Source organism: Diplotaxodon limnothrissa, linkage group LG1, assembly GCF_057381915.1.
Source record: "Diplotaxodon limnothrissa isolate DT_005_m linkage group LG1, D_limnothrissa_male_GT1.1, whole genome shotgun sequence".
Taxonomy (NCBI): Eukaryota; Metazoa; Chordata; class Actinopteri; order Cichliformes; family Cichlidae; genus Diplotaxodon; species Diplotaxodon limnothrissa.
The window spans coordinates 34,423,019-34,495,107 of record NC_140596.1 but is presented as its reverse complement, the minus strand read 5'-3'; the positions used below and the strand labels follow the sequence as shown (position 1 = coordinate 34,495,107).

The 72,089-nt window shown below is 42.5% G+C and overlaps 1 protein-coding gene and 1 pseudogene across 1 annotated transcript; both read right to left on the bottom strand.

Moving 5' to 3' along the window:
* Positions 1-20,206: 20,206 nt before the first annotated feature.
* On the bottom strand, positions 20,207-44,110 carry LOC146640095 (N-acetyllactosaminide alpha-1,3-galactosyltransferase-like; annotated as a pseudogene).
* Positions 44,111-55,995: 11,885 nt separating this feature from the next.
* On the bottom strand, positions 55,996-59,041 carry LOC146640094 (N-acetyllactosaminide alpha-1,3-galactosyltransferase-like). Its single transcript, XM_085357703.1, has 5 exons — positions 59,013-59,041; positions 58,367-58,432; positions 58,156-58,245; positions 57,419-57,556; positions 55,996-56,680 (listed from the first exon to the last, which is right to left on the bottom strand). The coding sequence occupies exons 1-5, from the start codon at positions 59,039-59,041 to the stop codon at positions 55,996-55,998; spliced, it is 1,008 nt and encodes a 335-aa protein (XP_085213829.1).
* Positions 59,042-72,089: the final 13,048 nt, after the last annotated feature.

Below are 72,089 nucleotides of genomic sequence, written 5' to 3'. Positions count from 1 at the left end.
TGTGTGTGTGTGTGTGTGTGTGTGTGTGTGTGTGTGTGTGCGTGTGCGGGTGTGTGTGTGTATGCACACTCAAGGTGTTACTTGTGCTGTGGGGAAACAAACATCCAAAAACCAAGATCTCACAACAGAAATCATTTTATGATTTTAAGGTGCAGGCGTCTTTGTGGTTTGTGGTTTGTGTATGACATATATATATATATATGTATATATATTATATATACATACACACACACACACACACACACACACACACACACACACACACACACACACACACACACAGCTTCTGATTTTTAATAATAGTCATCACCTAGTACGCGCCTTACTATTTTTCAGTATACACTTGAGCCCCCGAAGCTAAACAACTTCAAAAGCTCTTGAAGTTTTAGCATAAACCACATAGGTTTTGTAGTTGCACAAAAATGGAGGCTTCTGAATGATTCAGTGTTTTTCAACAAGCTGTTGTGAAAACCATACAGAGGCATGGATAGATATTCCAGCTGTAAAAGCAGATTTATGCTGTGGAAAATGATTGTGGACATGTCTCAGGCTCTATGAAACATGATTATAGATGGATGGATGACTGAAGAGGGGGTTATTCATTCTCTGGAGGACAGAAATAAGTCTCCAGTGGACAGCCTTTCCCGTCACGTTACTGTGCGTACATCCTGCTGCTGGTCGCCTGAGAACTCTAAAAAATAACTAAGAAATATGCTGTTAGGGCTTTGGTGGAGTTTAAATTGTCAGCAGTGTACTGTGAAACCCATTTACCTTGGTGTACCATTACCGTTTATGTAGCTCAACTGTGCATGTTAAATGACCGAGTGTGTTACTTGTCTTCCCCACTCAGTGCAATATTGTCAAAGTTTAGTGGCAAAACTCATTTTCAACAAGAATTCCACCTGGGGCTCAAAATACCAGGATGGAGCCAAACAATTAGTAACGGATCCATTGGCCATGTATGTGAAAATATCACTTATGATGAAGACTCCAGAGAGAATGCTGTGCTGCATTTAAACATCTTTCAGATCATTGTTTTGGTCTTGGTAGCTTTATTTGTTAGATTAACTTTTACCACTTGTTTGCTTCCAACACCAGAAAGCAGCACTGACAAAGAATCATGTATGTTAACACCACCTATTAGCTTGGACACAGTCACATCTAACACTTTGTTTATTTTTTGCCTTGACTGATTCTGCCTTGTCACAACATGTGAACGTTAAGAAAATGGATGGATGGATAATTGTTTTGGGTTTTTTTTGTCCTCCACTTGTTCACTTTCCTCAAATATTTTGAAGGACACACTGCACACCATGTGCTATTGTCCGGGTGAGTCACGGTATGTTCTTGAGCAGCAGCTCTCCTCCTCTGGGTGGAGACGGGTTGCTCCTCCCTGGCTGGCCACTTGTGGGCAATTACTCCAGCAGTATATGAGATCTATGCGCTCAAGTAGTCCTCGCCAGAGTATCTGCTAACTAATGTTAGTCTGTGGCCTCACGTCTTTTTGATTAGGCTACAGTGTGAATACTTACCTATCTCTCTCTTTTCATAGCCTGTTCCTGGAGTTGACTTCTCATCACTGCCAAATTTGCTTACCTGGATCTTGGTCTTGGCTTCTTTTCAATCACTTTCATTCCCTGCACCTCAAAGTCACAGTGACTCCATAGCACCCATGATTGCCTAGTTTTTTCCAGTTTTAATTTCCTAGTTATCATCTCATGCTATCTAAGTTCAAAAGTCATAATTTAAATTCGAGTTTTGTATCCACCTTGTTGGAAAATAAACTTCTTTATTAAACTCGCTACACACCTCCGGTTTTGGAGTCTGCGTCTGTCTCCACCTCCTCCAAGCGCCTAAAGATACAATTTAAAATTAGGTCTGATATTTGTAGACACAACACTGCAACAACACAACACTTTACATCAGCTCTAAAATCTGTATCAATTTTAGAGCTGCTGCTGATGTAGGTCTCCCCTGTATCAACTTGAATTTCATTATCAGGATGCAGGAAAGTTTTGTGGTGGCACATGTCGCAGTAGGGACAAGTTTTGAGTGAAGATGTTGGTGTAGCCAAAAACTGCAGGCTCCTGGGAGCATTTTCATTTGTACCATGGATTAGTACAATTTACTGGAAAGAAGTTTGTAAATTGAACGACTCCATTTCTTACCATGGAGAAGCCACATACAGGAACCCTGGTTAAGATAATCGGCCGTGTGAAGTCTACAACTACAAGTCAAATGTCAGCTGTAAAACACCTGTTGGCACATTTTGGCACTAAGGCCATAACTGTTTCACTTTACAGCACCTTCCTTCCTTGATCATATACTCAGCAAAAGAATAAGCTATATTCTGTTATTATTCACAAGGGGTCACCACCATGGGTAGCTTTGCATTTTTGATTTTTACAGCAGATGCCTTTCCCGACACAACCTGAAAGAGATAAGTCTCCTCCCACGTGTTGGAACTATGGAACTATGGAACCGCTAAGCAACTGATCATTTCTCTTCAACTGGCTATTTTACATGACTTTACGTAACCTATTTTAACTTACAGTAATTTACCACCAACTAATTATAGTCAGTCAGGGATTGGGAAGATGAAGGTACTCCAGAAAATGAATCAGTGACACCAGAAAAATAGCGAGTGGGAGAACAGAGGGGGTATACACTTCCTTTCCCTTCATTACAAGAGAGCCATACTCATGTATTTACTATTAATAGCCTTCATGGTAATATATACAGATACAGATGTGTCAGTATTCACGTTGTGTGTGTTTCCTGGGCAGCTCTGTAAACACAGATGCAGCTCTGGCAGATATGGCAGAAAAGAACTGAAGTCACAATCAGAGACACGGTGTCATTGAGCACAGTGGTATCCAGTCATACATACCACATAAAAAACCCAAACAAGTAAAAAAGCAAGGAAACATCAACACCACACTTTACAGTTAGTGGTTTGGTCTATACATGAAGTTTTAATTTTCCATATTTTAAGATAAGAATTCTACACACTTCCATTACACTCTGAGTTAAGAGGTAGTATAAATGTTTTGGCCTCTTCATTGCCTGCAAACTCTTCTTTGATCTTTTGCTTTTTCACCACCGCATGCTCCTGCCTTGATTAAGAAACATTTGTACTTTTTTTTTTTGGAAGTGACATCAGAAACAGCAGCATGTGACATCACGTGATGGCGGAGCTTCAGTTCATCCTTTGTCATCCTTTTTTTTTTTTTTTTTTTTAATAGGACAGGGGGAAAGAATGAAAGAAAGAGGGGGAGAGGAAGAAAGAAAACCAAAGGGGAGAAGAGACGGTGAGAAGGGGGGGAAGAAAGAAAAAAAACAAAAAAAACAAAACAAAAAATAAAAAAAAAAACTCCTGGGTCACCTGTATGGAGAGAAAGAAAAACAAAAAAAACAGGGGAGACAGCAAACAACAAAGAGCAACATAATAATAATAAAAAAAAAAGCACCATCACAATAAACTAGCTAGTCATAGATATCAATAGTTACTAAATAATAAACGATATTGTGCAGCACGCAAGATAGACAGCGCACAGTGTGCTTTGAGGCAGCAGCCAAGAAAGCTGTAGTCCGCATCTGTGAATACCCATGTGTACACCTGTGTGCATACCTGTGTGGATCAGCATGCTTGCATTCCAAAGGTTTCTCCATGTAATGATCTGCTAGAGAGTGTGGGGAGCCACAGCCCTGTCCTCTATGGTATCAAGCAGGTATGGAGGAGATCAAAACTCCAGACATCCAGAGGCCCCCAGAACACAAGACATTTGTACTTTTACTGTGTACCATGTGCATCGAGTACAGCATGCCATGACTTGTGGTTTGTGGACTTTCTGACTGCGCCCTTTCTGAAGCCCAGCTGACTCTATAAATACTGCTTGGAGCTTTACATAAGTGTGGCTGTCATTAATGTGGCAGGCTTTCCTTCTTTGCAGCACCAACACACACTCGACATTACTTACAAATAGCTGCTTCTCAGGTTACGGCCCATAGACCCAGCCCATCACTGTTACTAATCAGCAAGATTTTTTAGTTAAAGAAGCTCACTTACCTAAAATAAAATGCAGATAATATATGCAGACACACATGGCTGTGTTTAAGAGGCTAGAACATTTGCCACCAGTAATTCAGACCCATAAATTCATTTTTGTGCACTGTAGTACACATTTAGTTTTTGTTTGTATCTCTCATACGCTACATGCCACTGTGCTGAGTCCTGACGACTCAGTGTCCATATATACCTCTGCACGGAGGTAGCAGCCACTGCTCCAAACAAGGCCATTGTTAAAGCACGGGCTCTCTGTTTTCTCAGTGTCCTTCTTTCTCTAATTAATTTGTCAAAATTCTGTCGGTTATGACTGTGCAGAAATTGATAGACTGCTGCAACAACACCTACTAGCTCTGTAGCCGCCATTTTTACTTCAGTAAACAGAGCATGTTGTTTGTGACGTCTTCTTTTGCGCATGCGGGCCACTTTGAGGGCCATGAACCGTTCACACTAGAGTGCATTTGCTGTCACATTTTATTTGTAGTATGAACAACCAGACAAAAAAAATCGGATTTGATAAAAAAATCGGAATTGAGCATTAAGACCTGCAGTGTGAACGTAGCCTTTGAGAGGACAACAGTACCTTTAAAATGATGTCACATGTGTGGGGGTGTGGCCTTGCCAACGGTCTTTTTTCCACCTTTTCAAAATGGCTGGCACGCCCACAAGCACATTTTATGGAGGAAAGAAAGGTAAGCATGATATTTACATTTAAAATGTTTTTTAAACTCAGATTTTGATTAATTTTCAAAAATCAACATCTAGTAAGTAATTTGAAGGGGTTTTCAGAACGAAGCTTATTTAGTTTCACAGAGGAAATGACTAATTTTTTAATGTGTACTCTAGTGGACGTCTGGACTTTGAACTTAAATTTATTTTGACAGAGGCAGAGAGAATTCTTAACAGAATCACTGAAGGAGATTCAGACATAGATCTTTCAGAAGATGAGAGTCATGCGAGCCAGATAGGAGAGGGTGAGAACCAAGGAGTCAGACGAAGAATATCAAGATGCAGGGGCAGATGTAATGGAGAAAGACACAGGGTCAGCTGAAATGTGCCGTCGTCCTATCTGGTCCAGAACCAACATGTAGGAGAATCTGGAATTTTTGATTTTGAGTAATAAAAAGTATGGGTAAATGTTTTCCAGTAAATTTCCAGTAAATTGATTTAACTTATAAAGATGGTGTAAAAGTGTTCAACATGAACTATATTGGATATTTGAGTATAGATCATTTTTCTGAATTTTGATTTGCTAAATAATTTTCCATTATCTTAGGTTCATGCCTTTGTTGAAAGAATGCAGAATTGGAGATGAAGGTACCCTAATGACACTTAATGATTGGAGCCTACAGCAGTATTTCCAGCAGTACATTGACTAAAAACTAATTCAGGACTTGTCCTTCTTCACCAACCAGCATATGGCGTATAGCGAGGTCATGAAACGAGCTGAAAAGAACTCCCAGTACCTGGAGTTCAAGCTCCTCTTGGCCGAGTAACTGATAAACAAGGGACAAACGTGAACAAGACCTGAATAATACCAGTGATGAAGAGTTCTCTCCAGAAGTCAAGAAACGGATGCCCCAACTGGATGAGAGTGTAAGAAAATATGGTGCACTCCACTTGCCTGAAATGATTAATAGTCCAAAGCCTTTCAGTTGCAGAATGCTTGGGTGCAACAGTAAAACATATGTGAGATGTGTGAATTGGCAAATGTTAGCCTGTGTCTCCAGAAAAATCACAGTGCTTTCTCAGATATCATAAATGAATGGACTTTTGTGAAATAGAAAGCCCAGTGCAATCACTTGTTCCTAAACCAATGGCTTACAGCTAGTGAAATGTCAATGACTTGACCATTAATCTACTTTTTTATGATATTGTTATGTAAACATGTTTTAATATCCTGCTTACACAGAGTTCAGTGGATCATTTAATATTCTTAAATAGCGCTTGAATATTGTTAGCTTCACATTCGTGATCAATGAACTCCCCTTGTGCACTGAAGTGGACATGTTGTAAAATTTTAATTTTTAATTTAAATTTTTAATTGTTTTTGCAATGTGTTTTTTTTTTTTTTTTTTTTTTTTTTTTACCAACCCAATACTTGAAATACATACTTATATGAAAAAATCAAACTTTTTTTCCTGGGTCTCAGGAGGTTAAATAAATACGTATATTTAACATAAAAAATGGGACTCGAGTCTCTTACTCAAAAGTGTTTCCACCCAAATGTAGACTCAACAGGCCATTGTACTGCCTCAGAAGAGGTGCTAGTGTTGTAAGTGTGAAGACATTCATGTTATTTCTGCAAACAGCATCCTTTGAATTGAAGGTTGCCAATAATCAATTAATCATTTCATCTTGCGATTGTGCTTCTAAACATCTCACGTGATTTTATGTTTCCCACTCTTCAAAGGACACAACATCTGCTATTATTATAAAAAATAAATCCAAGTTAAGAGAAAAAATCCAGAAACTAAAAACAGAAAACTTTCTCTTCTTTCATTTTATTTCAGATGCATCAGCTGTCCTTGCTTGGAGAGATGTATATAAAGTAATTCCAAGTACTTCCACTTCTAGCAGTGGGACCAAACCAGCACTTTTACTGTGGTACTTGACTATGTCCTGCCAGTAACGCTCATCTACTTTTACAATGTTCCTTTTTTCATTAAGCATGGAGTATTGGAGTAATTTTATATGCATTAGCATTAGCTTTATTGTTAATAAAAAAATAGGCTTGGTCAAACACAGCTTTAGGTCCAAATACTTAATCCCTGCTGAGTTCACAGTTCACCTTAAAAGACAGAAAGAAAGAAGAAGAAGAAGAAAGATCATGCAGGCCCCAGAGCAATATATGTTGTATACACATCATTTATACATATCATCTTACCATTGGCTACGGGCTGTCATGCACACATTCTCGATATGATTCATTTGGAAAAGACCAAAAATAAAAGAGAAAAGGGACAGCGTGGAGCACAGCAGGCAGGGAAGAGAAAATAGGAAGAAGAGAGGAAAGGCAAAGGGAAAAAGAAGCGAGGAACATCAAAAGAAGAAGCAGACATGATGGAGCTGGCCTGGGGGAGAGCCAGTCAAACAACTCTCTCACACACAGATACACACTCATGCATACACACAAAGCCTGTGTATCACTCATATGTCAGAGAGGAGGGCAAACCCCTGCTGGAGATTAATTACCCAGTGCCATTCACAGAGGGAATTTGGGGATTTTTTCCCCTCTTGTCCCATTTAACAGACACACACCTCTGCCTCAGGGATGCTCGACTTGGTAGGTGCAGCACTACCTAGAACCCTGCCTATACTTTTCACGATGGCTGTGGGCAAACGCTCACCATGTCTTTTTAAGTATCAATGCGAAGAGGTGAAAACAACAGGCTCAACCCTGCTGCTTTTCTCTTGTTTTTTTTTTCTTCTTTTTTCTTCAGCTAATGTGAGGTCCATGAATAAAACTTGTTTTTTACTCAGTGAGGAGAGAAACAGGTCAAACAATAGACGTTTTTTAATACTTTGCAGTTATGCCAGAATTATTTAGTTCTTTTTTTTGTTTGATTTTTTTCATTCAGCATGACAAGAAGTTTTCAAACAGGGATTTCAGTTGTTTTGGAGATCACAGTGCTTTCAAAGTTCTTCTTGGCCAGAATCTGCCACACAGCAAGCCATAATAATGCTGTATAGAGCTAGTTCAGACGCTGATTCCTACTGCCACTGTCTGTTCTGACAATACAAAGGCACATAGGGAAAGAAAAAAATGGGCATTCTAAATATCACGCTAACCTTGAATTTCAGGCCAAATAAGATCCAACTTTCATAAAATATTTCTTATCTTAAAAACCATGATTACATTTCTGCTACTTTTGTTTGTATTGGCAGCATTTAGGAATGACACTGGCATAAGGAGGTACAAAATATCACATTATAGTTTACCTACAAATATCATGTCACATTTGACCTTTGACCTTAATTTTAGATATGCTTCCCAAACAGGTTAAAAAATGATCTGACTACAAACTTCCTGAACCATGTTTAAAAAGGACAAAGAAAACTAAATGAATATATACAAAATGCTATGACTATGACTATACTGGCCAGAGAGTGAGCTGCTTTTCTGGAAGTTTGGGCTCTTGAAACTTCTTGTATTTGTCATATTACAAATTCTCCAAGGCCCCGTTATGTTTCTCAGTCTACAGGAATTCAACATTCAAATAAAGCATCAAATAAACATTTTTTAATTCTTTCCACCCCTTTCCCTGCTGAATTACACTGAGGATGAAAGTTCATATTTGTGGGATGACTTGTATTGGCAGTTTGAGCTGTAACATTGTTATCTAATAGCCTCCAAAGGCTTTCGGAGCGTTGTTTTATGAGATTTTTGTTTTGCTTTTGTCTAATAATTACAGTGGAAATGAGCTGTATCCTCTTTATGGTGATGATAGAACTATTATACAGAAATTGTACAGAAATTAAGGCTCTCTTTCAAATCCTCTTTTATTTTCTCCTCTGTTTTCATATCCGTCTTCTAGCTTTCCTCTTCTGTTTGGCGATCGTGGCTCAAGAGTTGGGAGTTCGCCTTGTAATCGGAAGGTTGCCGGTTCGAGCCCCGGCTCAGACAGTCTCGGTCGTTGTGTCCTTGGGCAAGACACTTCACCCGTTGCCTACTGGTGGTGGTCAGAGGGCCCGGTGGCGCCAGTGTCTGGCAGCCTCTCCTCTGTCAGTGCGCCCCAGGGTGGCTGTGGCTACAATGTAGCTTGCCATCACCAGTGTGTGAATGGGTGGATGACTGGATATGTAAAGCGCTTTGGGGTCCTTAGGGACTAGAAAAGCGCTATATAAATACAGGCCATTTACCATTTTACCATTTAAACAAACACACTCAAGCAGGTAAAAATTTGATGTTTTGGACTTTCATGAACAGTACGAGCTGACAGGAATGAAGACACCAGGAGGGGAGAAAAAACAGCATGCCACACACACTGCACACACTGTGTAGCAGTCCCCCGGACCAAGGAAGAAATAGAGAGAGCCTCGACGGGTGCAGTAATTTTTACTTTGAGATTCATTCAGAATCTAACAGTGCGCCAGGTGCGCCAATGCACCGTGAAAACTAAACAGAAACACAAAATACATTTTCTTAGACGCTTATTACAAATATGAACTCAAATAAAGCAGAAAATACAACAAAATATCAATTAAGCAAAGAAATACAACTTAAAACATGTACCTCGCTCCGCATTCCAAGGGCTGCAAATTGTTCGTTTCGCTAGAGTCCGGTATCACGCTGCTTCACGCTTCATTGAGAGCTGCCTACTGGGAAATGTGCGCCACAAACCCGGTCTGAGCTGGAAGTGCAGCTTGCCGCTAACTAAACAACAGAGCCCTCTACTGGACACTACGCGTAGCTGTTCAGGCTTAGATCAATAAACAAAACTGGACCTTTACACACTGACCTTGGTAAACACTGACTCCCCTTCAACCTTAGGTCACATAACATTGGAGCAGCACCATATCACATCCCCTTCATCCTCCTCCTCTCTTCTCCCCTTATCGTTTGAAGTTCACACCTTCTCTCTCTACAGCGGAGAATCATTTACAGGCAGTACTAAAACTGTCAGCCCATAACTCTACACAATGGAGGTGGCTCAAGGCCAACCGTGTGTCTTGGTGTGAACAATATGTGGTTATAGCTTATAAGGTAGGTAGCAGTAAGGATATGAGTCAGACCCAGTTCAGTACAATGGTGCTTTGTGAGCATGTCAGACAGGAATGTGTATGATGAGAAAGGATGAGCCATGCCAGAAGCTGTTCAGTGTTGGTGAACTTCGATCGCATAACTCTGTTTTTTCCTCTTTGTTGTTTTTTGTGTGTGCCTTCATCCAATTTTCTCCGCTTTTCTTCTTGAACTTTCCTTGTTACTTTTGAATTAACACTTCTCATTTTCCTGTTTCTCTCTTCACTTTGATTCCCGTCTTCCACCAGCAAGAAGGAATGTGACCTGTGGAGAACTGAAGCGATATGTTGCAGTATGATATTACAGCTTTGGCATACCCTCACAAGGGCATGGAAGGGTGCAGGGACCTGCTGTGTTTAAGACAACATGAGAGCATGTTTCATCAAAGTATAAAAAATCCCCCCAAATCCCAAATCTGCCCTTTCTTCCAGCAAACAAAGCTCCTACTGAAGTTAAAAAAGGAAACACAAATAACGACAGTAAACAACAGGTTTAGTTTTTAGCAGTTCTGTGAGTTATTTGTCTGTATACTTCATAGAATCTTAAGATATCGATGCTTGTATGTCTGAACAAATAAATACAAAAGCACTTGAATAATAACTATTCCACCAATACTTGCCTACCAGATTTTAACGACTCTTAAAATCCAAACTAGCAGCATTTGTGAATGCCGACTCGTCTGACTTGATCCTTACTTGAGTGCTCAATTACCTGCTAAGTCAGCAGGGGTAGATTTCTAACTGGTTTGTTAGAGCTCACTGGGATGTACTTGATTGGCAATCCTGTAAGCTGTGCAATTAGTACACTTTATTCTGATTGAATCAGTGTGATATCTGATATCCACTGAAGCAGAGTGTCAGTTTTTATGCCATGGCTTCGAAGCAGTGAGCTGGATTTTTTTCCTGTTGTTGTCTGCTCTGACTAGGAGACACCTTAAGAAGATAAGAAAGGCTGCAGATACATGGCATCCAGGGATATGCTAATATGACATAGTAAGAAAGGGTTAAAAAAAAAGGGCCCCTTTCCTAAATCACGGGCATGCAGTTGTATTGGCTCTACTTTCAGTTAAATTCTTAGGTTATCTTTGCTAAATTTCACTTAAGATATAAACACTTTATAATTGCAGTACTGTGCAAAAAGGTTTGGTAGTAAGAGTAAAAATATGATATGGTTCTTTTATGGACCGATCCACCAGGGCCTCGCTTCTGGCTGCCTCCCAATAAACATTGCACCCGACCCCTACGGCGGCTTCTGCGGGTGTTGGGCCCACAGGAGGATGGACTGATGTCCCTTTTTCAGGCTGTGCCCGGCCGGGCTCCATGGACTAAGGTCTGGCCACCAGACACTTGCCCTCGGGCACCATCCCTGGGCCTGGCTCCAGGGCGTGGTCCTGGTAACCCTATCACAGGCAGGGTGAACCGTTCCCTTCATCATATACTCATAGGGGGTCTTTCGAATTGCTCTTTGTCTGGTCCCGCACCCAGGACCGGTTAGCCATGGCTGACCCTACCGACATAGCCCCTGGGATCCCTAGGACACACAAACCCTCCACCATGTTAATGTAGTGATTTTTTCTCCCGAATGAGTGGAAGAAGATGGATGGATGGATTCTTTTCTTCTTTTTCAAATTATGCACTGACTATTTATTTATCAGTTTTCCAGGAAAGAAAATAAGCATGGGGCAGCCTGCAGCACCATGCAGTTTTATTAAAAACTTTTAAAATGGGATTTGGTCCAGACCTTCATTCATGCATATTGCCATACATGTTTTAGTTTTGTTAATATTTTTGTAGGCAGCCAGATCTTCAGGCTCAACACCTGCAAACCAAACTATACCAGAGACTGACGCAGGTGTGCATACACTTCTGTTATTATATTTACCATGATGTTTATGTGCCAGTGGGTTGTATAATTCCAGTTCACCTCCATATTTTCATAGGTGGGTCTCAACCTAGATGTCACCTCTTGTAAAACATGAGAGCAAAAATGATGTCAGCGTGTACCAACTTGAAACTGGTGCTTTGAAAAACCCAGACTGTGAAAGACATTAACAGGCTTGCTGGTGAAAAAACAATTCACACCATTGATTCAGTGGGAGTGTTTGATTACTGTGCAGCTTAAACAAACAAGCGACAGGTTTTCCACCTTTCAGTGACCTTCGCTCAGGTGGCTGTTTTTGTCCTACTAAACGAACACTTTATGTTAGGACTTTGAAAGGCATTGTCACTCAAAGCCCCCATTGTATCAGTAACTACTCAAATCGACTCTCCACGGATCTCCACAACTTGACTCGGATTGACTGGTTTTCCACTACAATCCAGTAGTACCTAACTGTGTGGTTGTCGTCATAGAAGCGCGTCATAGTGTCCTGTTATGTAATTAATATGCGACACAAAAACTACAAAAAAGGTGGACATCGAAGCAAGAATATACCTGCTGCTCAGTCTGTGCTTTTCGTTGGACTCTGGGATCCCAACTGTGTTTTTTCTAGCCATTTTCCTTGTTAAAGAAATTGAAGTTGTAACTTTTGTGAACAAGACACTCTCATGAATCACTGAGTGACACTACTGACCAGCCAATCGGCGGCATGCAGTCTGATAATGGCACATTTTAGGACCTGCTCGGATTGTTTGGAACCCCAGGCGAGCAGGTACTAAAAAAGTACCTCGTACCAGGTACTATGACCTAATGGAAAATCCTGGCGAACCATCCTGAGTCGATCCGAATAGGTACTTATGGAAAAAGGGCTTAAGTCCTGGATGACTGCATTTGGGGTACAAAATGTGTTTACATATGTAAACAGAGGAATGTGTAACACCCCTTTCAATAGTTGAGATACAGATTTTAATGTTTAAATGGATACTGTTAGATTCGACTGCTAGACAAAAGTGGATGACTATTAAAAACGCTCAGAGAACTTGGTTTGATGAACTTGAATTCATTTGTATTTTTTCCAACACAACCTATCAGTCTCAACATGAAAAATCAGTTACATATATAAGAAAAAACAATAGCAGTACATGAAAGGGAAAATGGGCCCAAATCATGGAAAACAATAAACAAAATACACCTGGGGAAATTGACTTAACCTCTCTAGTGTCAGCCCACACCTTTAAGTGAGAGTCATAAATAAAATCTCTCTTTGTGGAATGTGCAAAGGCACAATGAAGTGCAATTCTGTCCTACCACTTAAGTAGAATTGGAAGTTCAAGGCTCGTCTAAAGAATTTAATTTCCTTCTTAGACCAATCATCTCAACTAATCCTGGAGGGGTGGCTTGCCATTTTTGGCCTGGGTCATCAATGAATCATACATCCAAAAACCTGACCAAAGTAAACAACAAAACAGGCACTTCTGAAGCCAGTGTGTCATTGTACCACAACCAAAAGAATGACACCAATAACAAAACTCTTGTCCAATTAACAACAGTTGCCTGACAATTTGTTTCCTCAGCAAAATCTGACTAAAGAAGGCAATCACATTTCTCACTTGGAAGAATGACTTTTTTCTCTTCCCTTCCTGATCTACGTAGTTACTTTGCAGTGAATGGGAGGAGACTCTGATCCCACCCTGTATACTTCACAGACAATCTGAACATCATAGACACTTGCTTTTTAATTATTTCTCATCACAATAATTTTACTTAATAAAACTTGATAATGAACACAACATTTCAACTTCACTCATAATACACTGCAACCCTTAGTAACTCTCTAGGATTACCCATGCCATATAAAAGAAAAGTAAAATTTTATTAAAATAGCACCTTTTAAAATAAAAATTGCAAAGCGCTTCACAACAGAAATACTAAAAACATAAAGACCAAAAGTAAGCAAGTTTGAAATGATTCATTTTTAGCGGCTTTAAAACAAATCATTGAGTCCACAGATCTTAAGATCAGAGGTGGAGAAGTCCAGATTCCAGGGGCCACTCTTGCAAAAGCTCTGTCCCGTAGTTGTCAACCTGTCAACCCACAGGCAGTAGGCCCTGATCCCTGATGAGATCTGCTGGGGATGTATGGATGTAAAAGTTCACTGATGCATGGTGGTGCTCCCAAAGTCAAAACCAGAATCTTGATTTGGACTTGTGGAAGCCGTCTTGTGTCATCTGAATACTTAGAAGATCTTGTCAGAAACCTTACAGCAGCAGTTCTGAACACTGCTGATGTGCCAAAGAACAAGCAAATAATGAATTACAACACTCAAGATTGTGATGAAATAAATGTATGAATAACAATTTCCAATTCAGAGTATGAAACTGGAAGTCAGCTTGCCAATATTACTCTTAAAGCAAGAACGAACCAGAGATTTAACATAAGGATCCAATGTGAAAGCAGAGTCAAACTTTATCGGTAACACTTTATAATAAGTGCACACTATTAAGCATTAGTTAATCATCTGTTAAGCATTAGTTAATGGTTACTTAATTCTCTCTACAGCATCTACAAAGTATTTCTCCTAATCAGTTAATAGTTTTAAAGCACTGCTTTAAACATTTTATTCATGATGAATAAGCTAATGTACAACACTTTTTTATTAATTATGTTTTCATGTTCTAAAACTCATTGATTAATCATTTATAAACACTACTCTGCATCAGTTACAAACCAGTCATTTCAGGATGTTCAATGGTATACAAAATCATTGGTAAAAGGTAAATAGATGGTTAACATACCCTATATAATACTATAAACTCTACATGTACTACACATAGTAGTTTCATATTAGATGTTTTATAAACACTGAATATCAGGGTTACATCAGTCAGCTGCTATAGCTTAACAGATGTCTTACAATACATTTATAACTGTCACTTAAAGGCTGCCAATGCTGTAACTCTATGCTGTAACTCACTATCGACCAACTTCTTTTTCGATAGAGTATCTATAAATACTCATAGATACCTTAATAAACTTATTTAGGAAGTTACAAACCATTTGCTACTTGTTAGTAAAGTATCTTGAGTGAGCCCATCTAAAGTATATACCTTAAAATCTAATTAATACATGTGGAAGTATTTAAAATACATTGTAACAAAAAATAAATCACAACACACAGGGTAGATCCAGAACGCACTGTATTTTTAAGATGCCAATCACAGAAATATCAGAACAATGCTGACAGATTGGACACACAAATGTTGATACAAAAATAAAAAGTGTCATAAACTATCAGCCAATATTTGAGGTAATACAGAACACGGCTGGATGCAAACTATATGACCTGTAGCTCTTTACATAAACTTTTCAAATAACATTTTTGAAAAGAAAAAAAAAATAGCAGTAGCAACATTAACTTTTAGAATTATCTGTATTTTTTGGAAATGTCATATATCAGTCACCCCAATGTACCATTTTTGCGCTTTTTTGCGAGCCACTCGTTCCACTCAATAACTGTAAGGTGTTCTGACAGTAGTCTATCATTTCTGTTACCCCTGAGTCTCCAGATTTGCTAATTAATAAAAAGTGTTGTACATTAGCTTATTCATCATGAATAAAGTGTTTAAAGCAGTGCTTGAAAACTATTAACTGATTATGAGAAATACTTTGTAGATGCTGTAGAGAGAATTAAGTAAGCATTAACTAATGCTTAACAGATGATTAACTAATGCTTAATAGTGTGCACTTATTATAAAGTGTTACCAATTTATCCCAAGGTTCCTGATAGAAGATTTAGCAACACCTGCAAGGGAACTTCAAGTTTCCATTACCTTTGTCATAAATGTGTCTGGGGCACAAAAGACTTTTGTTTTCCTTATAATTAACTTGAGGAAACAAAAAATTCACACCTAAGCAAGATCTGTATGGAAAAAGTTCATCTTGTTCTTGGTATAGTGCCTGTTTTTGTTGAAGATAAATTAGTTTACTACTTAATTTTGACTTTCTGGCTTGGTCAGAAATCCAAAGTAGTCCAGTTGTTGATTCTTTATACTTAGAGCACTGAGGTCGCACAAAACAAGAAAGGAAAAGAGAACCAAACTTCAAGGCAAAAGCCTGTATTTAACTTTTTCTTAACACAAGAACTTATCTTTAAAACCACATATGGGAAAGTTCTTTATTTCCCTATTTGTACTGTGTCATTCCCAGAGACACACACTGCACACACACATGTACACTTCACACAGGCATTAAGCTGAGGATTTATTGTGATGATGTTGCTAGAAGAATTTACAAGAAAATGCTTTCTGCTCTGTAATCCATGGAATCTTTGGACACATCCTCCACCTCCTGCTATAATTCTCATTCCAGCATCTGAAGTCATACACTGTACTTAGCTCAGTGTACCATTAGTGTAAAGCAGTACACACTTTGATGAAGATTGCTTCGCACAGTATGTTAAACCTAATTGTGTCTGTGTGCGAGTTTTTTAATGACAAAATGCTCTTTCTTCATCTATAGTTTCTGTTAAAATACTAAAATAAAATTACAATATTTTAGTCACCTTTCATACGTTTGAACTAACAATCAACTAACATGGTCACCAAGTGTACTGTTTGATGAAAAGAGGCAAAACAGAAAGTTAGAAAAAACACAATGGAAAACTACATTTCATAGTAAGACAGGAAGTGTCACGGTTCTGGGTCGGTTCAACCCAGCATTTTGAGTTCTCTTGTTTTGGTTTATTTGAATGATCGTTTTTTTGTTCTCTGGTGCTTTGTTGATTATTATTATTATTATTTATCTATTGTTTCTGTGATTCTGGTTTTGGTTTTTACTCTCAGGTTTTGTGTTCTCATGTTTGGTGTGGGTTTTGATCTGTGTCCAGTCTGCGTCTTTGTGTAGTGATTTCTTGTTTCCTGTTTTATTGTGAAGGTCTGCGTCTCATGTGAGTGTATTCAGTTTTACCTCCCTTGTCTCGTCTCGTTAATTACTCCAGCTGTGTCCCCCACCTGTGTGTAATCTCCCTGTGTTTCTCTGAGTGTATTTAAGTCGTGTCTTCTGTTGTAGTAGTCGCTGGTCCGTCTGTGTATCTACCATGTTCCAGTCGTGTGTTCTCCCTGCTGTCTGTCGTCATTTACCTCTGCCCATCCTCCTTCATGTTCGTGTTCTAATTCGTGTTTAGTTGTTCTCAGTTTAGATAGTCTGCAGTCCCGTTTGCCGTTTTTCTATTTGTGTTTTGTGTTCAATAAACCACCTTCACACCTTTACAAGTGCCTGCGATTGGATCCTCCTTTATCATCTTCACACGTCTCACTCCACTTGCACACAAACACACACATGCACACGCACACACATGTAATTTGTTAGTATATCTGTTAGTATACTTGTTAGTATGTTAAGTCAATCATTTTCAGGTATATAAATTTTTGGGGCAAAAGTTAATATTTTCATATATAATCTTCACATATAAGTCAAACATCAGAAGTCTACAATCATAGTTTGTTTGTTTAACCTGACCTCTTCTTTTGACTCTGATTTTTAATTCTTAAAAGCAGACAACACATGGAGTGTTATGTGGCCCCCCAACCTGAGGCTCAACTGTTTCTATTTGTAGCACAAATGAAGACACAAACAATTTGTGCTGTGAGCTGTGTTTCTTGTTTGAGCGCAACCATTTGAAACAAGGTCATGTTTCATGTTTTTGTTTCTGCAGATTATGAGCGCCACAACAGAGAACTTTGTGGGCTTTATTAAAAATGCACAGTATGCACTGATGTGCTCTGCAAACACACACACACACACACACACACACACACACACACACACACACACACACACACACACACACACACGCAATGTTCAGGTAAAGCTTGATGAAGAGGAATTTGAGGAACTTGTCCAGTAAACAGTAATCATCCAGTAAACATCCAAATCAAACAGATATCATCATGTAGTGGTCATTACATGAATTATTTATTATTTATTTGATTACATGACCTATTGTCCAGCTTGGTGCTGCTTCAGCATAATGATTGTAAGTTTGGTTATTAGTCAGATCCAGTAAAAATTCTATATTTAAAGAATTCTGTCAAACCTCAAAAAATAAAGCACATTTTATATATTTTTAAAAAGCTTTTCTGTCAGTTTAGGTGGCTTAATAACTCTGCTGTAAATTTAACATGATGTTTTTTTTCTTTCGAAGGATAAAAGAATGAGCTCAAACCTTTTAAATGAACTATATAGCTAAGAGCAGTATAATCTCTGCATTTTCTTATATTCTTTCTTTGTTTCTTATATACTTCTAAGTCTCTGTTGGTATTGGTATGACAGCAGTCATCTTGCATTTCCCTTTGTGTGGGAAATAGTTTGTGCTTCTTCTCCCTTTTATTGTTGTGATTTGAGCTCCACCTTGTGGTGACAGGTTTTATTTAAAAGGGATTTATAAAAGATCTAGCCCCTCTCAATTTGTCCATTAGTCCAAATAGAAAATTTTATCCTTTCATTGATAAATATGTATAAGTCAGTGTCTGAAATCTTTTAACTTGAATTCATCTTCATTTGGCACGGACACTACAGAGGGTAGAGTAAGGACTGTTCTGATTACTGCCCCTTCCTTGCTTGTTTGTATTTGATAGGATGACTGCCAAGGTGGCTGGGTAAACTGATGTGCCAGATGGTGGCAGCCTATGAATAATACATCATTATCCACAGCAGGACAGGTCTAAGGTGATCTGAGGTCAGCAGAATGACACAGGTTTGGTCCAAGATAAGTATTGGGGTGTGTGGTTCAGGGGTGAGATTGTGAATATGCTGAAATACACTATTTCATTTTCATGTAGGTTCCACAATAACTTGTAAGTCTTAACATGTTTAGTCATTTGACACGTACGCAAGAGTTAAACAGACTTCCTCTACAGATTTTAGAGGGACCACAAATCCTGTTGGCTAGATTAGAAGATCATATTTATTAGTAATGTCTCGTATTACTGAATCCAGCTTTCTCTCTGTGTTTACTAAGTTGATATGGGAAAACTTTTTTACATCATCCCCCAAATACAGCACACACTTATCTTGAGGGCCAGACATTTAATTACAGTTCCCTGAGAAGGTCTAATATGCGGAAAAGATGTACAATTTTTTAACTGCAAGTCTCAGTTTTTCTACATAATAAATGTGTAAAAAAGAAAAAAAAAGTTCTGGTAGTTCATTGACTAGACAAATGTTTGAATAAATATTTCTATAGTAGGTAGTGGAAAAATGGAAACTTTGATTGTTATATCCCTGGGGAAGGATTAATCTGGTCTTAATGGGAAATATGACCCTCCACTCCAACTCCATCCAATAAAAGAGACAAAATTCTGAGCAACTGCTATACAGCTGTTTATTGACTTCAGCACTGAGCTATGCCAAAATAACGAACAAAAGATCTCTAAAGGTCCCTAATGTTGCCAAGTCAAAATGAAAGTCAAACAAAAGAAAATTTGCTTGCCTAAATTCCTACTGTGGAAAATAAGATAAAATGGGTTTTGTTGGGTTTATCTAGGCACAAACCCCGCTGGAACACAAGACCATCACCTGCACAGTGTTTTGTGGTGCCAGTCTAGCCAAAGTTGAGGAAAAGATTCCTTCATCTGAACTCGGCCAACTTTGACTGACTCCCTTGTCACTGCCATTTTTATTGTCACATACATGAATATGCAATTACAAATACACGTGACAGTCTTAAGCAGGCATATCTGAGCAACATCAATGTCTGTATTCTCTGTGTGTGGGTGTGCATGTGTGTCTGTGTGTTTTCAGCCATACCATACATAGACATACCATCTTTCAATGAACTTAACTTGTGTGTATGAGGTATGGTCAAAGCAGAAGTAAGCGTCTTGCTAACCTATAAAAACAGGAACTTGCAATAGGTCATATCTCAAATGAACAGTTAAAGGTGTGAAGTCTTGCACCTTAAAAGAACAGAACATGGTACTTTCCAAATGTGTAACATAGCTAATCTCTGCACTAAGCTGCATTCTAAATAAAGAAAGCACATTTTGTCAGCACAGACACAGATACTGGAAATGTTAGAAGGTTGAAAATAAATCCTCTGACTGTCTGGCTCTTTCTTCATAATGATAGCCATATTAGGACACATAAAGGCAACGATTCTATAGCTATATATCTTAGCACAAATGATAATATAAAAAATACCAATTCCAACAGGTTTCAACAGAAAATGGCTTCTCACTCCAAAGGGCTCATATACCATTAAAAAAACAAAAGCACACACATTGATTTATGCTCATTAAGAAAAGTTTGTCTAAGGTTTTCACATAGAAACACTCAAAGCTACCATCAGAAACACAGGCCGTTTGCTTGGTGGTGGAGGAGAGGGGGACGAGGTGGCTGTCCTTTGGTGCACTGCTTGGTGAATGTGTAAACCAATAAACATAAAAAGAAACCAACATAAAATCAACAACAAGCTTGCACTTCTATCACAAAAGGATTCTAATTTTAATTTCCTGTCCAGTCTACCCACTACGAAGTGTGTCATAATGTTTTGGTGCCCACACTAGGCGGGTGACAAGTATATCACGCTTGTCCCAAATGCTCTGGTCCCAGCAGTACTCTGGAGACAGCAGCCTGCTTGGTTTATGAATCCAAAAGTACTTGTTTAGATGGCTCTCATCATGCCACAGAGCTTCCACATTATTTATTTTATCCTCCATAATACCCAGATAACAGGCATCTACCAAATGCTTTACATTTTGCCACAGTCCTCCAAAGATAGCAGCATGTGTCAGGGTTCAAATATTGAGGAAGGAGAGTACAAACAACCATGGTCCAGAAGAGCTTGGTCAAACAATTGATTTTAATGAAATACACACGTGGGAAGACCAGCGCCTGTTCACAGACAGCGCTGATCTCCAATTAACCAGAATAAGAATCAGAATCAGAATCTGAATGGGTTTTATTGCCAAATGTTGAGCAGGTTTACAACATTAGGAAATTGCTGCCGTGCTTCAGTGCAAACATACTGTCATAAATTACGCTTAAATAAACATGAAAATAAAAATAAGAATAAGAATAAGAATTAAAAGTGCTAAGTAGATAGATATATACATGATATATACATGAGTGCAGGTGGTGATCAGTGCCAAACATGGAATGATGCAGTGAACACAGTGTAGGGTCATGTGTTAGTGGTGGGAACAGTCATACGGTTATTGTTCATGTGTCCAACAGCAGAGGGGAAGAAACTGTTCTTATGGCGAGAGGTTCTGGTGCGAATGGACCGGAGCCTCCTGCCTGAGGGGAGCAGGTCAAACAGACTGTGTCCAGGGTGAGAAGGGTCAGCTGAGATCCGAGCTGCATGCCCCAGTGTCCTGGAGGTGTACAGGTCCTGCAGAGATGGGAGTCTGCAGCCAATCACCTTCTCAGCAGAGCGCACAACACGCTGCAGTCTCTGTTTGTCCCTGATAGTGGCTCCAGCGTACCACACGGTGATGGAGGAGGTGAGGATGGACTCGATGATTGCTGTGTAGAATTGCATCATCGTCCGTGTTGGCAGGTTGAATTTCTTCAGCTGCCTCAGGAAGTACATCCTTTGCTGGGCTTTCTTAATGACGGAGGTGATGGTGGGCTCCCACTTCAGGTCCTGGGTGATGGTGGTACCCAGGAAGCGGAATGAGTCCACAGAGGTGATGGGGGTGTCAGTCAGGATGATGGGGGGGAGTGGAGCTGTGTGCTTCCTGAAGTCCACAATAATCTCCACTGTCTTCTGGGCATTCAGCACCAGGTTGTTGTGGCTGCACCAGGACATCAGACGTTCAACCTCCCTCCTGTAGGCAGACTCATCCCCGTCCGAGATGAGTCCAATAACGGTGGTGTCATCTGCAAACTTGATTAGCTTGACAGACTGGTGGTTGGAGGTGCAGCAGTTAGTATACAGGGAGAAGAGCAGGGGTGAAAGAACACAGCCCTGAGAGGAGCCGGTGCTAATGGTCCGGGAGTCCGAGACATTCTTTCCCAGCCTCACATGCTGCTTCCTGTCCGTCAGGAAGTCAGTGATCCACCGGCAGATGGGATCAGGCACATTCATCTGGGAAAGCTTGCCTTGGAGATGGTCTGGAAGGATGGTGTTGAAGGCAGAGCTGAAGTCCACAAACAGGATCCTGGCGTAAGTTCCTGGGGAGTCCAGATGCTGCAGGATGAAGTGTAGGGCCATATTGATGGCGTCATCTACAGACCTGTTGTCTCTGTATGCAAACTGCAGGGGGTCCAGGAGGGGGGCCGTGAGGGTCTTGAGATAGGAGAGAACCAGCCGCTCAAATGACTTCATGACCACAGATGTCAGAGCCATGGGTCTGTAGTCATTTAGTCCAGTGATCCTAGGTTTCTTGGGGACAGGGATTATGGTAGAGGACTTGAAGAAGGCAGGCACATGACATGCCTGCAGTGAGGAGTTGAAAATACCAGAAAACACTGGGGCCAGCTCGTTTGCACAGTGTCTGAGGGTGGCAGGAGACACACCGTCTGGGCCGGGAGCTTTTCGAGCATTCAGACTCTTAAACTGCTTCCTCACACCTGCTTCATGAATATGAAGAGTTGTGGTGGGAGGAGGTGGTGTGAAATCCTCTTTTGTGTGGGGTGAAGAGGGGGGTGTTGTAGGTGAAGTGTTTGAAGGTGGTGATGGCTCTATGGAGGGGGGAGAGGTGGGGGAATGAGTGTCCAAAGTGTCTCTATTGTTGGGGCCGTTGGAGGTGTGAAGGCTGCCTGATGACTCGTCAAAACGGCAGTAAAAGTCGTTGAGGGTGTTGGCCAAGAGCAAGTCATCAGTGGAGTGGGGGGTTTTAGGCTTGTAGTTGGTGATATTCCTAAAACCTTTACACACAGAGGCCGAGTCATTCTTTGAGATCTGCTGCATCTTCTCAGAGTGCTGGTGTTTAGCAACGTCCACTTCTTTAGTGAACCTGTACTTGGCCTCTCTGTAGCAGTCCCTGTCTCCGCTTCTGAACGCCTTTCTCTTTTCCAGCCACAGCTTTTTGAGTTTAGGAGTAAACCAGGGTTTGTCCATAGGAAAATAGTTCTTCATGCTTTTGAACTGGATCGAATCGCTACAATCCTTTTAGACAGGGACTTACGACCTGATCAGGTCCCCACAGGTAGCTTTCTCCTCAGCCAGTTGTAATCTGGAAAGCCCACCTTATATTTGCTCTTCCCGAGAATTTGTCAGCGCTGTTATTCACTGTTCCAGGCCTGCTTAGAACAAACATGAGAAAAAGAGCAGAACCTCTACTAAAAACTTAATAAAAGAACATAAAAGTATAAAAGACAATTTGAATAACCTAGTTATTCAAATAGCCTCGTCTAACCAGCCTCAACCAACCAGTCCTCAGAATAACCTGCACTTAGACCCTGCTTTCGGTTTCACTTCTGCAAAAGCACACTCTGCAAGCCTGCAACTTCCTGTCAGCCTGCAACTTAGTCTTTCTGAAAGACACACACACTGTTTAAACATCTGAATGCAATATCAATGCTATATATTATATTATTAATGCAATGGTAATGATGCTGATTATTAACAATAGCAGTAAAATAATTTCCCTGATCCACACTCCCTCTCTTGACCCTCTTTTGCTAAAAAGGAAACAAAACACCTTTTCCTATGCCTCCCTAACTTATCATGTTTGGGACTCTTTAATCAAGAGCATGATCCTAATTATGTTCTTCACTTATTGACTTGTATTTATATATATTCCTCAACGTTACTCATCATTTTAAAACTCTTAAAACGCTGCTTTCACGTCCCTGCCTACGTTTCCTGTCGCTCGCTCTATTCTCCCTTATCTGATCATCAACATCCTGTACACAGAACTCTTGCTACTGCAAGTCAACTTTCACAATAGATCACAAGAGAATCATTATAAGCGCCTATTCTACTAAAAGCTCCAAGAGAAAACAACCATTTTAATCAATTAAGTTTAAACATATAAGCAATTACTCATGCATACATTTTTATCATAGCTAAACGCTGCCTTGAAACAACTCCTGTGTGTTAACACTAACTTCATTTTAAAACTCACATTTCCTATGTTATAACCTGTTTTTGATATAGCCTTTTTATTTCATTTTGCTCCTTTTAATGTAACAATACCTTCTAATTCTAGTTTATCAGACTTAACCAAAATATATGCTTTCCTTCCTTTGGTCCTTCTCTAAAGCAAGAAACTCCTACTCAGTTCCTCTTTTCTGTCACTTGTTACAGGGCCAGCTCAAGTTCAGTTAAACGCGAAATGAATTTGAGGCCTTTTGCCTGGAATCAATACTGTCATGTGTGTTTATGGACTCTATGTGTCTGTAAGCGTGTGCAATCCTTCAATAACTCATATCATCCTCACAGTATATTGGCTAATCATAGCGCTAGCCAAAGGCTCGTGACACTCAAGAGACGAATTGAGCCACAACTCCTTTAAAGGCACAAAATGCAATATGTATAAAAAAATCATTTCTACGTATAAGCTCTCCCCTTTATCCTAAAAATAAATCTATAATATCTGTATGTGTAAGCCTACATTATAACCACTTCTTCTAGATATCAAAAAGAAATCAAACCTTTTCTACTCCTACAACCTTCACTAGTTTTCCCCAAAGCGTATCTTTTTGCCAACGTGTCCCACAATTTCCCTCTAAGATTTGTATACAGCTTTAAAAACACCGGCATTGTATCTTCTAAACAGAATTCAGTTTACTTTAATCCTTTAACCTTGGCATAAAAATAACAATCTCTGCTTCAGTTTCACAAATTCCCCCTTTTTTGACACATTTCATGTGTCAAAACTAAACATGCTCAGTTTTCCCCACTCATGATCCAATCTATGTCATAAAAATAAACTTAAAACAAAACAGTTATCAGTCATGTGTTTCTTCAGTTAATGGTAACATGAGTTCTATCAAAAAATGTTTCCCCTTTAGCATTTGGCATTCTCCCAACAATATACTATAATACCATAATCTAACCCCAATCAATAAAACAGAAATTTTCTCAAAGCAAACATCAGCAACCCAAGAATTAAGCCTTCCACTCCTCCTGCTTATGGGAAAAGCAAAGCAAAGGAAAGTATACCCTTCTCTTTCTGGCAAATTGTTTGTCCACATTTATTCGTCCCCACCTTCATCCAGTCACACACATTCACTCACATGCATTCACACCATATTTTTGCTAATAGTGGAGCCTCCCGCGCAAGTAATCAGATTCTCCACCCTCAGCAAAATGAGCTCATTTATTTGTTCTATTTCCATAGGAAAATAGTTCTTCATGCTTTTGAACTGGATCGAATCGCTACAATCCTTTTAGACAGGGACTTACGACCTCATCAGTCCCCACAGGTAGCTTTCTCCTCAGCCAGTTGTAATCTGGAAAGCCCACCTTATATTTGCTCTTCCCGAGAATTTGTCAGCGCTGTTATTCACTGTTCCAGGCCTGCTTAGAACAAACATGAGAAAAAGAGCTGATTATTAGCTCATCAAAACACAAAACGAAATCACCTGACAGGTTTTCTCTAAGTGCACTGTTACAAAAATAATGGGCCCCCACATGTCCATGTTTACTAAAACTCCCTCTATTAAAAACAAAAAACAAAAACAACCCGAACCTCACTGACAGAATCAACCCATCACCACAACAACCTCAAAAATCTTAAGCACACAAAAGTTTTGCCACCCTTCCAGGTCAACTCACATAATTTCACCTCCTCAATAGGGGCGATCGTGGCTCAAGAGTTGGGAGTTCGCCTTGTAATCGGAAGGTTGCCGGTTCGAGCCCCGGCTTGGACAGTCTCGGTCGTTGTGTCCTTGGGCAAGACACTTCACCCGTTGCCTACTGGTGGTGGTCAGAGGGCCCGGTGGCGCCAGTGTCCGGCAGCCTCGCCTCTGTCAGTGCGCCCCAGGTTGGCTGTGGCTACAATGTAGCTTGCCATCACCAGTGTGTGAATGTGTGTGTGAATGGGTGGATGACAGGTTGTGTAAAGCGCTTTGGAGTCCTTAGGGACTAGAAAAGCGCTATACAAATACAGGCCATTTACCATTCAATACACCGAAAGTCTTGTTACAACCACACAATTTGCACACAACCATCGCCCCCTTTATGCACTTTAACATACTTAGATTCAGCATAAGATATAACCCCATTATGACAACATATCATCACTAAACTATAAATTTATTATCCAAATCTGCACTTCTGAACAGTCTGCTATGCTTCCTCTCCTGAAAGCCTCAGTCACACACACACAGGAAGCTTCTGCGTCACCACTCACTCCAGCTAATTTGCATACTGAGTCATATCTCAACAAGTTGCCGTAACAAGAGAAATACATGTTTAAACATTACCACCTTATTAAATTATTTTATTTCTTTCTACAGTGATCACTGGTTTTGATCACTCAGTACGAGAGCACTCCTAAATCACTCTTTTAAAACTACTTTAATCACTTTTCTTTTTTTCCATAACTCACTCCCTCTGTCATATAGCTTCTTTTGAGTTATTCCTCAACTTCAAGCCCTGAGTGTATTTTATTAAACATTCACACCATTCTATCACTCATACAAATAGCGAGCTGATTTTCATTGCGTATGTTTGTGTTCTTAGCCAGGTTTATCAATGTCTATGCATTAATCTTCATGAGCTTGTCCTTGTAAGGTTAATGCGTTTTCTGCTTGTGTATGTGATTTTGCATATGTTGCTTTTGCAGTGTTTCAGACTCCTTCACAATTCTCCACTTAAGCCGTCAGTTTTCTCTTTCCCAAAATTTGATAAACCAAATTTTAAGTTCCCACCTTAAATAACAGCATTCCTGGTCCTCAGACATAGGTCGGAGTTTGCTTGTTAGGTTCAGCGACACATGGCGCTGTAAACAATTCAACCAGAAACTTGCCTTAACATGTCCAGTCATGTTAACCTATAAGTTTCTTCCGACCGCTGCATGTGGAGAATTGGTCCAGGTCTACTTCGCCCCTGAATATAACACAACTAAGACATTTTCATTATTATCATGAGTACTTAAACTACCCGTTTCTCTCTCTCTGGTCAGAAATACCAACTTATGTCATGTGTATAAGTGTAAGCATGTCTTCATTGCGGTTTCTATGTATGTTAATATTCAGTGAGTGTAAGCTGCTTTCTTCATTGCCTCTGTATGTTATAATCAGGTTTAATCCATGCATCTTTTCACTAATTTCTTAATTCGAACCATCTCCCTTCTGATTCTTTCCAAAAATAATTTCACATGTAACAATTTGTGTATGTGTGTTTTCTATTTTTGTTTACCTCTTTAGTTTTCTCTGGTGGACATCTCTAAACCATCCATGAGTTCAGGCTTCAATTTCAACCCAATTATACCCTCCAGTCACTCGAACTCCTCTGGACTTCACCTTCCCACTGGCCCCTGTGCTCTTCTCACAGTGTCCTTTGTTGTCTTGAAATCTCCAGCAAAGACAGTCTGTTTCTTCTCTGTTTCTTTTCAGTATTTTCCTTTTAGATTAGGTCCCAGCCTGGTAAAATATCACATTCAGTGCCTTTAAACAGTTATGTCACACTGTTCTTACCAGCCTGCAGTCCACCGTGCATGCTTCATCACTTGGTTTCTTCTTCTCTGCTCATCCTTTCAGTCGTCTCTTTCAAGATTACTCCAAGCATGGCAGATCTGAAAATCAGTGTCCAGTGCTTTCCCACAGCTCATTATCCCACTGTTCAACTGTCCAGCCTGTAATTTACAGTACATGTTGCATCGTGTGCTTTTCTTACATGCTGCTGCTGGTGTCGTCAGTGTGGTTTCAGTTGCACTGCCTTCTGCCTGCTGTTAATTCTTCAAGTCCACGATGTTCTGTCGGTCTTCATCAGGAGATTAACTGACCTTTGAGCTTCTTCTCAGGATGGGGGCCAAGTGGGAGGTCAAGCTGTAAAATTTTAAGCCAAAATCTGGCCTGTTTTTCCCAATTCTGTTAATCTATGGTTTTGCCTCTTAAAATTCCAGGTTGAGAAAAGTCCACCTTTATTTATTTGTAACCTGTATTAACACACTAAAGCATAAAATTTATATCCTTTTCATTTCTTTTCTTAAAACCTCCATTTGCTTCGTCTGGCTAGAGTCTATTTCCCTCTGGGTGCTCACTTGTGACAGTGAGTCTCCTTTTATGGGCATGCACAGTTCCTGTCACACAAACGCTTCCTGTTACTCACACAGCACTCAGAGCCATATTTCCTGTTTCTACAGTCTAATCAAACTCTTTTTGTTTTGTATTTACAATCTACAAACCCTCTGTAATTCTACTAACTTTTGATCTAAAATGTAGCATCATTCACACAATCATTTCATACTCCTCTCACACACACTGCCTTTTAAATAGACTAAACTCTTTGCATTTGTCAGCATTCACATCACCGTCTTTTCTCTCACACTTCTACTTCTGCACTCACTCTACTATCAACTTTTGTTAATATTACGTATTTATTATTTTGTACAAATCACACCCAATCACTCAAAACCTACTACTCACAGCATTCACACACTTAAACTGTGGCAGGAGTTGAGGAATATAACTCAAAATACGCTTTCCTAAGAACATTTTAGACATGCTTTTCATAATCAGAAAGAGCAAGTCAAAAAACAAAAAAACCCAAAAACAATTGAAACCTCTATTAATTCTCTCAGCACACACAAGAAATTGAAAAAATAAAACACACCAGCAATTATTGCTGGAGAGAGGTTACTACTGAAAGTGATATGTTAGTCTTAAGTATCTACAATGCACTGAATATATTTATATATCTACATCCAAACTCAGTCAATTACTATACATCCACTACGGCAACTCAAAACTTTATTTAGAGCCCTCTAATAAACATAAACAGCGTCTTAAACACACATTCAACAATGTTTGCAGCAGTATTTGTTTTTTTTTTTGTTTTTTTTTTGTTTTTTTTGGCCTGTCCCGTTTGGCTCTTTTGCCATCAGAATTGTTGTCTAAAGGCAAAGAAAGATGCCCAACGGATTTACTTTACCAAACTGACCATCCCAGCCTTGCCGTAATGGTCCATTTGATTCACCTTTTATTGTTTATTTTATTTTCACTTACTGAATACGGTACAGACTTGACTGGGGGAAAGAAGGGGAGAAAGAAAGAGGGAAAGAGAAACAGCTGAGAAGAGGGACGGGGGAGAAGGGCAAAAGACAAAAACCAACAGAACGGGCAGAGAAAAAAAAATGCATATATCAATCACCTGGATCACCTGCTGAGAAAGAAAAAAGAAAGCAAGCAGAAGAGAACAAGAGTAATAGAATAAACAACATCACAATGATATATGGGAATATGACAGTAAATACTAAATGTTAAACATTATTGTGCAGCACATAAGATCAACAGAACACAGTGTGCTTTGAGGTAGGAGCCAAAAAGGGTGTAGTTTGTGGGTGTGATCACCCGTGTGTACACCTGTGAGCATGGACGCGCTTGTTTTTTGTTTTTTTAAAAGGTTCCTTCATGTAATAATCTGCTAGAGGGTGTGGGGGGGCCACAGCCCCGTCCTCCAGGGCGTGAAGCAGGTGTGGAGGAGATCAAAACTCCAGACATCCAGAGGCCCCCAGAACACAAGAGACCAAGGAAGACCAACAGAGGGGCAGCTGCGCCACTGTCCCGGAAAGAGCTGAGGAGAGTCCCAGATGAGGGCTCACTCAGCAGCCGCGGAGCAGAAGCCAGGGGGAGTTGCAGTGACGCGCCCGTGAGCTCCGCCGGCAGCCAGCTGCGCCTGAGTGACCGAGCCCCAGGCCGAGAGGCCGGGGGCACCCCACCTCCGAAGTGGCCCGAGCGAGCCCCAGGCTCCAGGCCCCGATAAGCGGCCGCCAAGGAGTGAGCCGGTGTGTACCTGGACGCCCATCCCCGGACACAAAGAACCACCAACGCACCGATGTCTGAGGGGGTCCGCCACTGGCAGGGGAAGTGGTGGTAGGGGGAGATAGGCCTCCAAACCTTGGAGGGCCTGAGATGTCCCCAGAGAGGTGGCGCCTGACACCCAACCTGACATATAGACACAGACATACAGGCACACACAGATACAAACATCCATTCCCACCCTCATGCTCTCATATGCACTTACTCCACACTCAACCAACGTGGAGACAGACATAAAGAGACGTTGTACACACGATCACACTCCCCAAGCGTACTCTACAAACCGGGTCTAGGTGCCCCCGCCCCTGGAGGGGGGAACTGCACCCAGACCCAGGTGGTGTTTCCCTTTTCCCTGCGGTGGGAGGAGGCAGACTGCCCCGACTCCGCAGCAGCAGGAAGGCTCCACACTCCAGACCGCAGTCGGACGGCCAACTCCTCCTCCTAGTCCTAGCCCCCCTGCTCCAGCAGGTCGCAGAGAACGGGGGTGAGAGAAGACTCCGAACCTCCCTCCACCCGCTCATTGTAATGTTGATGCATGTGTGTTCTAAGGTGCATTTAAAACCCAGGAGGGCTTGGAGCTACCTGCCAGAGAGCAGCAGGTAAGCGCATGGTCCCTCCTGCTAGCCCTCAATGTCTACGTGTATTTAAAATTGAGAGGTGGGCAACGATGCCAGGGGTGGGGTGTACACCCTGATGGTACTTTGGACTCCGTGTATCGTGCCCACCCCCAAGATCCTATATGTATGTGTAATGAGAGTGTGAGTAATGTGAATGTCTAAGTTGTGGGATAAAATTGAGGCAGAGGCAGCCAGAAGGGGACAGAGGGGGGGGGGGGGGGGGTAGCCTCCTCTGCACCCTGGTGACATACCCCTACTCCAAGGCCCTGCATGTGTGGGTGGTTGTGGTGGAGCGGGAAGAGGGAGGCAGCTGGAGATGGGGAGGGAAGGAAGGGAGGGGCAAGTAACCCCTCCCTGGGGCCAGCTCCCCCGCTGACCCCAGTAGGCACCCCCATACTCCGCGACCCGCCAGGGAAAGGGGGCCCAGGCCCATCCAGACCGGGCCCAGTGCAGCAGCGCCGCCCGGCCCCACAGAGCCCGGGACAGTCCACCCAACCCCACCACAGAGAAAACTGCACCCACCCCACCATCCACTCATCTTCCAGACTACATAAGACAATAAACACCCAGGCTGAGATCTTCCTCCACCTCTCCTGTATCTCCCCCTCCTGCAGAGGCAGCTCCTGAGGAGAGGAAAGCTCCTGCAAGATGTGACAATCTCCCCCACCAGTTGAAGAGCCCCCCAGGTGGCTCGACGCACCGGCGGCACCCTGCTCCAGGGCTGGGCCCCCATGCACCCACCCGCCCACAACCCCGGCAACACACCAACCAGGACCCAAGCCCCCGAGGCCCAGTCCGGGTCCCAGCCCAGAGACGGAGCGCCCCCAGAACCTCACGCCCATCCCGGACCCACCCAGGGGCAGCCAGGCTACCAGGTCAGTAACCCACGTCCGTCAGCACAGACCCTCCCCTAGCCCCGCTGCACGCAGCCGCGAGGAAACAGTCACCGGAGAGCCAACAGAGCCCCTAACCGGACATGACCGCTACCCCGGGTTGAGCCCCCCAAGGAAGATGCCTCCGGGGAACCCCCCGACGCCCTAAGCCTGTCCCTACCCCCACACCAATCACAACAGTGAAGGCGGGACCAAACTATGACCCCCCACCCCCACTAGGTGATGGAGCTGATCAAAGGAGCCCAGAGCAATTGATCTGATGTGGTGGCAGAGGCTGTATCAAGACTAATGTAATCTAATAGATAATTTCTATATTGGTTAGAATTAAGATTATTTTTATTTTTCCAGTTCATGAGGACTGTTTTCTTGGCTATGCATAGGGCAGTGAAAACCATATGGGCGATATTCTTTTCTGAAGTGACATTATCTAAGCTGCCCAACAAACACACTAAGGGGGAAGTTGGAATGTTACATTTCAGACACTTCGATAAGTCTTCACATATCTCGCGCCAAAACTTCTGAACTGGTGGACAGAACCAAAGAGCGTGGATATAATTGTCCGGTGAATTGGTTTGGCAGTGTGAGCAGTTGTTGGTAGACGTAAAGCCCATCTTGAACATCCGATGACCTGTATAGTGCACTCTATGTAATATTTTGTATTGAATTAATTGAAGACTGGGATTTCTAATTAGATGAAAGGTTTTTAAGCAAATCTGAGACCAGAAGTTTAGGTCTAAGTTAACTGATAAATCCGCTTCCCATTTTGCAATAGGAAGTGATATTGATTCATCTGTTTTAGAAAGCATTCTGTATATTTTGGATAGTAATTTGGGGGGTTTAAGAGTAAGAAATTGAAACACACTTGGTGGTGTTTGTAGTTCAACTTGACCCGGTTTAAATTTCTTTTTTACTATGGATTTAATTTGTTGATATTCTAAAAATCTTTTCTTGTTGAGCCCATATTGTGTAACTAGTCCGTCAAATGAAATAAATTCTGTTCCTTCTAGTATATGTTCTAAATATTTGATTCCTTTATCACTCCAATCTGAAAAGTTTATCATATTATTGTTTTGTAATATGTCAGGGTTGTTCCAGATAGGTGTACGTTTGCATGGGATTAATGAAGACGCCGTCAATTTTAGAAACTCCCACCATGCTGTCAGAGAAGAGCTGATGTTGATGCTTTTAAAGCATTCATGTCGTTGGATGTTTGAGCTGATAAATGGTAGGTCTGAGATCTCTAGATTATTGCAGAGTGCTTGTTCTACATCTAGCCAAGGTTCATCTAAGAGGGTGTGTTTTAGCCATCCTGAGATAAACTGAAGCCTGTTGGCTAAGAAGTAGTGCTGAAAGTTAGGCAGTTCTAGTCCTCCTTTATCCTTGGTCTTTTGTAGTGTTTTTAAGCTTATACGTGGGGGTTTATTTTTCCAAAGGAATTTGGACATACATGAATCTAGAGATCTGAACCAATCTTGTGGCGGTTTAGTTGGGATCATTGAGAATAAATAATTTATTTTTGGTAAGACCATCATTTTTATAGCGGCAACCCTTCCCATGAGTGATATGGGTAGACATTTCCATCTAGCCAGATCATCTTCTACCTTCTTTAAAAGTGGGATATGGTTTAATTTAGTTAGATCTGCAAGCTTGGGAGAAACATTAATACCTAAATATTTTATATTTCCCGATTGCAGTGGTGTAGAAGAGGAATTATGGAAGGAGCAATTAATCGGTAGGACTGTAGATTTTGACCAGTTAATTGAGTAATCTGATATTCTTGCAAAAGAGTTTATCAATTCAATCACCCCAGAGATATTGGTTTGTGAATTTTGGAGAAAGAGTAACACATCATCCGCATAAAGGCTGATTTTATGTTCCACGTTCTTGCATTTTATGCCCTTAATTACTGAATTCTGTCTAATTGCTGCTGCTAGTGGTTCAATAAAAATTGCAAATAGTGAAGGGGAGAGTGGGCATCCCTGCCTGGTGCCCCTCAAGAGACAGAAGCTGGAGGATGTCTGGTCATTTGTTCTAACACAAGCTGTTGGGGAATTATATAATATTTTTAACCAGTTTATGAAAGAGGATCCAAAACCAAATTTGTGTAAAGTTGCAAATAGAAATTTCCAGTTAACTCTGTCAAATGCTTTTTCTGCGTCTAAAGAGAATATTGTAGTTTCTAGGTTTTTACTGTATGAGTAGTCTATCAAATTAAGTAATCTACGCGTATTTGTTGATGAGTGCCTACCTTTTATGAAACCAGTTTGGTCAGGATGAATTAAGAGGGGGGTTATTTTCTCCAGTCTCTTTGAGAGAGCTTTGCAGATTATTTTAAGGTCTACATTTATAAGGGATATTGGACGATAGCTTGAGGGATATACAGGGTCTTTGCCTGGTTTTAGCAGGAGATTAATGTTTGCAGAATTCATATTTGATGGAAGTCTGCCCTTTTCTTTAATTTCCAACAACGTTCTGTAGAAAACTGGTGCTAGAATCGACCAGAATTCTTTGTAGAATTCTGCAGGAAAGCCATCTGGACCTGGAGCCTTATTATTGTGCATACTTATCAGGGCTTCCTGGAGTTCACCTGGTGTCAGTGGTGAATCCAGTGCCATTGCTTGAGTGTCCAATAATTTTGGAAGAGTTATGTTGTCCAAAAACTGATCAATTTCTTTTTTAGATGGGTTTATTTGTGGTGAATACAACGTTTTATAGAAATCCCTGAAAATGTTGTTTATTTGTATCGGATCATATATTGTGTTCCCAGATGAATCTTGAACAGCACATATAGTTGTTTTTTCTTTATTTATTTTTAGCTGGTTTGCTAGAAATTGACCGGATTTATTACCATGTTCATAATTTTGTAGGCGTAGTCTTTGTACTAAGAATTTTGTTTTTTTATCAATTATCTCATTTAATTCTAGTTTTGTTTTGCGTATTTTGTTCAATGTTTCCTGATCTTGGTGGGACGCGTAGGCTTCTTCTAGTGATTTGATGTTTTTTTCTAATTCCTGAATATTTTTGTTTTCTTTTTTCTTTTTATGTGATGAGAAAGAAATTATTTTACCTCTCATCACAGCTTTCCCTGCTTCCCATAGAACAGAAGCTGATGTTTCGGGAGTGTCATTATAGTTCAAATATGAAGTCCACTCTTTTTTAAAATATTTAATAAAGTCTTCATCTTTAAGTAGTGATATATTAAATCTCCAGTTTTTTCTTGGCGTAGTATTATTCTTGTGCATTAGTGTTAAAGATACAGGACCATGATCGCTGACAGCTATAGGATGAATCTCAGTGTCTGAAATGTCGTTCAGCAGTGAGCTGCTGACCAAAAAATAATCCAGACGAGAGTAGGAGTGATGGACATGTGAGAAAAAAGTATATTCCTTACTGGTGGGGTGAAGGGAGCGCCATGCATCGCAAAGACCAAAGTCGCTCATATACTGTTTGATTATATTTGTGGACTGCCAATTACGCTGAGTTCCCGCTGTATTGAGCCTATCCATGTCTTCATTTAGTCCAAGGTTGAGGTCACCTCCAAGAACAAGTGTGCCATCTAAGTGTTCAGAGAGTGCACTGAAAAAACCGTGAAAGAATGAGGGATCATCAACATTTGGACTATATACACTTGCAATACATAGCTTTTTATCACATATAGATAGTTTAATGATTAAGAATCTGCCCTCTGGATCTATAACTGTATCGAGTACTGTGAAATTAATATTTTTATGTATTAAAATTGCTGCTCCCCTTTGTCTAGAATTATAACAAGCTGAGAACACATTAGGAAACTCAGGTGTTTTAAGTTCATTCGAACCTCTAAGAGGTCTGTGGGTCTCTTGTAATAGGACAACATCTGCCTGTAGTTTTTTGAGTTGGTTAAATATTTTTAACCTCTTTTCTCTGGAGCCAGCTCCATTTATATTCCATGTAATGAACCTCAGTGTACCCATAGATGTTTGTGTATAACTAGGGATGTATGCTGTGTGCGTTGCTTAGACAGGTGGAGAGAATACGTCACTTGTTCATAAATAAAGAGAAGGAGAGAGAGAAAAAATGTGTGGCGAGATGCTCCCTGAGTCTGACTTTGTGTATGCATAGTTACTAATATGAGTAGGCTTGGCTTAAGTGTGTGTGTATCTTATATGACTGTGTGCGCTGTCTGACTGATGTAAATGTGCTGCCGTTGAGCGCATGGTGCGTATGTGTCGAAATAAAGGATGTTTGTGGATGAGTGTCGAAGCAGGTGATCGAGGCAGTGAAAGGAATAAAGAAAGAAACCAAGGACAGGGGTGAGCAGCATAAAACCAAGAGGGGGAAAAGAGAGGAGGAAAAAAAAAAAAAAAAAAAACAGAAACAAAACGTAAACATTCCAATTAAATCACTGACGGAGAGTGACGGTGTTAATTCTGCTATGAAATCACACTTTAAGATGCGATTTGATACTGGTAAGTTAAACAGATGTTAATGCAAGTTAGTGTGAGTGGATAGGGAAATGGTGTAGCTGATTCTTATCTGGTGTGAGGTTAATACAGCCACGGAGTGATGTTGGGGTCGCGGTGGAGCTGTCCGTCCACGTACAGCCGGTCCACAGCGATGACAGCGCGGGAGCCCTTCTGGATGAAGCCGCGTCGGATTGGGAAGAGGACCCTGCGTCGTTCCAAGATCTCTTTGGGGAACTGGTCATTCACGCTGAAGTCCGTTCCTTTTAATTCCCTGCCGCGGCTTTTCACATGTTGCTTTTGTTTGAAGTGGCCGAATTTGGCCACGATAGGACGTGGTCTCCCGGCCGTAGCCCGAATGGGGCCGAGGCGATGTACCCGATCGAAGACGATGTTCTTCACAGTGTCCTCCGGCAGCTTCAGGTGGGTTTTGATGAAGCTTTTTACCGTGGTCTCCGCGTCCTCTCCAGCGGCTTCTGGAATACCAGAAAATACCAGATTATCACGCATGCTACGAGCTTGTAGATCGATAACTGTTTCTTTTATTTTTTTATTTTCTCTATTGAGCTGGGTAACATTATCTGTGAGACATTTCACCGACTCCCTTAGCGTGGCATTTTCAGCAGCAAGCGTTTCCACCTGCTGCTGGCTGTACTCCAGGGATTCTCGCAAGCATTTAAATTCTCGGTGAAGAATCTCCACCAAGGACAGCCTTGCGTCGAAACTGGACAATCGCTTGTCGATTGACTCCAATATGTCGGCAATATCTTTGCCGGCTGGCGATGTTGAGCCGGGGGAATCTGCCGGGCGTTGTCTTTTCGACGACGGCGTCTCAGCTTTGGCCGGGGAAGCTGCACACGGGGTCTTCTTCATCACGAGATCCTGAAAGCACTGATCGATGTAATCTTGGAGAGTCTCTAAACTCTCCTCGTTGTTCTCCAGGGTGTTGGAGATTATTTAGACAAATAGTGTTAGTTATAAGACAATTGATAAGTGTATTTGGTAATGCTGAAGCTTAAATGAATTTGTTCAAATCTAAACTACCATTTGCTTTAATTTTCCGCCAAAATCTCCGGCGTCTGACGTCAGTTACAACATGAGTCGCTTACCTTGTCCGTCACTTCCGTCACTTACTCACCTGCCCGTCACTTACTCACTGAAGGAGTCACCTTAATGCTTTTCATAATCAGAAAGAGCAAGTCAAAAAACAAAAAAACCCAAAAACAATTGAAACCTCTATTAATTCTCTCAGCACACACAAGAAATTGAAAAAATAAAACACACCAGCAATTATTGCTGGAGAGAGGTTACTACTGAAAGTGATATGTTAGTCTTAAGTATCTACAATGCACTGAATATATTTATATATCTACATCCAAACTCAGTCAATTACTATACATCCACTACGGCAACTCAAAACTTTATTTAGAGCCCTCTAATAAACATAAACAGCGTCTTAAACACACATTCAACAATGTTTGCAGCAGTATTTGTAAAACCAACGGTGGTTTTAAGCATTTCACTACTTACTAATTTGCATCTTCACACACACTGTCTAAAAATATCAGCAGGCAGTCAGTGCATTGCTGACTCGACACACAGCCTCCTCTCACACCAAACTCTCTTATTTTATATTACAAAGACGTCTTATATTTACAACCACTGTCAGGCCCAACAGCTTTAGCGCCTAACCAATTTCGACAAATTTAAGTTAACGGTCCAACTGATAAAGTCCAACTTTTTTGTGATCAATTAACCAGTATCTGTCCAACAGTTTCTGGCCTCATCTCTAAAATCCCTAACTCAATTTAAGAGTGTCCAACACCCAAGGTCCAACCTTTGCTGCCCAAACAAGCGCAGATTACCGTTCCAAACGGTAAAGTAGTCCAACCACTAGCTTATTCCAGGATGCCCTGTACCCCACAGTTAAGCCACACTGAACTAACCCTCTTCGCCGAGAGGTCAATGTCGCACGTCCACGACAAGGAGGGAGCGTAAACTCCAGGCTATGCGCTTCCCACCAGTCCAACTGGCGTTCTTCAATAATTTATAATACTTTGGAACAACAGTAAAACACCCAAAAAAGTGTTAGACTGTAGCAGGTCCAACCTTATAACCAATAGGGGCTCCAACCCCAAACAATAACCAAATTCCCTAATATACTAAAATCACTCAGCAGTCCAACTGCTTTACACGGTCCAACCGTATTAAATCCTTTAGCGGTCCAACCGCATTCAATCATTTTTAGCAGTCCAACTGCATTAAATCCTCAGTACTGTCATGAGATTCTCATCAAAATCAAAGCAGACATTCACCAGTAATTTCAGTGAGTAGACTTTAATTTGTAATGTCCAATTTGGCACACTTTGGAAATAATTCAACAGGTAGTGCCTTACCTTAAGATAAGCCGGCTTATGCCCACTCATTTCAACCACTGGCACTCGTGTTTGCCCGTCTGACCACCTTGGACCCCGGATTTCTCCGTCTACACCTCCAACTCTCTCCCTCCTCAACCACCGGACGAAGCCCCCAAATGTTAGGGTTCAAATACTGAGGAAGGAGAGTACAAACAACCATGGTCCAGAAGAGCTTGGTCAAACAATTGATTTTAATGAAATACACGCGTGGGAAGACCAGTGCCTGTTCACAGACAGCACTGATCTCCGATTAACCAAAGCATAAGTAGATATTTTATACCATCAGGGTTTGAATTTAATGACGGCCCTTCATGCGTCACCAAACAGAATACATGCAAACGTCAAATCAAAACCACAATGACTTTTAACACAGTTTAAAAAGAACATTGTCAACCTTTTTGACTAGCGCTTCTCCAAAACCGCAGACACTTCTGCAAGAAACTGTTCCTCTTTTTGCAGAGACAACAAGAAACTGTTCCTCTTTTTGCAGAGACAACAAGAAACTGTTCCTCTTTTGCAGAGACAAACATGACTAACCTCTCACCTATAAATGCATCTATCTACTGTGTATGTGTGTGTGTGTGTGTGTGTGTGTATGTGTCGACCTTATATGCTCTCTCATTTCACCCGTTGCACTTCTGACCTTTCACCAGAACAAAGGCTCATCCTTATGTGTAATAACCTAACTGAAACTATATGTACTATGTTGAATAAATGTTATAATCAAGAACCTCTACTAAAAGCTTAATAAAAGAACATAAAAGCATAAAAGACAATTTGAATAACCTAGTTATTCAAATTGTATTATTTTTTATTGCTATTTGAATAACCTAGTTATTCAAATAGCCTCGTCTAACCAGCTCCTCAGAATAACCTGCACTTAGACTCTGCTTTCGGTTTCACTTCTGCAGAAGCATGCTCTGCAAGCCTGCAACTTCCTGTCAGCCTGCAACTTAGTCTTTCTGAAAGACACACACACTGTTTAAACATCTGAATGCAATATCAATGCTATATATTATATTATTAATGCAATGGTAATGATGCTGATTATTAACAATAGCAGTAAAATAATTTCCCTGATCCACACATGGTAGTAGAAATCTCCAGTTTCCATGAAGGCTTTAGATTTGGGTGTGGAGCAATGCCACAGAATCACCCAGTGCCTCAGACCCAAATCTGCCCTTAAACTCCTGATCCACATCAAAACAGAAGACATAATGAAATTTGTGACGAATCTCTGATCCTATTGTTTCTGATATTGTTCTGATTCGCATCATAGAGATGTCTTGCCGCCTGGCATGCTTTTCCACTTAAATAACCTTTATGTTTCGCTCAGAAGCAAGTGTGATGTTTGGTACTTTTTCTGGTGAATCTGTGAACACATAAGTGGTAATCAGTGGTAATCCCAACATAAAATGTTGTTCTGCTGAGGTGAGGAAAGTCTTGAGGTAGGCATCCAGGTACCTTAATTAGAGACAGAGAAAAAGATGGAGGTGTTTTTAACAAGAATACATAAAACAGTTTATTTCTGAGTAAAGTGGAAGAGCGAGTGATTTATTTTTTTTGAACTGAAGCATTTTTTAACACAATCCTCTCATTTCAGGGGTTCAAAAGTAAATTGACAGATGCCCCAGAAGCGCTAGCCATTTCACTTCCAGGAGACACCAGAGAGATTCCTGCCAACGCCTGAACTGTTTTCGGGTAAGTTAGAAAAGACCACCTGTCAAGGCTCGGCTGTGTGGCAGGCAGGAGGAGGACCCAAACGCAAAACTCACAGACACGGGGATGAACTCAAAATCACAGCTTTAATGCTGGAATGGCCGAACATAGGAAATACAAAACTAAACTGGGAAAAGTAAACTAACATACGCGAAGAGACACAGGGAGATCCACACAACATGAGGGACGACGTCACACTGAACAGAGGGAGACGCAGACAGAAATACACAGAGGGTTAACGAGGGAAGTGGGAACACACGGGGAACACAGGTGACACTGATAATCATAACGAGACAGGGCGGGGTGAACTGAACACTGACGGGAGAGGTGAAACAGGAAGTACAGGAGGAGAGAGAGCACGAGTAGAACACCAACGTAACAGGCAGGGGAGACATGGAATAAACACGAAAGGGGACGAGGGCTCATAAATACATAGAGGGCACACAGGGGGAAGAGAGCACGGGGAGAACTTAGACATAATGGGCAGGGGAAGCATGGAATAAAACATAAGGAGAGACGAGGGCTCACAGATACACAGAGGGGCACACAGGGAGACATGAAGGGCAAGGGATCAAAACTAGAAGCCATAGAATAAGTCACACACAAGTACAATAATACGAAAATCACAAAGAACTAAAAACGCTGGGTCAGGAGACCCAGGACCGTGACAGTACCCCCCCCTCAAGGGCTGGCTCCAGACAGCCCAAACACAGAAAAACAAAACCAAACAGAAAACAACCCAGGGCGGGCGGCGGGGGCCCAGGACGGAGGGCTCGGAACAGAAAACAAAGAGCACAGAAAACACCGGAGCCCAAGAAAACAACCCAAAACACAGAGCAGTTCAGGGGGCCGACCGTGCGGAAGGCAACGGCGGAGACGCGGAAACAGTTCAGGAGGCCGACCGTGCGCAAGGCAACGGCGGCGACGCGGAAACAGTTCAGGAGGCCGGCCGTGCGCAAGGCAACGGCGGCGACGCGGAAACAGTTCAGGAGGCCGGCCGCGCGCAAGGCAACGGCGGCAGCGAAGGAGACGACGGAGCAGTTCAGGAGGCCGACCGCGCGGAAGGCAGCGGCGGCGGCGAAGGAGACGACGGAGCAGTTCAGGAGGCCGACCGCGCGGAAGGCAGCGGCGGCGGCGAAGGAGACGACGGAGCAGTTCAGGAGGCCGACCGCGCGGAAGGCAGCGGCGGCCCTCCAGTCCCAGGCGTGCCGGCCATGGCCCGGTGGGCGCAAGGCCAGACGAGGCAGCTGATGAGGATGCTGGACCAGACGAGGCAGCTGATGAGGATGCTGGACCAGACGAGGCAGCTGATGAGGATGCTGGACCAGACGAGGCAGCTGATGAGGATGCTGGACCAGACGAGGCAGCTGATGAGGATGCTGGACCAGACGAGGCAGCTGATGAGGATGCTGGACCAGACGAAGCAGCTGATGAGGATGCTGGACCAGACGAAGCAGCTGATGAGGATGCTGGACCAGACGAAGCAGCTGATGAGGATGCTGGACCAGACGAAGCAGCTGATGAGGATGCTGGACCAGACGAAGCAGCTGATGAGGAGGCTGGGGCAGACGAAGGCTCTGAAGAGGAGGCTGCGGCAGACGAAGGCTCTGAAGAGGAGGCTGCGGCAGACGAAGGCTCTGAAGAGGAGGCTGCGGCAGACGAAGGCTCTGAAGAGGAGGCTGCGGCAGACGAAGGCTCTGAAGAGGAGGCTGCGGCAGACGAAGGCTCTGAAGAGGAGGCTGCGGCAGACGAAGGCTCTGAAGAGGAGGCTGCGGCAGACGAAGGCTCTGAAGAGGCTGCAGCAGACGAAGGCTCTGAAGAGGCTGCAGCAGACGAAGGCTCTGAAGAGGCTGCAGCAGACGAAGGCTCGGAGGCCGGGCCAGGCGAGGTTGCAGAGGCTGAGGCCGGGCCAGGCGAGGTTGCAGAGGCTGAGGCCGGGCCAGGCGAGGTTGCAGAGGCTGAGGCCGGGCCAGGCGAGGTTGCAGAGGCTGAGGCCGGGCCAGGCGAGGTTGCAAAGGCTGAGGCCGGGCCAGGCGAGGTTGCAGAGGCTGAGGCCGGGCCAGGCGAGGTTGCAGAGGCTGAGGCCGGGCCAGGCGTAGCAGAAGCACAGGCGGATGTAGCCGGGCCAGGTGATGACGAGGCGGTCGCAGATGGCGGCTGGACAGGCTCCTCGGGCCCTCCAGCTGATGCGGCGTGAGGCTGAACGGGCCCCTCGGACCCTCCAGCGGAGACAGGAGGCTGAACGGGCCCCTCGGACCCTCCAGCGAAGACAGGAGGCTGAACGGGCCCCTCGGACCCTCCAGCGGAGACAGGAGGCTGAACGGGCCCCTCGGACCCTCCAGCGGAGACAGGAGGCTGAACGGGCCCCTCGGACCCTCCAGCGGAGACAGGAGGCTGAACGGGCCTCTCGGACCCTCCAGCGGAGACAGGAGGCTGAACGGGCCTCTCGGACCCTCCAGCGGAGACAGGAGGCTGAACGGGCCTCTCGGACCCTCCAGCGGAGACGGGAGGCTGAACGGGCCCCTCGGACCCTCCAGCGGAGACGGGAGGCTGAACGGGCCTCTCGGACCCTCCAGCGGAGACGGGAGGCTGAACGGGCCCCTCGGACCCTCCAGCGGAGACGGGAGGCTGAACGGGCCCCTCGGACCCTCCAGCGGAGACGGGAGGCTGAACGGGCCCCTCGGACCCTCCAGCGGAGACGAGGAGGTGCTGGCCGGGCTCACTGGAACCCCCAGCGGATGAGGTAGATGGCGGCGTGGGAGCCACGGAGTCCTGGATGAGCTCATCCGAGCTTCCAGCAGGAGTTGATGTAGAGCCAGAGAGGTTTGGGACCCCTGGCTGAATGTTAAGCCGAACAGAAGACCGTATTGCTATCGGGGACTGGGCCAATGGTTCAGGTGCGAGCTGAGCTACTGGAGATGCGGATGAGAGTGGGAGCTGAGCTACTGGACACACGGGGACCTGAGCTGCTGGACACACGGGGACCTGAGCTGCTGGACACACGGGGACCTGAGCTGCTGGACACACGGGGACCTGAGCTGCTGGACACACGGGGACCTGAGCTGCTAACGGTGGAGAAGTAAATGACTGCACAGGGGACTGAACTGATGTCTGTAGTAACGGTGGTGGTGAGAGTGGAGTAGGTGGTGGAATTAATGACTTCACAGGGGAAAGAACTAGAGGTAGTGACGGTTGTGGTGCTGGTGGTTGAGTGGGTGACTGTGCTAAAGGAGACTGCACTGGGGACACTGGAGACTGCACTGGGGACACTGGAGACTGCACTGGGGACACTGGAGACTGCACTGGGGACACTGGAGACTGCAGTGATGGTTGTAGTGGAGGTGTAACGGGTGAAGGGGTGGCTGAAGTGGCTGTGGGTCGGACGGCTAGCGGCTCAGCTACAGGGTATGGTAACGGCGGGGCTATGGGTTGAATGACGGACTGAGTAGCAGCCTGAGTGGCTGGGTGTAGTGACGGTTGTGGTGGAAGAGAAACAGGTGGTAGTGTGGGTGATGGAGCTAAGGGCGACTGAGTGGCAGACCGAACTGATGACTGAAGCGATGGTAGAGGTGAAAATGGAGCTTGTGGTGGAGTTAACGGCTGAGCTAGCGGGGACACAGGAGACTGAGCTGCGGGTGGCGGCGAGGGAGCTAACTGAGCTGTGAAGGGCTGCGAGGGAGCTAACTGAGCTGCGGGTGGCGGCGAGGGAGCTAACTGAGCTGCGGGTGGCGGCGAGGGAGCTAACTGAGCTGCGGGTGGCGGCGAGGGAGCTAACTGAGCTGCGGGTGGCGGCGAGGGAGCTAACTGAGCTGTGAAGGGCTGCGAGGGAGCTAACGGAGCTGGGACGGGCTGTGAGGGAGCTGGCTGAGCTGGGACGGGCTGCGAGGGAGCTGGCTGAGCTGGGACGGGCTGCGAGGGAGCTGGCTGAGCTGGGACGGGCTGCGAGGGAGCTAACTGAGCTGGGACGGGCTGCGAGGGAGCCGACTGAGCTTCTGGTAGCACAACAGGTGAATTAGAAGGCTGAATGTCCGGCTGTGGGGTGGCGCGTCGGCGGCGTGAATGCCGTTTCTTTTTCCCCGCAGATGGCTCCAAAGGGCCGGGAAAAACCACATCCGGCCGGTGAAACTGACGCGGCTGCTCCAGGGTGGCTGTTGTCTGTTGCTGCTGGGCCAAGTCTGATATTTCCCGAGTTCGCGCCGCCTCCCGGGCGTTATTCAAATTGGCCAATAGGTCCAAACATCCACTGACCTGGCGGAGATGAGAATTTCCTTTGAGGATTGCTTCGATAGCATTTATCCCCACAATCTTGGCCCTTGTATTGGAAGTGTGAGTTATCCACTCGACTAGGCGTTGGACACGTATCAGATCGCTCTCCCCGGGTAAGTCTGCTGGGTCCATATCTGGTGACGTCGTACTGTCAAGGCTCGGCTGTGTGGCAGGCAGGAGGAGGACCCAAACGCAAAACTCACAGACACGGGGATGAACTCAAAATCACAGCTTTAATGCTGGAATGGCCGAACATAGGAAATACAAAACTAAACTGGGAAAAGTAAACTAACATACGCGAAGAGACACAGGGAGATCCACACAACATGAGGGACGACGTCACACTGAACAGAGGGAGACGCAGACAGAAATACACAGAGGGTTAACGAGGGAAGTGGGAACACACGGGGAACACAGGTGACACTGATAATCATAACGAGACAGGGCGGGGTGAACTGAACACTGACGGGAGAGGTGAAACAGGAAGTACAGGAGGAGAGAGAGCACGAGTAGAACACCAACGTAACAGGCAGGGGAGACATGGAATAAACACGAAAGGGGACGAGGGCTCATAAATACATAGAGGGCACACAGGGGGAAGAGAGCACGGGGAGAACTTAGACATAATGGGCAGGGGAAGCATGGAATAAAACATAAGGAGAGACGAGGGCTCACAGATACACAGAGGGGCACACAGGGAGACATGAAGGGCAAGGGATCAAAACTAGAAGCCATAGAATAAGTCACACACAAGTACAATAATACGAAAATCACAAAGAACTAAAAACGCTGGGTCAGGAGACCCAGGACCGTGACACCACCAGCTCTCTCACTCAGTGTTCACTCGTGTTTTGGCAACAACCCAGAACATACGAATCAAAAACAGCTTATTTTGTCCAGCTACTCTGCGGTCAGGCTCTGAAGCAGGCCCAGGCTGTGTTGAAAGAAAATTCTGAAATTACCTTTTTTAATTTCCAAACCAAGTTTTGGGCTGTTTTCGATAAGGGTTCAAATCCCAGTGCCCACTCTTTGATGTCTTTGAAGCAGGGGAGACAAAGTGTTGCAGACTTCTCTGAGGATTTCTGGATTAGGCACTCTGCGAAGGCATTCTGAGAAGCATTTTTACATACTCTTAGCGACGGATTGAAAGGTGAGGTTGCCTCAAAAGATCTACCATCGTTACTTGGAGAAGAAGATTCTCCATAAATGAGTGCCGTTATTGTGGTCAGAGGCAACGCTTTATTAACACCTGTCACTCGCAACCGAAAAGGTTGCACCCGTCAGTAACGGTGGGGATACTGACCCCGGGGAAACAGCCAGGCTCATGCTATTTGCTAAAATCAACTCAAATACTCACACTCTAAAGGCATTAGCAAATAACAAAAAGTGTGAACATGTGGTCGGCTCTGTCGTGCATCATTTACAGCGGTACCGAAACCCAGGATTGAGTCATGAGAGAATTTATGGTTCTCTCTCTGAAGCACAGCTTTCGCCATCTCCCTCCCCATAGAGCAGGGGTCACCAATCCCAGTCCACAAGGGCCAGTGTCCCTGCAGGTTTTAGAACTCACCCTGGGTCAACACACCTGAATCACATGATTAGTTCATTACCAGGCCTCTGGAGAACTTCAAGACATGTTGAGAAGGTAATTTATCAATCAGCTGTGATGGATCAAGGACACATCTAAAACCTGCAGGGACACCGGCCCTCGTGGACTGGGATTGGGGACCCCTGCCATAGAGAAATGTTAAAACAGTTCCCAAATGTCAGTTGAAAATTAGATTTTGAGGTTGTCTTCTCTTGGTTAGCATTTGTTTTCTACGGAAGAGGATTAGGGCCACTGGAAAAAAAAAAAAAAGAATTCTGACTTTAATCTCAGAATTCTGACTTTTTTCTCAGAATTGTGAGATTAAAATCAGAGAAAAAAGTCAAATTCTGAGATTAAAGTCAGAATTCTGACTTTAATCTGTCCTTTGCCTTATGTCTTTGACCTTTTTTCTCCTAATTACCGTGGCCACCAGGGTTGAAGTATATTACAAAATGCTGGATTTTAATTGTCAGAGATTTACAGTTAACAAACAGTCAGGTGAATAAACAACACTGAGACACTTGATACTGATAACGTGCGGCACGGGTGAAACTCAGAGAGTAAATCACACCGAGCTGCAGTATTCGTTTATTTTTATAGGTTACATCGTCAATATGCAAATATAATCACATTTCCTGTTACGCAGGTCCCGATGCTGTCTGTGTGTAAGCTGTGTGTGTGTGTGTGTGTGTATGTCACGAGGTGTGTGTGCTACAAGTCAATTTCAAAGAATAAGATAATGCGAGGCAACTTCTGAGGATGTGTATTTCTGTGCTGATCTCTTGCGGTAAATGTCACCGGGTCAGTTTCCTGGTTCTTCAGAAAGCTGTGTCTGGTGAAATATGTGAACATAAGTATAACATAACATTTGAAGCATAATCATATAAATCAGTAAAAATTCCATAACATTAATGTTGGTGTAAATTGGTTGATAACAACAATTTTTGTTCTTAACTAAGACAACAACAATAACAACAATATTATTAAAGTGTTAATAATAACTAAAGTTGGATAACAGTAAGGATATCTTGAAATAAGCTGACCATTGTTATTTTCCAGCTAGCTTTTGATTAAAATTCATGCATGTCTATTAAATTTGTAGCATTTAATTGTAAATATTAAGAGATTAATGTTTTTGTAACAGGTGGTTTAGCATCTTGCACAATCAGTTAATATGACCACGGTATCAAATTCCTGCTTGTTACACAGGAACTGCCAGGGGTGTTTACTGGTAGTCATCACTGTTCTTTAAGGTTTTTAAAAAAAAAGTTGTTAATAATAATAATAATAATAATAATAATAATAATAATAATAATAATAACAACGACAACAACAACAACAACAACAATATTATTATTATTATTATTATTATTATTATTATTATTATTATTATTATATTAATATGTTATCAAATAGATGTAAAGGAAAATAATTTTAATTAACAAATGGTGAGTCAATTTTCTTACCCAAAATTAAGTGTGTCATCCAAATTTATATTATGTCTTTCTTCCAGTTTACTAGTCATTGGGAGTTTTGGCATTACGGTAGTGCTCCTTAAACATCTGATGCTGCAAAAATAAGTTGTTTGGAAGATTGTTATGTACAATCACGAGCAACTTCATTAGATACACTTACACTAATATAGCCTTTGTTGCACACCTTGAATATAAGGAAGTAAAACCAACAATAACCAGCAGCAGGTAGCAGAAGATTTCAGAATACCTTGCCCTGTGTATTAAAAAGCATGTTAATTAAACAATGTATTCCTCATCCTGTGTATTAAAAAGATATCTTTTCATTTATGTTTAAACAACAAAAACAACAAGTACTCTTACCTCATAGATGGGGGGAAGCCCTCTCATTTTCCTGCTAAAGAAATTATTGAACAAGGAAGTTCAGTAGTTGGTAGACACTCAAACCTTAAAGAACAGAAATATGTTTTAATTAACCAGAAAGCCTCCCTTTGGTCGAAATAGGGGTTGTTTGGGTGCACACACACACACACACACACACACACACACACACACACACACACACACACACACACACACACAGAGAGAGAGGGAGATCATTAATGCAAAGGATTGGAGCCGTTTTTGGATTTTCACTTGTTGGCTTTAATATGAACAGTCACATAAAATTCATTCCAATTTTTTGCCTTTGCTTTAATTAAGATGTTTCTTTAAATCTACAACAGCTTCCTTTTCAAAAAGTTTACTGACATAGTAAGGAAGTAGCTAGGGAACTCAGTAAGTATGAGCAACAATAGCTTAGGGACAGTTTCTACAATAAAGAGGAATTCATCATCATCTGCAGTTCAGCAAAAAAAGTGCCATTAAAAACAATTCAGCAGATCCTCAAGGTATGGATACAGACTGTTTTCAGCTGTAGAGGAAAAGGTACGCTTCATGTACTTATCAACATACAGTTTAGAGGCTTGCATTAGAGTGCTTTGGTGCTTGGGCCTCTTTTATTTAGCACGGTTATACCATTGTGAATTTAGCTATATAAATATGCTCAAGAGTCTATCGTATGTTTGTCATGCAATTAAAAATTCAAAAATATAATTTTTAAATCAGTAACTTTGCAAATTTAGAGGAAACGTTTTTGGATAACATATGTGTCACATTTTAAACAGGGTTTGAATAATCAGCGCTAACACAGAGACATTTATGCGCTGGGTATAACAGACATGCTTACTGTGTGAAAGGCCCTCGGATTTCTTGGAGCAGAGAAACACGCTTTACTGTTGCTTTTCTCTACTGTATAAGCAGCACCCGACTGGCAGAAACGCTCTGTGCGGGTAGCAAAGTCGGCTCGAACGCACATCCAAGAATCCGTGTGAAAAAAAAGGTGTCGCTGCAGCTAGGCTCTTAGGATAGTCAGGCTTTTATTTATATTTGCATTCTGGTGTGTTAAAACTAGCAGCCTCTGTGTCCCGCTTGGATCCTCATTCCGAAAATTCAGATATTTAAATAAAATGGTGAATTGGCTAGTGATGAGGAGCCACTTAGATCCGTAAAATGAGGTTTGATTAAATTAAACTCTTATGAACAGCTATGAATTCTACCTCTCTGCTGATGTGTTTCAAACAAACGATGTTTTCTACATGTCCAAACTGTGTGCTAACTACCGTGTGTCTGGGATCCGAAAAAAAAAAAGTTAAAACGCTATACCTTGCGGCAGTTGTGAAGTGCTGAGGAAAATACTGTGTCTGATGGGGTGTTTTTTATATAGGTGGACTTGGTTTCAGTTGGCCTCTGACATGATAAGATAAAGGAAACTGTTTGTAATGGAACTACAGTTGGGATGTGTGCTGGGATGCTCTTGATAAGGGAGCCTCTTTTATTGTTTTATGACTTGTTTTGCTGACTGTTGGAGGCCTAACTGTAACCCCCTCTGTCTAACTGTTGCAGAGTTAAGAATCTGTAGATTTTAGAAGTAACACAAGAAAAGTTTATTTCTAAAGGAATACCTGTTGTTTGTGGTGCTCTATTTAAAACTATTGGCCTCTGTGTCTTTTCGGAGCGCTGAAGAAAAAAGTAGTTAAATCATCTATGTGTAATCAACAAGTCTTACTGTTGCAGTGTGTTTGTGACTAGCAGATAATTATAGGGCTTGTTACTCCCCTCGAGTCGTAATAAAGCTCAACTTGTTCCTTGTGTTTTAACTGACATTTATTTTGGACAGGAGGATTCTTCGACATGCCTTAACATGTAATGATGTCCAACCACAGCCGATACAATGCCGTCAGAACTAAAAAGAAATACAAACTTAAATGAATATTCTTAATAAAGCCCCTAAGCATTATATATGGCGAAACATTCCAACAAAACAATCAATAAAATACACATTACACCTCACACTGCGGTAATTGCACTAGAATATCACGCAACACTAGCATATTTACATACAACGAAAATAAACAAAAGAAAACATTTACCTCATTGGCCTCACTCAAAGGGAATAAAACTTTAATCCTTACATCGTGGGGAGGTCCAAAAAAGGCACTCTTTTATTTATCTTACTATTTACTATCTTACTGTGGACGTGCAAACCTCGTGGCTCGTCTCAATTAGCTTGCTGAGTGTGCCAGCCAAAAATACCCTCTTAGCAACAACAGACGGAACTATAGAAAAGGTTCCTATCTAATTGCACAATTAGTAAAAATAACACATTTAAACATATAAATCCAATGAACAAAACATGAATTACTATTGATTTATTTCTTAATATTTCAACTACTAATTGTTTCAACCTTACATATCTAATAAAATGAACTTAAATGCGAGAGTTGCCTATGACGGCAGCTACACTCCCACCAAATCACTTGTGATTTCCACCTATGAACTTATGAAATGTAAACTAATCTGCTTCTAATAGTGTCACAGTCTTGTGTATAGGTCTGTCAAGTAGAACTGGTTTACTCAGTCTCTTTCCATGGTCATCTAACAATGAGTCACTCATTAACAGTTGTACTTTGCGTATACATCCATCTTCACTCGGGTGTATGGCAACAACTTTGGCCAACTTCCAGTCGTTTCTTGATGCTTGGTCATCTTGTACGATCACTATGTCATTGATCTTTGCATTTCTGTTTGTTTTGTGCCACTTTTGTCTTTGTTGTAGGCTCAATAAGTACTCTTTCTTCCATCTGTGCCAAAATTCATTGGCCAAGTACTGGACTCTACGCCATCTTTTGCGAAGATACAAATCTTCCTTTACAAAGTCTCCTGGTGGTGGCAGTATTACTGACGACTTCATGGTCAACAGAAGATTAGGTGTAAGTGGCTGAGGTCCAGTAGGATCGTTGAGTAAATGTGGGGTGATAGGTCTGCTGTTAACTATCGCCATCACTTCATAAAGATAGGTTCTTAGAGATGAACTGTCCAATGATCTGGATGACTGATCCAGAATGGTTGTCAATACACTTCGGATCGTACGAATTTGCCTTTCCCAGGCTCCACCCATATGACTGGCAGAGGGAGGATTCATCACAAACTCACAGCCTAGCTGTTTCAAACTTTCCTGATCCATTTCCTTTACTGCTTCCAGAAACTCACGTCTGGCTCCAACAAAATTGGTGCCAATTTTGAATGGGCCGAAACAATCCATCCCACAATACGTGAAGGGAGGGGTGGTCTCCATTCTCTCACTTGGTAGGTTTGCCATCTTTTGCTCTTCTCCTCGACGTCTGAATTTCTTGCACTTAATACAGTTGTAGATAAAGGATGATACTGCTTGACTGCATCCTAGTATCCATATTCCGTTCGATCTCAGCTCATTTATCGTCATGCCCCGTCCTTGATGTTTCACCCGCTGATGATAGTGATCAATCAGTAACTTTGCGATATGGCAAGTCTTTGGTAAGATGACCGGGTGCTTGACGTGTGGCTGCAATGTAGAACGCTCTAATCTACCTCCCACTCTAAGAACACCCTTCTCATCCAGGAAGGGATCGAGTCGATAGAGTCTATTTGTTCTGTCCTTGGGTAGATCCTTTCGCGTTTGAAGTGCCTTGATTTCCTTGCAGAAGATTGATCTTTGTACAATGGATATGACTTTAAGCTCGGCTTCTTTCCTTTCTTCAAGGTTAGTGGCTTTATTGCTTCTCCTTTCCAAGCCCTTAAACTCTTTCACAAATCTGAGAAGTCTTGCCATAGCTTTGACCAACCTTGACCAACTGGAGAATTTCAGAAAACGTTCTGCCAAAGAATTTGTTTCTGTAGTTGTATGGAGTACAACAACTTTGCGTACTTCTGGATCCTCTGCATCAAGTTTCCCCACCGTGACTTCTTCGTGGGGAAGTTTCTCTTGCCAAAGAAAACTTGGACCACTAAACCAGTTGGCGGTAATGAGGTCTTTGGCCTTCAGTCCGCGCGAGGCATGATCTGCTGGATTGAGATCTGATACCACAAACTTCCATTGCATCGGTTGAGTGCTTTCCTTAATACGCTGAATGCGATTTGCAACGAAAACATGGAAACGTCTCACATCGTTGTTGATATATCCCAAGACAACTTGAGAATCTGTCCAGAAGAATTCTTGAGCATCTTCTAGCTCCAACTCTGCTTTGAGCATGTGACTAATCCGCACTGCTACAACTGCTGCAGACAGCTCCAATCTTGGCACCGTAGTAACCTTCGTGGGTGCTACTCTGGACTTGGCAAAGACAAGAGCGCAGTGGACTTGTCCTGCTTCACTGACAGCTCTCAGGTACGTACAAACACCATACCCTGAAACACTTGCGTCTGAGAAATGGTGAAGCTCGTACTTCTGAACTGTTTGAAAATCTTTTGGCACGTAACATCTGTCAATTTTGACATCTGCTAGATTTTTTAGATCCAACAACCAGGACTCCCACCGTGACTTCAGATCGCTTGTGAGTGGTTCGTCCCAATCTGCTTTCTCACGACACATTTGCTGTAGTATCTGCTTCCCAAGTAGAACAAAAGGTGCCACAAAGCCAAGTGGATCGTAAATAGAGGCTACTGTGGACAACACTCCTCTTCTGGAAAGTGGCTGCTCGTTCACAACTACTCGAAACTGGAAATGATCCGAGTCGATGCACCATTTGACACCTAGGGCTCTTTCAATTTGTTGCTCGCCCAGTGACAAGTCCTTTCTTACTGTTTCTGCACAATCTTCTTCCGGTAGCGAATTAAGCACTTGCTTACTGTTTGAAACAAACTTGTGAAGTCGCAAGCCTCCTGTGCTGCAAAGTTCCTTTGCTTCCTTCACCAAACGAATTGCCTCTTCTTCTGAGTGGAAACTGATAAGACCATCGTCCACATAAAAATTTCGCTCAATGAATCTTATGGTAGCTTCACTGAACTTGCCTTGACCTTGTGCAGCAATATACTTGAGACCAAAGTTCGCACAGGCAGGGGAAGAAGCAGCTCCAAACAAGTGTACGCGCATGCGATAAACAGATGGAGTAGAGTTGAAGTCTCCATTGTCCCACCACAAGAAGCGAAAGTAATTTTGATCTTCTTCTCTGACTCTGAATTGATGAAACATGCGCTCAATGTCGCACATCACTGCAACTGGACCTTTCCGAAATCGGCACAGGACCCCCACTAGAGAGTTGGTTAACTCTGGCCCTGTAAGCAGTGTGAATCTTCCACCTTTCTTTCATTGAAGTCGGACTCGAGCACTTTAATTACATCTGCAGATGTGACCACCTCTTTGACTTGTGTGCGACAGACGTATTGCACTTCTTTGACCAACTGCTCAGCTGACTGATTGGGTGTCACTTCCTTGACAATGATCTTGTGGCTACATCCTATGGCATCCCCATAGTCAACACATGGATTAGCTCCTCCAACTATTGTCCAGCCAATGTCTGTTCTTTGGGCAAAAGGTTCATTATCTTTTCCCGCCACAACTTCTCTGGGTACCAACACTTGTGAACAATTGTAACCAATGAGCAGGCCTACGTCACATTCAATCAGTGGAGCGATTTCTTCAGCCAGGTGCTCTAAGTGTGGCCACGCTCTTGCTGTCCTTTGTGTGGGAATATGACTCAAATTCGCAGGAATAAACTCTCTTGTGTATGTCACAGGAAGAGGAATTCTCCTTGAAGAAGAGAAACCTCTGACCTGTAACCCAGACAGCCTTTGACTTGGTACTAAAGTGTCTTTAGAAGACATTGTCGAGAGCTTTAACTGCACACATTCCTTCTCTGCATCCAGAGCATCTGCCTTTTCCTTCAAGACGAATGTCGTGTCACTTTGGCTATCAAGAAGAGCATAGAGAAGAATCTCATGTTCAGGATTGCTTGTTGTGGATAACCAAACTGGAATGATTGTAGATGTGAGATTACTTCTGTCACTTTGAATCACACGGTTTGATATTGCTTCACTTGGTGCTTCCTTGGGTTTGGTTTCTCTACTCTCTTTATTGCCTTCCATCTCTTTCATTTGTGGTTCCTTGTCACTTTCCTTTTCTTTCCTTTTCTTTGAGGTCTTGTCTCGTTCCTCATGCAAACATGTCGGGTGTTTCCCTTTACATGTGTCACACATCTTTCTCTTTTCACATTTCTTTGATTGGTGTCCAAAGCCTAGACATCCAAAGCACAGTCCCTTAGTTTGCACAAACTTGACTCTTTCACTCAAGACCTTGTCCATAAACTTCCTACATGTGTGAATGCTATGATTTGGGTTTTCACAAAACACACATTTTTTTGTGTTGGACGTCTCTTCTGCAGCACTCACTAGCACCTTTGCTCCAACACTTCTTGTCTTGAAAGATTTCATTTTCTCTGAGTCACCTGCTTTGAGTGCATGAAGCGATGTTACTGGATTGCACGCAATCTTGGCTTCTCTCGCAATGAAGTCAACAAAGTGGCTAAATGTTGGAAAAGAACCATCTTGTTCTTCAATTTCAATGACCTTTCGATTCCATCTTGCTGACAACCAATCAGGTAGCTTGCTTAGCATTCTCTGATTCTCATTGCAGTCATTCAAAACTTCAAGCCCTTTAACCTGAAGCATGGCCGCTTCACATCCTCTGAGAAAATCTGAAAATTCTCGAAGTTCAACGCTATCCTTGTTCCCAATCCTTGGCCATGATGTCAACTTATCTCTGAAAGCTTTGGTGATTACAAATGAACTTCCATATCTTTCCTCCAAAATGTTCCATGCTGAGTAATAAGCACGCTCTGTTCCCAACAGAAAATAACTCTCAACAGCCTTTCTCGCCGGTCCTCCAACATACTTGTGAAGATAGTAAATCTTTTCATTCACTGGGATGTTCTTTCTGTCTATCAGCATTTGAAACGACATTTTCCAATCCTTGTACTTGAGAGGATCTCCGTTGAAGACTGTAGGTTCTGGTACTGGTAGGCGACTTATGTGAATGGTCTCAGCTAGAGCTTGGGCCAATGTTGTGGTACTATCTTCCTGTTTGCTTTCTCTTGGTTGTGACCTTAAGTTGGCTTGTGGCATATCAAACGGCTCTGCACGGTTCATAAATCCAATGAACAAAACATGAATTACTATTGATTTATTTCTTAATATTTCAACTACTAATTGTTTCAACCTTACATATCTAATAAAATGAACTTAAATGCGAGAGTTGCCTATGACGGCAGCTACAGGGCTAGTTGCATTAAAGGAACCTTGGGGTTGATACAGTGCTAGTGTGGCTAGGTGTGAATATGTGCTTTTAGAAGTATCACAGTTTATTTCTAAAGGGATACATCTTGTTTGTGGTATTCTGTTTAAAACATTTAGCCTGTGAAACTATTAGAAAAGTGAAATCTTCCTAAACTAGTTAAATTAAATACTGTGTGGGAATACACGGTTTTTAGAAGTATCACTGTTTATTTCTAAAGGGATACCTGTTATTTGTGGCACTCTGTTTGAAACTATTAACCTCTGTGTGTTTCAGAGCACTAAAGAAAAAGCTAGTTAAAATACCCCTAAATTAGTTAAATTAAATCACCTATGTCTAAATAACAGAGCTCTGAGACCTATACAACCCTTTAAAAAGAGTTTAATTAAAACACAAAAAAAGTGCAGGTATATTACTACTCATGGCCATCATCCAGTGTTTTGTCAGTCCAACCATTTGGTGTTGAGCACATCTCAGTGTTCTTTCTCTAAGTTACTTTATTACAATTGTCACATTTATTCAACATAATTTCACTTCAGTTTGCATAACATTAGCCTGATTTCTTATCATCTTCTTATCATCTTGATTAGAAATACATTGCTCTTTGTACTTCACATACAGTTTTCAATTCTGATTACTTCATTGTAACTTAGAATTTTCTTTCTCTCCTTATATCAGTAAATATGTGAACTTCAGTATTTATCAATCACAATACACCCAAAAATTACTTCTTCTGATTGCCCATGCATAATAAAATCACTTCGTTTTTAAATTATTACCTCTTGATCATATTTTGATTAGATTCATGATTTGATTAAAGCAAAAATAACTATCAGCAAAAGCACAAGCATAAATCTCTGTCACTGCACTCTTTGTTACATTACACCCATGAAAGTTGGATTTTAGGCCTTTTAATTCACTTCTGTCTGTCTTCTTGACACCCTAAATATTCCACAAAAACCTACTGGTCAGAGGATATGCTTCTCTTTATGGTATTTTAAGATTTTAGTACATAAGCAGAATTTTCACCTTTGTTAGCCACCAAACTATAATTAAAGTCTCCAGATTTAGTCACAACCTAAAATATTTACAAAAATATATATAATATATTGCAACATAATTACAAAAAGGAACAACAGTCCTCCAAGCCTAAGCATTTAGATTTACCTAGCTGGATTAGATGAGTTTTCAGAAAAGGAAGACGAGCTATTCTACTAGCTCACTTAATAATCCAACATAAAACAAGCCTATATATACACGTTTAACAAGCTAGCCCCTTGCTTATAAAATAATTCCAACTTTGATTTTCAATCTAGCCAGTACGAAGTGTGTCATAATGTTTTGGTGCCCACACTAGGCGGGTGACAAGTATATCCTGCTTGTCCCAAATGCTCTGGTCCCAGCAGTACTCTGGAGAGAGCAGCCTGCTTGGTTTATGAACCCAAAAGTACTTGTTTAGATGGCTCTCATCATGCCACAGAGCCTCCACATCATTTATTTTATCCTCCATGATAGCCAGATAACAGGCATCTACCAAATGCTTTACATTTTGCCACGTTCCTCCAAAGATAGCAGCATGGTAGTAGAAATCTCCAGTTTCCATGAAGGCTTTAGATTTGGGGTTTCTGTCGTAGGTAAACCGGGCTTTTGGTAATTTATAATAGTGGGCATGGAGCAAAGCCACAGAATCACTCAGTGCCTCAGACCCAAATCTCCCCTGAAACTCCTGATCCACATCAAAACAGAAGACATAATGAAATCTGTGACGGATCTCTGACTCTATAGCTTCTGATATTGTCCTCATTCGCATCATAGAAATGTCTTGCCACCTGGTGTGCTTTCCCACCTGGATAACCTTTATGTTTCTGTGAGAAGCAAGTGTGATGTTTGGTACTTTGTCTGGTAAGTCTGTAAACACATAATACGTCACTGGTAATCCCAACATAAAATGTTGTTCTGCTGAGATGAGGAAAGTCTTGAGGTAGGCATCCAGGTACCTTAATGAGAGACAGAGAAAAACAAATGATTTTTTTATTTGTAAATTATTGCAAAACAATACAAAACCCATCCTGTTTGTATATTTCTTCACTATCTTTGATGCACCAAAAGTAATTATTTCAATCTGAGCCAAGGTTCAATCGTCCACACCCAACAAACAGCAAGGCAAGCTGGTGTTTATTGGTTATGGGTCATAAAGGCCAACTACTCCAGATACTAATTACCAATTACATTTTTAAAAGCTAAAAAAAAAAAATAGCGACAAAGAAGGCAACATGCAAGAAAGCAAGAAAAGACCTAGACATGACTATAATGCTAATAATAATAATAATAATAATAATCGTAGATGTATGTGCACAAATTTATTCAGGTTTAGATGTCTGGATTTTAAAACAGTTTGGTCAAATTTGGTCAAATTTCTTTGTATTTGTGCATTAATGTTACACAGAAATCGATGTACACATTTGTAAACATTTGTTTGTGCTTTTGGATCTTATCGTATGCATTTGCAACCCTTTTGCAGGGGTATAAGGCATATTTCCCCCCATAAACTAAAACTAGAGTTATCACCTCATGATTACTTATGTGGGCTAGAGAATTTACAGTTTAAATTCGCCATGTTGAACTGATTCAGGCATAGCTATGCCTACATTTCTTATTCATTCTATTCAATTCTATTAACTAGAAGGCACCACTGTATAATAGCCAAGGAATACAGTTTTTATGGAGGAACCGACCGTCCCACAGCAAACACAGTAAGGGCCACTGATGACTTTTCTCCTATGTGCTTTTGATCAAAAAGATTTGGATCAAACATTCCCTCCCAGATGATAGGAGCATTCCAAGATGTTGATGTCTGAACTGCTGGCCTGGCCCTGGATTAAAAGAACAAAATAAATTAAGACACAATCTATATATTCTGGTTTAAATTAATTCAGGAACATGTCCCTTGTGCTAATGAATATGAGGAACTAAAAACAACTTGAATTTACAGTTCACCAGAGATGTTAATTCATTTGTAACAGTATTGTACAGCTGACATCAGTGTTTTGACTGTTTTTAATCATGAAACTCTCTAAAGACTGTTCTTCCAGTGTTTCTTTTTGCTTTTTTTCCTTTATTGACAGTAAAAAAAATCTTACTTATGAACACTCCCAAGCAGGTTATTTTATTCTATAGTTAGTTTGTGTTTTATTGTGTAAATGCTTCTTTAATCATGTCGCTCTGGTTTTTCTTTTTTCTTTTTTTTAACACACTTTCAAATTTGGTTACTGTCTGCTTGTCACAAGTGCTATTGTAACATTAACCTCCAAAAATATTTTATTTTAACTGTACTTTGATGCAGAAGTTTCCTAAATTGTGTGCACAAGCTGCATGTGTTTATTCTACTAAAAACAACATCTTAAAAATCAAATACAAGTATGGGACATTATAATTACCAGACAATGGTGTCCAAATTTTGAATATCTCTTACCCAAAGTTAAGTGTGTCATCCAAATTAATGCTGTGGCTTGGTTCTCGTTCAGGATGCAATTTTATCATCAGGATAGTGTTCCTTAAATATCTGATACCGGAAAAATAAGCACCACAAGACATAACAACAAAATTAATTGTTTGAAAAGGTTGCTACATCATATAGATATTACATATCAATATGCTTTTGAAAATAGTGCCTTAATACATACCTTGTATATAAGGAAGTAGAACCGAGGATGACCAACAGCAGACAGCAGAGGATTCCATCATTTTTACTTAGAGAAATTAATAAAAAATAATAATATTAAAAATAATACTAAATAAATCAAATAAAGTTTGGGCCTCACTTCATTGTTTTTCCTTTGACAGGTATACCAATATTTAGCATCAATTAACAAATAAATGTCTTTACATAGGTAATTCATGAAGATTGCTAAAGCCTGAGTCATGCAGGCTTACAATGCTGTTGGTGAACATTTTGGGAACCATCATTCAATGGGGAAAAATGTGTATTCCCCTGCTTGCAATGCTAAAAGCCACTATAGTGAAACTAGTCACAAAGCTGTATATGGTACTGCACTGAAAACCTCCTTGCAATTGGTTAGGTCACTAGTGGGCTGGTAGGTAGTAATAACGTCTGGCTCCAAAACACTGACATGGCGGCAGCCAAAATGTTGTCCAGAAAGTCCAAAATCAATTGGGGACATTATGGTTATTTTTTATGTTTTTTATACCTACAGATAAAACAACAAGGTAAGAAAAACAATAAGTTAGAAAGATTTCTAAAAATGCTCTCTCCTTCACTTGATACAAGTTTGTATAAAATAGAATCAGGCAAAGTGAAATCAATCCTACCTCATTGTTAGGGAAAACAGCCCTGTCATTTTCTTCTTAAGCAGCGTTCTGATGGAGGAGAAAGGGATGGCTGGTTGACAGAATTAGACCTTATTGAAAAAAAAAAAAATAGTGAGCCCAACCTTGGGATAAATAAAGTAATAAAGTATCTTATTTCATGTAAGATATTTTCATTATCTTACATTCATTTCCTGGATAACCTGCCATATCCATAAATTATAAACTGCTCAAAACTGTTTTAAACCAACAAAGTCTATTGCTCATTTTTACAATTAAGATCAATTGATGTAAATCCGTGAATGTGAAAGCTTGATTCATTTTATCCAAAGTCTAAGCTACATCTGCAACTCCTCCTATACTATCCTATACTTTGACCCAAACATCAAAATGATCTAGTGGCATCTAGGATTAATTTCTCCAATCTATATCTTAAATAATGTTTTTACCATTGAAACTTAAACCAGTATGTCATAAAATTGTGCCTATCTTAATTAAGGCAGATGGACATTGGTGGGAAGTACACTGTTAGCCTTTGCAGTAATTTCCATAGCTTAGTACTGCAAAATCAACAGTAAAAAACTCTAAAGGATTATTAGCAGTTTAGTACTGTAATTTGCATGTAATTGTGGGAAAATTCCATGAGATTACATTATTTTTACGGTAACTCACCGTACTCATGGAAACAGCTGTAAAATACAGCAAATGTAACAATTGGTGATGTTCCTGAGATTATACTACACCATCCGGATTTCTGTTGTTTTCTACTGTAGATCTAAGAGTAATTACTTAAATCCTCATTCAGAGTGTATTACTATAAAATGTGATTCCCTGTGAAAGTAGTATAACATATAAACGACAATATACAGCATCCATCCATCCATCCATCCATCTTCATCCGCTTTATCCGGGGCCGGGTCGCGGGGGCAGCAGCCTAAGCAAAGAGGCCCAGACCTCCCTCTCCCCAGCCACCTCCTCCAGCTTATCCGGGGGAATACCAAGGCGTTCCCAGGCCAGCCGAGAGATATAATCTCTCCAGCGTGTCCTGGGTCTGCCCCGGGGCCTCCTCCCGGTGGGACATGCCTGGAACACCTCACCCAGGAGGCGCCCAGGGGGCATCCTTGTCAGATGCCCGAACCACCTCAGCTGGCTCCTTTCGATGTGGAGCAGCAGCTGCTCTACTCTGAGCCCCTCCCGGATGGCCGAACTTCTCACCCTATCTCTAAGGGAGAGGCCAGCCACCCTTCGGAGGAAGCTCATTTCTGCCGCTTGTATCCGCGATCTCGCTCTTTCGGTCACTACCCACAGCTCGTGGCCATAGGTGAGGGTAGGGACGTAGATCGACCGGTAAATTGAGAGCTTCGCTTTTACACTCAGCTCCCTCTTCACCACGACGGACCGGTGCAGCGTCCGCATTACTGCAGCTGCAGCCCCAATCCGTCTGTCGATTTCCGGCTCCCTTCTCCCATCACTCGCGAACAAGACCCCGAGATACTTGAACTCCTCCACTTGGGGCAGGAACTCATCCCCGACCCGGAGTGGGCACTCCACCCTTTTCCGGCTGAGAACCATGGCCTCAGATTTGGAGGTGCTGATCCTCATTCCTGCTGCTTCACACTCGGCTGCGAACCGTTCCAGTGCGAGCTGGAGGCCCTCACCCGATGAAGCCAACAGAACCACATCATCTGCAAAAATCAGAGATGAGATTCTGAGGCCACAAAAGCGAAAGCCCTCCGCCACTTGGCTGCGCCTAGAAATTCTGTCCATAAAAATTATGAACAGAACCGGAGACAAAGGGCAGCCCTGGCGGAGCCCATCACCCACCGGGAACGAGTCCGACTTATTGCCGGCAATGCGAACCAAGCTCTTGCAACGGTTGTATAGGGATCGAATGGCCCGTAGCAATGGGCCAGACACCCCATATTCCCGCAACACCTCCCACAGGACACCCCGAGGGACACGGTCGAATGCCTTCTCCAATTCCACAAAACACATGTAGACTGGTTGGGCAAACTCCCATGCACCCTCAAGTATCCTGGAGAAGATAAAGAGCTGGTCCAGTGTTCCGCGACCAGGAGGAAAACCGCATTGTTCCTCCTGTATCCGAGGTTCGACTAATGGACGAACTCTCCTTTCCAGCACCCTGGCATAGACTTTCCCAGGGAGGCTGAGGAGTGTGATCCCCCTGTAGTTGGAACACACCCTACGGTCCCCCTTCTTAAAGATGGGGACCACCACCCCGGTCTGCCAGTCCACAGGTACTGCCCCTGATCTCCACGCAACATTGCAGAGGCGTGTCAACCAGGACAGCCCTACAACGTCCAGAGCCTTCAGGAACTCGGGGCGGACCTCATCAACACCAGGGGCTCTGCCACCAAGGAGTTGTTTAACTGCCTCAGTGACCTCGCCCCCGGAAATTGGCGGGTCGTTCCCCTCATCCCCAGACTCTGCTTCCTCCTCAGAAGACGTGTCAGTGGGATTAAGGAGGTCCTCGAAGTATTCCTTCCACCGCCTGACAATTTTCTCAGTCGACGTCAGCAGTGCTCCGCCAGCACTATACACAGTGCAGGTAGAGCACCGCTTTCCCCTCCTGAGACGTCTGACGGTTTGCCAGAATCTCTTCGAGGCAGTCCGAAAGTCTTTTTCCATGGCCTCTCCGAACTCCTCCCACACCCGAGTTTTTGCTTCAGCCACTGCCCGAGCCGCATTCCGCTTGGCCTGTCGATACCTGTCGGCTGCCTCCGGAGTCCCACAGGCTAACCAAGCCCGATAGGACTCCTTCTTCAGCCTGGTGGCTCCCTTCACCTCTGGTGTCCACCATTTGGTTCGGGGATTACCACCACGGCAGGCATCAACCACCTTGCGGCCGCAGCTCAATGCAGCAGCTTCGGCAATGGAGACGCTGAACATGGTCCATTCGGACTCAATGTCCCCAGTCTCCCTCGGAATGCTGTTGAAGCTCTGCCGGAGGTGTGCGTTGAAGATCTCGCGGACTGGGGCCTCTGCTAGACGCTCCCAGCACACCCTCACTACGCGTTTAGGTGCACCAGGTCTGTCCAGCGTCCTCCCCCGCCACCTGATCCAACTCACCACCAGGTGGTGATCAGTTGACAGCTCAGCCCCTCTCTTTACCCGAGTGTCCAGAACATATGGTCGCAGGTCTGCTGATACGATTACAAAATCGATCATCGACCTACAGCCTAGAGCGTCCTGGTGCCACGTGCACTTATGGACACTCTTATGTTCGAACAGGGTGTTCGTTATGGCCAAACTGTGATTAGCACAGAAGTCCAATAACAAAGCACCGCTCGGGTTCAGATCAGGGAGGCCGTTCCTCCCAATCACCCCCCTCCAGGTCTCGCTGTCGTTACCCACGTGAGCATTGAAGTCTCCCAGCAGGACAACAGAGTCTCCAGGTGGAGCACCCCCCAGCACCCCCCCCCGGGACTCTAAGAAGGCTGGGTACTCTGAACTGCCACTCGGCGCATAAGCGCAGATGACAGTCAGGACCCGTTCCCCGACCCTAAGGCGCAGGGAACAAACCCTCTCGTCCACCGGGAAAAACCCCAACGTACCGGCAGCAAGCCGAGGGGATATTAGAATACCCACCCCAGCCCGCCGCCTCTCACCAGGGGCAACTCCAGACTGAGACAGAGTCCAGCCCCTCTCCAGGAGACTGGTTCCAGAGCCCAAGCCATGCGTAGAGGTGAGCCCGACTATATCTAGCCGGTACCTCTCAACCTCACGCACTAACTCAGGCTCCTTCCCCACCAGAGAGGTGACATTCCATGTCCCTATTGCCAGTCTTGGCAGCCGGGGGTCATTCCGCCAGGGCCTCCGCTCCCACCCGGCACACAATGCACCCGACCCCTATGGCGCCTCCTGCGGGTGGTGGGCCTGCGGGAGGATGGGCCCATGTCTCCTCTTCGGGCTGTGCCCGGCCGGGCCCCATGGACTAAGGCCCGGCCACCAGACGCTCGCCCTCGGGCACCCTCCCCGGGCCTGGCTCCAGGGCGGGGCCCCGGTAACCCTATCCCGGGCAGGGTAAACTGTTCCCTCGGTGTCCTTTTCATAAGGGTCTTATGAATCGCTCTTTGTCTGGTCCCTCACCCAGGGCCAGTTTGCCATGGGAGACCCTACCAGGGGGCAAAAGCTCCCAGACAACATAGCCCCTGGGATCCCTGGGACACACAAACCCCTCCACCACGATAAGGTAGCGATTCAATATACAGAATAATTTTTAACTTAAGGAGTAAGTTGCAGCCACACTAAAATTTAATTCCTTGAACTGAATGGAATCTCATATATTAATAAATGTATTTGTTTATTCAAACAATGTAAAACATTATTAATACTATTAATTAATAGTGTACTTGTAAGGTTAGTATTGTGATAGAGTCGAGTATATTTTAATTATACTCTTGTAGACATTATGACATTATGCTAGTACAATTATGGTGAACAAAAAGTACATCTAATAGTTAATTTCAAGAATACTGTTATGTACTAAAACGGGGGCCAATATAGTCACAAGAAGCATTATTAGTATACGTACTAGGTAAGGTATACTTGGGAAATATAACTGTAGTATACTTATTTTTTGTATGGCCAGCAACAAAAACTAATGGCTACATTTAGAGTAATGTTTAAAAATGACTTCATTTAGCAGGGTGTTCCTTTTTTTCTCTTCTTATTCTTTCTTATACTGGACCTTCATTTGTTTTTTATAAGGTGGTACTTTTTAAGACACCTCTGCCTAACTACAGTGAACTAACCTAATAATATGCTCTGGTCTGGTTTTCTTAGTTTTGCACGTTTAAGCCGCAGTTCAGACTCAAACAAAGCTGCAAAGCAGGAGAACAACATGACCATCAACTATTCTGTGCCACAGATCCAGTTCGCTGCAGCACAGAGTGATGATGAGACCGTTAACGTGTGCAACTTAGAAGTAGTCAGAGGTAACTGGATGTTCAATCGGATTGAATGCAAGGTTGATTGGATTATATCTGAAGATCATATGCTATTCGTGATAACTCTGCTAGACTCCAAATTGCTCATCCATGCGGGAGTATCTCAAAATTAAATGAAACCACTTAACACTTTTTCCCTAAAGCGGACTGACATGGGACACATTAAAGTTGGATCGGAACCAGCTAATCAGTCTGAAGGTAAGTGTTTTTTTCACTTATTCGAGAGAAGTCCGAAATGCGTTCTTATTACTGTTTGTTTTGACTTTTAAGCTACCCTACCAGGATATTTTCACTCAAATGCTAAGACAAAATGTCAATATCTATGAATGTGGAGACTCAAAAGACTAGTTAGGTAATAGTTGCCGATGGATTTGAGACTTGATAGAAATTTGGACGTTTGCAACAGGCGAATCGGTGAACTACCAAGGTTGCAGCCAAATGCTTAAAGCTGTTAGCTGGTCAGTGTTTTCAGGTGTGCTTGTACTACCTGTACGGTGCAGAGTGCTGACTAAATCATGTTAAACCCATCAAAGCGTCGAGCTCAAATATCTTTTCATTTTTGTGCACTGTTCTCTTGTGGGCACACATTTTCTGTTTATTGAAGCCTTTTGTGAATAATGTTGATCATGTAAAAACTGGGAATTGGTCCCTACTGACAATACTCTTATTTTTTGCATTGCATATGTCGTTTAGGAAAGGTAATTGGTCACTGAACCTTTTGCAACTATGTGTATTTCTAAATTTTGTGGCTTCAGTGCACGCAAATTTATATTGTTCGGTTTGCATGTTAAAAGCCTGTCAAGCACCCCAAGGCTGATTATGCTTGGTAAGAAGTCATTTATGAAATAGAGCTGATTAGACCATATTAAAATTTCTGTTTGGCACAGGAGCTTTTCGTGGACACAGGTATCCAGTCTCTGTTTTGTTAGCTCAAATTTCTGTAATTTCCAAGGTTGTTGGACATGTGTCTCAGTGAATCCAGCAAAGTAACAATATCAAATTTCACATTACATATTACTGATCAACATAGTAGTCTAGCTACACCAACAGCAGAAATACTGAAGTCAATACTGTAAAGTTTAACAGCAGCACAAACTAGAAACTCCAAAATAACCATCCAGTTGATTCATCTACGGTAATTTAACTGGGCTGACTGTTTGTTAGGTGTGTTTAATGGGCAGAATAATTCCCAATTATGTACAATTATAATATGTTAAAACGGACTTATGTACATGAGGCCATTAATAATTAACTGTACATACCTATTTGCTTTATGACTATCTAGACAGTATTGACTATCTAGAAGTATTGAAATTATTTTATGTTGCATAATGACAACATGTTGCCCATATACATTTAAGGACAAAGTTCAATGACTGCCACCTGCTGGATGGTGAGTGCAGAGGGGCGTGTAATTGTTGAGCTGGACAAAGAGAACATCTTTGCTGATGCAATGTCAGTCTTCTTTGGTATTGAACCTGGAATACCAGGAGTCAGCGTGTGCAAGGTTTCTTGTAAGGATAAACCCTGAAGAGGGAACAAAATGTACCTCCAAGTTTGGGACAAGCAGAAGGACTGGGACCACTGTGAAGCGAAAGGTTGTTCACATTAACCCTCACGTCACAACTTTCCTCCAGCGGCTTACTGAATTTGAGTGGAGAACTTCATATTAGGTAACTGTTTTTGCCATTTTTAGTGAATTTCTTGTATAATTTAAGTGACCAATGTGTTGTTACCCATGTCTCCACAGATGATCCATGGCTCATGCTTTCTGGACCTTTACACAAGACGAGCAACAATGAAGACAAGCTCTCTTGCCATCTTGCAAGACGCCCAAGCTCTCTTGATCTTGCAAGACGCTCAAGCTCTCTTGCCATCTTGCAAGACGCTCAAGCTCTCTTGCCATCTTGCAAGACGCTGTCTCTGTCCAATAGGTTTTTTGAGTGCAACAGTTTTGATTTTTTTTTCCTTCTTTTACCCATTTGTTAAAAATTATTTCAGCTACTTACACTTTAATTGTCACATGTATTGGCTCACCCTACAAATCAATGAACTCAGTCCACAAAGCAAGATCAGGGTTCAGTGCAGGTCAGTCAAGTTCCTTCACACCACACATGCTCATCCATGTCCTTGTGGACCCCATTTTGTGCATTGATTGGTAGTGTGAGCCAGTATTTTGGACAAAGTGTATATAAAGGCAGAAGTATGGGGCTTGATATTATATTCATCACAATTCCGTTTATTTGTATGGTGCCAACAAAATGAATGCCAAGGCACTTCACATTGTAGGTTTAAGACCCTACAAAATATAACTAAGAAAACCCAACACTTGAGCATATGTTGTCTGCCATGATATGGATATGACATAATATCGTTATTGTTTGTACAATAACTGGGGCCTCTGCTAGACGCTCCCAGCACACCCTCACTACGCGTTTAGGTGCTGGGATCGCGGATACAAGCGGCAGAAATGAGCTTCCTCCGAAGGGTGGCTGGCCTCTCCCTTAGAGATAGGGTGAGAAGTTCGGCCATCCGGGAGGGGCTCAGAGTAGAGCAGCTGCTGCTCCACATCGAAAGGAGCCAGCTGAGGTGGTTCGGGCATCTGACAAGGATGCCCCCTGGGCGCCTCCTGGGTGAGGTGTTCTAGGCATGTCCCACCGGGAGGAGGCCCCGGGGCAGACCCAGGACACGCTGGAGAGATTATATCTCTCGGCTGGCCTGGGAACGCCTTGGTATTCCCCCGGATAAGCTGGAGGAGGTGGCTGGGGAGAGGGAGGTCTGGGCCTCTTTGCTTAGGCTGCTGCCCCCACGACCCGGCCCCGGACAAAGCGGATGAAGATGGATGGATGGATGGATGTTTGTACAACCATCTGAGGAAATAATGGATTACATGGTTTAGTAAAAACAAGTGCTTCCTCAATGAAAATATGCTTTCAGTTCTTTTCAGTTTTTGATTTTGGAAATGTGTATTTCAGCAGGGAAAAATCAGAATTGAAATAAAGTTGTGTAAAGCACATGAATTATATTTTGTGTGTCTGTCTCTATCTATCTATCCATCCTTCCAGCCATCCATCCATCCATCCAATTTTTTGGAACCCTCCAGTTTCTTATAGTATGTTACTGTTAACTGAAATTACTGTAAATTACGACCTGTTAAACAGTAAATGACCGCCTGTTGGGACACGGTATCCTGTAGCAGAGATGAATATTTTTGGTACTGATGATGCGTGATAACGGTAAGTTACTGGTTAATATATTGCAGTTTATTACCTTGCAGCGGACTTACAGTGACATACCGTGAATAAACGGTAGTATACCAATTTCTTAATCACAGTATGATGTTACTTTGTTGACGTAATTTACGACATAACGGTATCTCACTGGTGTCACTGTCGCCAGTGAGATACCGTAAAAAAAGCTACGGTGCGTTACCATAATTTGTCCAAGAGTTTTATACCACACCAGCAAAAAATGGTATCATCCTGCAGAACGGTAAGCTACCGTAACACGTATGACGCTGGCAACAGTGACACCAGTATGTTACCGTAAAGTGGCGATGAAAAGTCTAACAGTGTAGCTTTAGAACTGAGTGACAGTATAGTGTAGCATACAGAAGGTGAAATGAGTATTGAACACATCACCAATTTTCCAAGTAAAAGTATTTCTAAAGGTGTGTGACCAGGAGATATTTTATTTTGTATTCTTATGATCACAGTTATAATCAGAAGTATCAATCATTAATCATTTACCATTGTTGAACCAGTTGACAGAATAATCTTTGAACCATATCTATGTTAACATTAATCTACACAGATTATCAGTACTTTAATCAGTCTATTGTTGTTCTGTACTATTCATGTTATTTGCTTAAAGCTGTTTCACAGTTCTGTAACCACTCAGAAGCCTGTGGGTCTTGCTGGACCCTGCCTTAGTTCTATGTTCAGTTCTGCACGTACACAGGCCTTTAAAGTACGTGCACGCTCTTATATAACACATGCATGTGTACACACACACTTAGTAAGAATAGGAGGGTCGTCTGAGGACAGTTTTCTGATAGATATACACACCACACACACTGGTTTTCTCTGAGTGCTGGGCTGAGTGGAAACATCTGGAGGCCTTATAAGGAGAACTTGTGGAGTGAGGGGAACTTCCTGAGTTCTGAGAACTGACTGATACTTATCATGTGACTTGACGTCATCATTGTAATAAAAGCCTTGTGAGATGCTTGTTCGGGGGAGATCGGCTCTAAAAGGCTTGTGATGCTCATCTTCCCCATATGTACATATGTATAATAAAAATCACTATTCTGACATCTACTGAGACCATGCAGTCGTTTGTCTTCTCCTCAAAACTCGAATCATGACATTTCTGGTGCCGAAAACCCGGTTTGGGGGGAGACTAATGGAGCCTGGCTGACGGTCTAGTGGTGTCAGACGGACGGCCAGGAGCTACACTGAGTGATGGGCCCCGAAATATGAGAGGTAAGCACCGCCTGTTGATGGATCTCCAAAGGTGCCGAATTGGAAATTGAGCGCTAAATTAAAGGTTCACTCAGTGGAGCTTCTGTTCTGTCCGTGGTGATCCTGGGGTAATTAGTGTTAAAGGCAGGGAATAGTGAACTGAGTAAATGTATTGCTGTTTATTGTGGGAAGCGAATTTTGAGTTAAGAGGTTATATGAGGTTAAAATAAATACGGTTTAAGAGGTTTAAATGTGGGTTGACTGGGAATGCCAGCCAGTCAATCGGTAGTGTAGGGATAATTTGGTTTTGATTGGGTAGCAAAAACGCGGTTTTGGGCGTCAGGTAATTAAACTGGGGGGCGGCGACCTCACAGTGATGCTTATAATATATTAGTAAATTGTTCAGGACGGGGGACGGACGCGGGGGTCCCCTAGGAATGCAGCTTTGTTCAGCGCCGTGGCGGCGACTCCTAATCGCGGACGCGTGTTTAGGCTTTTGCCCGGATTTGGCCTTCCGTGGGGATTCGAACTCCCTAAACAGGCTAGGCAATCTATGAGTGATTGCCTTCTACTGCATTTTTTGATCGACAGGTCAGGGACCGGCCGGGACCACATAACATCGTTGGTCTGAGAGTTTTAAGTAAAGCTGAAGGCGTGGGTTTGGTACCAGCGCCGGACGTGGAGCTCCTTTCCAGCTGCGGGAAACGGTTATAAATTAAGTAGAATTTAGAAATTTGACCGTTTTTCAAGGCGGCGTACTTGAGACGGGTAATTGATCAGCAAGAGCGAGGCTCTGGGCTGAAAGATGCTTTTAAATTTGTGGAAAATTTTAGGAACACCAGCAGAGAAATAGAGAAGAGAAGTTGTTCTGGCATATGGTGTTTTCTTAGGAATTCGAGCGCTATCGGGAGGGCGTTCCCGAGGCGTGTATTGACCAGCAAGGCTAGGCCTGGGCTATAGGTGCTTTTAAATTAGTCAAAAAAGTTAGGTGTAACCTCTTCTGGCATATGACGTCTATGCGGGCCCGTGTGTATATAGATTATAAATTACCTGTGTGTGTAAATAAGTTGTATAAATCTGTTAGATCTGAAACTCCGGCTAAAAACTTCATCTCTAGAAAAAACTCTTTTCTCTTCTCTCCCTCTTTCTCTCAGTTGGGATTCTGTGTGTGTATGTGTGCTGGAAAAAAAAAAAAGGAAAAGGGTCTCTCGCTCTCGGTCTCTGTGAGAGAAAAAAGGTGGGGGCCGAGTGAGCCCGCGGGGCCGAGCGGGTCCGCGGGAGCGAGCGTGTATGCTGTATAGAGGAGAATGAGGAAGAGGGGAGTGAGAAGGAGCGAGTGAAAAAAGTAACCGAGTATTTGGTGATTTTTTTATTATTTCAGAGGCTCTGGGTAAGAGTTTTGACTATATTGATTTAATTCTGTGGTTTTGGAGTTGGCGACTTTAGCTGTGAGAGTTGTGAAAAGAGCAGGTTTTTCTTTTGTTGTGATGTTAAATATAAATTCAATGGACTGTGAGTAATCGGTGTTTTTCTGCCTAGTGTGCTGCGTGGAAGACACAGAAGTGTAGAAATGTTTGTGGTTTATCTTTGTTTGACGTTTTATATAGAGTTGGTTGATTCAGGGTGATTTCTCCCGTTTAAGGGAGGAGTTGCATTGTGGTTATGTTAAAGCTTTGCTGTAGGGGTATGTGTGTGATTTTGTGCTGGCTTCGCATGTTTAAATGGATGCACAGAAGTTTGCGAGTGAGAAATTGTTATGGTGGGGTTTAAAGTTAGTAAAGAGTCAAACAACGCCCACTGTTTTAAAAAGGCCCAAAACATCATGAAAGACACCTCACATCCTGGCCACTCCCTGTTCGAACTGTTGCCCTAAGGCAGACGGTACAGGGCAATCAGAGCAAGGACTAATAGACTCAAACACAGCTGTTATCCAACTGCAATAACACATCTGAATACTACAAAAATGTCCACCATGCCACTCTTGTGATAATCTATGCACGGTCTGAAGCATGACTGTGGGAATACTTAGTATGTTAAGTATTCTATCTATTTTATTTATTGAATTTTATTGTTTTGTTTATATTTTGATATTGCTAGGGATGATGCAATGATCGGGGACCATTCTTAATTTCGTTGGTCTCATGACAATGACTATGAAGTTTCTGATTCTGATTCTGAAATCCACCCTCCTCAAGAGTTCAATAATTTAGGCAGTTATGTTTATGCAAATACTAAATGTATGTTTAGTGTCTTCATACAGGTGTTTTTTCTTAACCTGGAAACCTGAGTACGGCAGCAGAAGACAGGCCAAGCTTTGGCTAAAAATTCACGGCTGGACACCAGAGTTGTCCCCACCCCTCCCGGAAAAAATAAAAGAGAGAATATAGTTTTAGGCAGGTTTTTCTCGCTGAACTGCTCTGGGTGCTGTGTCCCTGAATCTCACCAGTGTTAACCTCTGGCGGAAGACATGGAGAAAAGGAAAAGAGGTTCCTGGTAAAGGACTGAAACAAATAAAACCACACACAACCACACACATGGTATGAGAAGTGTGAGGAACAGACACATGTGCGTGTTAGAGAAATGCCTCATTTGAGAAATAGTTAAATTAACCCATACACTGCATTTCGTTGCCCTGTACCTGTGCATGTGCAATGACAATAAAGTGGAATTCTATTCTATTCTATATACAGACGCACCCATACATGCAATGAAGAAACAGCTTACATACATGTGCACGTACATGCAAGGGTAAAGTAGCGACACTTAACATACACCTGTTTTTAAATGATATAGTTTATACATTACTGACAAATAAACTCTCTGGGTTGCAAGACAACAACTTAACGTCAAAAGACAAAGACACTGGTCTGATGATTAAGTGAGGATACGACAAATTTAGTGGTTAAATTGGGATATGTTTTTGTTGATTGTTTAAGACAAATGACTACTGAATGGTAGAAAATTCCTTTTTAGGTTTCTAAACAGGATCTTAAGAATTTTAACACGTACCTGTGTTGTCCTGTCGACTTGAGGGGTTATGAGTTGATTATATGGTGAGAAAAAACAAAAAAAAAAAAAAAAGGGGGGAGAAGAGACCAGCCAACACAACACAGCCAACACAACATCATTTTCCTGTTCGCCTGTTTTGTTTTGTTTTTGTTTTTTCTGAAAGCCGAAGCTGACCTGGACTCCTACCCTCCCCTCTACCATCGTTGCCCTCTCCGCGACCATCTTTGACCCCTGAAGGCCACAGCAGCTGGACTCACAACAACAACTTGAGGATGTCAACAGTGCTGCAAAAAAGCGATCTCATGCAGCAGAGACGGAGAGCACTAAACCTAAAGCCCGTTTCACTACACGGGGGAAATTCCCAGACTGCGTCAGCTGACAGAGCTGTGGCGAGACGCGCATTAAGCCCGGAGGAAAAGGGAGGGTGAGCAAAAGAATGCTGCCCTCTGAGAAGAGCCGAACAGCAGAGCTGCAGAAGGCCGTGGAGCAAAGTAAGGACAACATAAACAGACTCCAATCTGACGTGGAAGGAAAGGACTCTGAGGTTTTTGCCCTCAGTAAGAGCTCAAGGCATGAGAACAGAAATTGAGCATGGCTCCGGAGGAGCTGGCTGCTAATTGAACTCATCAGTCAGACTT

Bases quoted from the DNA above. Each gene is read 5' to 3' on its own strand.
- LOC146640094 (XM_085357703.1), bottom strand. From the start codon at position 59,041: ATGACAGGGCTGTTTTCCCTAACAATGAG. The intron at 58,433-59,012 runs GTAGGATTGATT...AATTTCTCTAAG, and splicing joins CTGTTTTCCCTAACAATGAG to TAAAAATGATGGAATCCTCT. The intron at 56,681-57,418 runs GTCGGTTCCTCC...TCTCTCATTAAG, and splicing joins ACTGTGTTTGCTGTGGGACG to GTACCTGGATGCCTACCTCA.